This window comes from Patella vulgata, chromosome 3 (genome assembly GCF_932274485.2).
Source record: "Patella vulgata chromosome 3, xgPatVulg1.2, whole genome shotgun sequence".
NCBI lineage: Eukaryota > Metazoa > Mollusca > Gastropoda > Patellidae > Patella > Patella vulgata.
In genome coordinates this window covers 11,380,458-11,452,546 of record NC_065881.2, presented here as the reverse complement: position 1 = coordinate 11,452,546, position 72,089 = coordinate 11,380,458, and the positions used below count along the sequence as shown (strand labels likewise).

The 72,089-nt window shown below is 37.5% G+C and overlaps 1 protein-coding gene across 1 annotated transcript; it reads right to left on the bottom strand.

Moving 5' to 3' along the window:
• Positions 1–44,880: 44,880 nt before the first annotated feature.
• Positions 44,881–64,339, bottom strand: LOC126816187 (cysteine-rich venom protein Mr30). The gene is made up of 14 exons (XM_050542453.2): positions 64,205–64,339; positions 59,748–59,815; positions 58,830–58,997; positions 57,169–57,259; positions 56,558–56,703; positions 55,416–55,510; positions 54,669–54,748; positions 53,926–54,024; positions 53,329–53,442; positions 51,962–52,060; positions 50,989–51,102; positions 48,447–48,548; positions 46,370–46,477; positions 44,881–45,177 (listed from the first exon to the last, which is right to left on the bottom strand). The coding sequence occupies exons 1-14, from the start codon at positions 64,278–64,280 to the stop codon at positions 45,170–45,172; spliced, it is 1,368 nt and encodes a 455-aa protein (XP_050398410.2). The 5' UTR covers positions 64,281–64,339; the 3' UTR covers positions 44,881–45,169.
• Positions 64,340–72,089: the final 7,750 nt, after the last annotated feature.

The window sequence follows — 72,089 nt, the reverse complement described above, 5'->3', positions numbered from 1 at the left end:
TCCTACTACACTATTAATGCCATTGGAACAATTTAGTCAAGTTCTTAGTATCTGTACTTTTGTCGAAAATATCTGCTTCTATCTTATGGAAGACCAAATGGGACAATATTCATGATTCTTGTTTCTACATTCCAGTTTGAACATTTTAGACACGAACGCAACATTCTAAAGTAATGATTCTTGTTTCTACATTCTTATGGCAACATTTCATGCACAAAATCAACATTTTAAACAAAAAATTGACTTTACGTTTCATTTTCAGCGTTTTATCGGTAACTTTTATATATCATTAAATATTAAAATTAAAAAATAATTTCTTAATTTTACACGACAAAGAAATCAATTCATTGGTTTCTGAAAGTATCTAAAAAAAAAATCTGGAATTTGAACTCTTATGAAAATATTTTCAACGTTTCAAAAAGTCTTAAAGTTAAAATCTTGAAATGAAAATGTCCAGAAAAATATAATGAATTATCAACATTATTACACCAGGGGGCGTTAGCGTATGTGTACAACTTTGATACAGACTATAGATTAGAAATCAAAAGTAGACTTTTCCACGAGTGGAAGTGGGCCCCTGTTGTGTTTACAGTAATTAGTTGCATGAAACAGAAATTAAGCTCGAGATATAATAACAATACAAATAACTTCTATAATTTAAACAGCTAGAAAAATTAGCGACTACTACTTCCGGTTTTGAAGTTATGCTACTTCCGGTTCATGGCTACACCAGTGCTACGTCACGTCAACCGCTAGGTATTTATAGAAATGCCAGGGCGTATGGTTCTAGCTCACCCACCATGAGGTCCCGATGCTGGTCGAGAACGTTACTCGGGGATTTTCCAAACGGGGGTGGGGGGTTGGATGGCCGAATGGTTAGCACGTGCGCGCTGTATCATAAGGCCTGTCATTGAGTCAACTGGCGTGGTTTCGAATCCCCGGTTGTACGTGACAAGGAGTGGGGTCGCCTTTCCAACCTCGTGGGTTTTCTCAGGGTCCTCCGGTTTCCTCCTACTGCTAAAGACCCCTACGCGCAAGCGAATTATTAGAATAAAATTAAAACCATATGTTAGTCCCGAAATGACCTAGTTTGTGTTAATTGGACGTTAAACCCCATTTCTCTCTCTCTCCCTCAATCGACGATTTTAGTAGAATACACTAAGCATATATCTAATATTTTAAAAAGTATACATTCTGCTTTCATGTAATAAAACTGAAAAGGTTTAATCAGTAGTAGGACCGCATTACAAAACAGTATACTAATTGTTTGATATGGCGGTCCACTTAGGGTAGAGATCTATTCTCGAAGTAAGTAGATAGGTCTCTATGTGCAGAATGAGTATATCACAGATCTCGTTATTAGAAAACTACGTGCAAAATATCTTGCAACATAAGCTACAAAAATGAAGTGAAATGAAAGGGTTTAATGTCCTACTGATCTGCCCCGACTGGGCTAATGAAGACGGGCATACGCCATACAGTGTACTTTGAGGGAAATTTTGACCGGGCTGCGGCACTATGTCAGACTCTCCTTTCTGCACCACTGACAAGGGGAAACCACGTCGGAAAATCCCGATGAACTTTCTCGGTCAATGCAGGGATCGAACACCTGACCTCCAGGCTAGTGAGTCAGCGCCTCACCCACTTAGCCACCATAAGCTACAAAACGCAATATGTAAATTATATAAGATTTAGTTAGAGAGTGAAATTGACACACAGACGTGTACAGGTGCATTATCATCGGAAAATATCAAATTAGTAGCTTCCATTATTAGAATGATATGAAATAGAATCATTTAATATATCCTGTTAATAACGACGCAAAACAAACCTGAATAGAATTTAGATATAGAGATTTTAAAACAGTATACACGTTTACATAGTACACTGATCGTTTCTAAACAATAATTCTGGTAATGGTCAACATATATTTCATGTGCAGTAAAACGATATCGTATTTTAGTTCTACCCGATCCGAATTATAAATCTGTGTCATTAATATAGGGCCAGACCCGGTCCGATCTACAGATTGTCAGACACGCTCCGTACAACAATAGATCAACACTAGGTCTGACCCAGTCCGAGAAACATCAAATATTTTTGGGATTAACCCACGCTTAATTGTACCCAAATTGAATATTTAACATTCGATTAAAGGTGTATTATGGGAGATTAGATAAAGAGTTGACAGTTCTCGCCGTAATAGTTAAAAAGTAGATAACGTAAATCGAATATGCTGAAAATTTCAGTCACACTGCTCCACTCTGAACCGAGATATTATTTTTAGGCTAGTCTCGATCATCAATACTAAAGTCGGTACGATAAAAACAAAGTCTCGATTATCCAGTTTTACGTTTAATTATCCGTCACAAAATATATTCCAATCCTCTAAATATCGCAGGCTAGCGATGGCATCGAGAGTTGATTATGGTCTGGATAAGTTAATTAATGTCTATTTTTTTTTGGGGGGGGGGGTGTCGATCAGTGTTGATATTTTTTGATATCAAAAAAGACGAGTAGGAGATTTTATTTATCACCCAATCCTTTCTTACATGCATAAAAATAATTCTTTGCTATAGACTTCACTTTTACTGAACCTGATTACATTACGGCGTAGTGATACATAATTTTTTGACAGCAATTGCAAAGGCCTTTATATTGACCCAGCGTTTCCATCAAGGTCAATTAAATATAAATAATTCATTTTTAATAAAAAAGAAGTTACGTTTAATTGACCTATAGAGGTTATAATTTTTTTCCGATTTCAAAAACATTCAAATATATCACCGTTACACCGTAAGTTTGGCTAAGTACTAAACCTACTGGACAAAATGGCCGCCCCTCTTAAGCAAATAGTGTATAACATCTGGTTAATCAAAGTTGTGGACTCTCTAGAGGTCAAAATTTTGATTCAATTTTGATGAAACTTGAAATACATGTTTATATTGGTTCCTTTCGATATTCGCGCGTATCGGATTATAACTTCCTGAATTGTGGCCCCTGATTGTACGAAAAATCACGTTTTTAGCTTGTGATCCCTTTAGAGGTCACAATTATTATCAGAGAATCTCCTACCAGTCTTTTTTGATATAAAAAAATATCAACACAAGTTGATAAAGTAACAAAAAACGAGGGTCTGCCGAGTTTTTTTTTTACTTTATCAACGAGTGTTGATATTTTTTGATATCAAAAAAGACGAGTGGGAGATTTTATTTATCACCCAATCCCTTCTTACATGCACAAATAGATAAATATAATTCTTTGCTGTAGATTTCACTTTTACTAAACATTACGGCGTAGTGATACATCAATTTTTGACAGCAATTCAACCATTGCAAAATCCTTTATATTGACCCAGTGTTTCCATCAAGGCCAATTGAATAACAATAGTTCATTTTTAAAATAAAAAAAGAGTTACTTTTAATAAGAAATGAACTGTTGTTTGAAAATAAAAAAAGTAGTTCCTTTTCAACTGACCAATCAAATTCATGTAAAGCGATATATATCACACAAGCGATATCTACTGTAGAAGGTATTATTGGGTGATAAATCACCGTTACACCGTAATTTTGATTGATTTTGGATTTTAAAAACCGTTTAAATATATCACCATTCCACCATAATGAATGTTGAATTCGAATTTCGGAAAAATCGAAATGAAACTGCCCGACAAAATGTCCGCTTTTTGTATGCACATTGTGTAAAAGTATGCAATACGAAGGTTGTTGACCCTCTAGAGGTCACAATTTTTATCCGATTTTGATGAAACTTAAAACATATCTTTACATCCCAAAGATCTCAGTCCCTTTTGATATTTGCGCATTTCAGACCATAACTTTCTGGATTATTGCCCCTGATTGTACAAAAAATCCTGTTTGTTTTTAAATTGTTCTCTATCCATCTCTTGCAAAATGTGAGTGTATCCTGCCTGGCAGCCGCTGGTATTTATTCTAAGTAATACTTTCCTCGTTATATTATATTAACTTCATCATTTTTTAAGATTTGTTACAATAATAGGATTTATTTTAGTCTTCATTGCACAGATAATCACTAGTTATAACAAGATAGTTATTACAAGTTAAAGATACATTATGGGAGATAAGATACAGAGATGACAGTTCTCGCTATAATAGTTAAAAACTAGATAGTGTAAAGGTAATTTGCTGGAAATTTTCACTCAAATTGATCCACTATGAGCCAAGAAAGAAGCGGGTGAAATTTTTGCATAGTCTCGGTCATCATTACTAAAATCATTAATATAAACAGCATAGTCTCGATTATCCACTTTTTCTGATTTAATTATCAATAGCCGTTAGCGGCATATAGGAATCTAATCCAGCCAACATCGAAGGCTAGCCTTGACATCGAGAGTTTATTATGGTCTGGATAAGTTAATTAATGTCTAATTGATAATTTAGATAACATTTCAGGCCTAAAGAAAGACTTGTAATAAGCAGATTTTGCTCTTGCATAATGCATGTTTAATTACCCTTATCTATACATACTATGGTAACTCAAGTATTGTACTTGCTATTACTTTCTGTCGGTAGTCTTGTATCCATCAACATAGCTAATTAATTGCTTAACATTACTAAATAGCTAAAAATTCACTTCACCCTAATTAATTAGTCTTGGTAGAATATCACCTCCTTTGATCTTGTTGTTGTCCTGTGTGGTTTAAGGAATTGTTGCTATAGAATTTCTGTATAAATTAGCATCATAATATTGTATTACTGTATTAGCTTGAGAGAATACTCTTCGAAACGTCGCCCAAATAAATAAATAGTTGTTTTTTCCATAAGTATGTGTTATAGTTTATTGCTCTATCCAGTTACTAAATACCTCTCAAAGATTACATATTAATTAATTGCATGTTTATTTTTTTCAAAAGTATCGCGAATTCCAACTGTCAAGGGTTATTTTACGTGCATTCCAATATAAACACGGGATGTGGGGTTTACGTCCCATCCTAACGACTATACATTGTCCCTTGCCAGACTCTTCGATCTGCACCATTGGCATGGCTTAACCACACCGGAAAATCCCGATGAACATTCTTGGTCAACACAGTGGTTGAAAACAAGAATCTTACCCACTGAGCCACCGTGGCTCCCATATTCCTTTATGCGACTCAAAGGGAGAAGACATGATCAGTGCAAATTTTCTTAATGTTTCAGTCGGTGCTGTAGAATGGGACGAAAAACCGAGGTCCCGTGTACACATTTGCGTGCACGTAACAGATCCCTCATAGCACACTGTGTGTCGTATACCCGTCTTCATTAGCCCAGTAGGAGCAGAACAGTAGGACGTTAAACCCCTTTTCAATTCATTTCTTCACCTCGACTAGGCATTTAGTTTTGTAAACAATTTGGCTAATTTATTCTTTTACAGTTCATCGATTGTTTGTTTAATTCGCCCATTAAGTATTAATAACAGTTATTGATCACAATAATATCTTTTTGTAACTTAACAATGTAACAAAATATTTGACAAAGGAATAAATGGTATAAAAATCGAATCTAAAACCACACTATATACATCGATTTTAGCACAGCCGTAAAGCTGCACTACTTTGTGTCACGGTACACGATTCAAAGATAGAAGGTCCGGCGGTGCAAGATGGTTTAAACACAGGTTTAACAATTTAAGGTACCTTTTCAGATATAATATTGATCTGTTATAATATGCTATTCGGGTTTCTTAAACGAGTCGAGGTACGCCATACAGTTTGCGATGAGGGAAATTTTGCCCGGGCAGCGGCACTATCGCCTACTCTTATATCGAATTCCAACTGCCAGGGGATCTTTTACGTGCATTCCAATATATACACGGGACCTCGGTTTTTCGTCTCATCCGTAGGACTAGACAGCTGTCTTTGTTAGGCCCTCCGTTCTGCGCCACTGACAAGGGGAAACCACGTCGGAAAATCTGGATGAACTTTCTCGGCCAATGCAGGGATCGAACACCCGACCTCTATAGGCTAGCGAGCCAGCGTCTTACCCACCTAGCCACCGTGGCTCCAATTTGTAATTAATGAAGAAAGAAAGACATATCCTACAAGACAACGTGGAAGTAATCAGTAATGGCTGAGTCACAAACGAAAAAATATTAAATGAAAAAAACAAAACGTGTAGAGGTGACTAAACCGGCGACTGTCGTTCCATTTTAGGACAGTGGCTAAATACCACGCTCGTCCCTATTGCTTCTATACAAAGGTCAGGACTTATGGCTGGCCAAGGCATATGGACAATATGGTGACGCTGGGGGTAGTCATTCACGACACGAGAGCGGTGGGCACGGGCATTATCATCTTGAAAGATGAAACGTCGACCTGCACGTTGAGCAAAGGGCAGAACTATCGGTGCCAGGATGCTGTCACGGTAGTACACACCAATGACCTTTCCTTGAACAATTTGCAAGTCCGTTCTGTCAGTCATGGTGATTCCTCCGCACACCATAACAGACCCACGCCCGAATCTGCCATGCTGTCTGACGTTAACGTTAGCTTGACGGTCATTTGCACGCCTCCAAACGCGAGCACGCCTATCGGTGAAATCAAGAGTAAATCTGGATTCGTCTGAGAACATTACACGCGCCCATCGACGATTACCCCAATTCCTACGCTGCCTACACCATTGACGCCTGTTTGCCGTGTGCTGGCGAGTTAATGGAGGTCGTCGCGCATGATGCTGCATGTAGCCGATTTCTAATCGTTTTTGGTGTAACTCTAATTCCTATAAATTGGTACAAGTTTACAGAAAGCTGATTGGCCATTTGTCCTCGATTCGATCCTGGGCTTGTGTAGTGGCTCTAGGACGACCTGAACGGGGTCTATCATCAACATTGTGTGTTTGTTGGTACCGGTTCCACAGTCTGCTGATCACAGACTGTGACACATTTAGCATGTTGGCTACTGCTCGCTGTGTAGAACTCATTTGAAGCATGCCAATAGCACGTAGATGGGCATCATGTTGAAGACGTCTCGTTGCAAATTAAACGTAACACACTAAAGCAAAGATACACTAAACAGTAAATATTATGCAAGAACCGATAGGAAAACAAACATGGATAGGATAAACCAGCACGCGGCAGTTTTCATCAACCCTTCCTTGAAGTGTCAAATTTAACAATGAACCCCTCCGACGTGTATGGTGCTATTGCGTGTCGCACCTGCAGCTCGGTAGTTCTGTTGGGGCGATAAGTTCTTCATCTGTGAACATACTCTCAAAGCATGTCAAGTGTCCATGACTATTTCTCATATCACAACCTGCGTAGGTATTTGCATTTCAATATCCACTACTTTTTTTTTAAAGAGTATAATTCAATTCAGACAGTCGATAATCGCTATTTAGATACAGTGTAAAGGTTATTGTAACCCATTTAAAAATACCCTACGTGGTATATTTGAATATTGGGTAGATAGGAAACAAAACCCTCGTCAGACCGGGGTGGCGTACTTACTGCGCAGCCACCCGATTAGATTTTATTACATACTTCGAGAAGGTATTTGTTGAGTAATAAATCCTTCTAGTAGTTTATCCGGCGATGGTGCCAAGCACAAACTTAAGACTTGGGACTCTCTGGTGTCTGTTCCATTTCTGAAACACTGTACCACCCCTTGTTCTCCCGTCAAATGTCAAAACCTAGTAACTCACTTTTTTTTTTATCAAAATTGAGTTAGGACCAAATTTTGTAGTTACTAAGGTATGTATTTACTGTTGTTGTACTAGATATTCCAATCATTTGATTTTGTAAGCAGTTACACCCATGACACAACCTAGCAGCTTCCTTCATTTACCTAAAATGCCACAGAAAAACTTAGTAACCCAATAATCAAATCAATGGATAAGCTGGGGTTTAATATTCATTCATTATGTTTCCCTTTGTTTTCTCAAAATAAGAAAAAAACGTTACTGGTGTTGCCTTTTGACGGGAGTTTTGTGTATGCAATAGAATACGACGTCGATCTCCAGTCATTATTCAGATATTTACAAGTTCCGGTTCTGAAACTAGGTGCCACCCTCTGTTTTATATAGAAAACTACGTCGATCTCCGGTCATTATTCAGATATTTAAACGAATGCATTAAATAAACATGGCTGACGAATATTAACAACTTACGACAACAAGCTTCTCTGTTGTAGACTATCGCCTCTTTCACATCATACGTTGTTCCTAGATCAACTTCCCACCAATCTCTATGGTCAATACTTGTATGCGAACATGATTTTCCCGAAGGATATGACCCATTGGTGTTTCCATCTATAGCTCTAGAAGCATGTCCCATCACGCCATATACATTGAATACACTACTTTGGTATGCTGTTCTATTCAGTGCAAGATTTTGCCTTTCTCCTATCATAGGTACCATAAACCCTATATGAAATCTTTCTAAATTATTAATATCGAAGTTTTAAGTGTTTAAAGGGGAGAGGGCAGTCCATGAAGACCCCTTGTTTCCGATAATGTAATAATACTAGGTTCGTGTCAAAATGGTGAATGTTACCCGGTTAGGTCAAAATATTAAGTTTTTACCTCTCCCCAAACTCTTAAATCTAACCCACACTGTTACCAACAATCACGTGCCCTAATCCTATTTACATCCCGCGACCGTGACAAAATATGCAGATGACCTTAATATTTACCAGCTGATCCACTTCCGTTGTTATGTCTGACGTTAAATAGCTAACAAAGTATAAAATTCTCGACAGATAATTATGAACCCGTTTTTAAAAAATGTACTTATTAACAGATAAATACCTGATAGAAAGGTTAATCAGTAGACACCATTGTATTGTTTCGTCACCATGGTTACATCATAAACTAATTTATGTGCGCTGTGCGTGGTACTTTGGTATGCTGTTTTATTCAGTGCAAGATTTTGCCTTTCTCCTATCACAAGTACCATAAACCCTACATGAAATCATTCTAAATTATTAATTACGAAGTTTCAAGTGTTTAAAGGGGGACAGCAGTCCACGAGGACACCTTGTTTCCGGTAATGTTAATAACCACATCCACCAAGTTTGAACATTCTATCTCAATTAGAAGGAGAGATATTGTATCCCAAAGTCTCGACCAATCAAATTGTTTGTCGCTCTGCTTATCCTCAGCAGAAAATAATCATTATCGAAATTATCCAAGGTATTGATGTAATAAAACTATACACCAAGTTTGATCACTTTCCCTTAATCAGAACTAATATTATTGTGTCCCAAAGCATCAACCAATCAAATTGCTTATCTCTGCTTTCCCTAAACAAAAAATGTTCATCTTCGAACTCCATCAAGGCATTGACCTAATAATCACCTACACCAAGTTTGAAAATTCTAGCTCAATTAGAAGGAGAGTTGTTGTGTCCCAAAATGTATGACAGACGGAAAGACAGACAGACGGACGGACAAAAACATTTTAATAGTCCCCTGCTTTCTTCGAAAAGGGGGGGGGGGCAATAATGAATAACAAATTATAAAGTCAAAGACGGCTTAAGCAGGTCCGGATTAACGGGGCATCAGACATCAGGGGACCCCGACTTTAAATTTAATAAAGTAATAAAAGGTATTTAAATGATATCAAGTAAAATAAAAATGCACTTTAAACATTCAATAAATTAATAAAATATGTATATAATAATGTAAAAAAAAAACCACAAAAAAATGTAAGAAGTTAATTGATGTACAGCACGAATTTTCGTTTACGGTAACATCCCATTTCTAAATTTGGAATATTGGCTAATCGCAGCCATGAAACCGAGACCTCCGGTCTGTACAGGCGTGAGTTTCACAATTTTGGATCAATTCAAACAATTTTGGATCGCTAAATTCTACATGAAAATAGTGTTGGATTATGATAAATAGCCTTAGAACCGAGGTGGGGGAAGTCTTATTTTTATACGCCCACATTTTTATGTGGACGTATATTGGCGTCGCCCCTGTCCGTCCACAATTGGTTGTGAACACTCTACAGGTCACAATTTTTATCCGATTTCGATGAAACTTAAAATACACATGTATAGGTTTATCACCCCAAGATCTCGGTTCCTTTCGATATTGGCATGTATCGGACTGTAACTTCATGGATTATGGCCCTTGATTGTACGAAAAATCACATTACGGTCACAATTTTTATCCGATTTGGTTTAAACTTGAAATTTATGTTTATAACCCACATGTATCTCAGAAACTACATGTTGGATCGATACGATTTCTTCGGTTTTATTGGGAAAGTGGGTGTGACTTAGAGATTAAAGCTACTTTGGGCATTCTGTGACAATGCTTAATGTCCGAAATCACCGAAGTTATCGCTTTGTAAAGAAATGCCGTAGTATTAACAATAATCATCGAATTTTAACATATGCATTTTGACATAGCCAGAGACCAGGCACATAGCTGTGCTACTTTTGATTTTTGATTGTCGACGAATCTTCGTAGATATTAAGCGTCAAATTTCGAAAATTTAAAATTTTACAATTTTTTTTTTATTTATGAATATTTTTATATGGCATTTTACCCAGGGTTGAAGAGTTATCCAATTTGACAAAAAACGTCAACATTTTTTGTGACCGTAATTTTCCTTGGCCGCCATTGGCTAATTCAGTTTTTCAGTCCTAGATTAATTATTTATTATTCGATTTGTACAAAAGAAAGTTCATGTGCTGCGTGGTCCAAAATGACATTTTTTTTTGTTACCGGTAAAGATTCCTGTCGGCACCGGAAGTGACGTAAAATCAGCAAAAACTACAATTTTGACAGATTTTGACAGTTGGGTACAACTTTTTGAAAGCAAATATTATTTTTTCAAAATTTGATATTACCAAAAAGATGCGCCATGCAAAGGGGCACAAATCATCGGACTCAGTTTTTTGTAATTTCGATTTCGTTTTCGGGCCATTTAGAATGTATGTGAAAATTAGTTTGTAATATCAGCAGTTGTCGAGAAATAGGCAATTTTGCATGAGTCACATTTCGTGTTATTTTGCCTGAACAAGGATCAATTATTATTCAATTTTCAATTTTCATACACCATTTGATGCCTAATGCCACGCTTGACTAGATTAAACCATTATAACACCTTTACTGTCACCGGAAGTGACGTCATTTGGGCAAAAACTGAATTTTAGCCTTCAAAATCGATATTTTTTTCAATTGAGTCGTATATGTTATTTGTTGAAAAGTATGATATTTAATTTCAATCAACAAATAGAATGAACCTATACGACCATACAGATACCACAAAATGGGTTCTAACTTGTAAGGTTGCAGAGAAATAGACGATTTTCTACAAGTCACTTTTCAAGGTTTTTGGTCTATAACAGTGTCAATTATTATTCGATTTTCATAAAAATTTTCACCATGTGATGCCTTATGCTATTTCTGATTTCATAAAACTAATTTAACATTTTCATTCTCACCGGAAGTAATGCAATTTTAGCAAAAAGTGTATTTTTAGCCTTCAAAACAAATATTTTTTTGAAGCGAGTTATATTCTGTATTCGTTTAACATTATGATATTTCATTCCAATGGAAATATAGATTGGATCAATATGATCATACATATGTCAAAAAATAGCTTCTAGCATCTTCTCTTGCAAAGAAATAACCAATTTTGTCAGGATTACTTTTTAAGATTTTTCGCATTTTTATTACAGTTTATGGGTTCTAAATTAATTATTTATTGCCTGATTTGTATAAAAACAAAAGCGCATATACTCCTTGGTGCAAATTCTCAACTTGTTTCTACCTATAATGTTTTCTGTCGGTACCGGAAGTGACGTAATTTTGCCTAAAAGTTAAATTTTGACGGGTCGGGAGGTCTTTTTCCTAAGGAAAAATCTTAATTTCTACAATTCTTATCAATGAAGATGAATGCTCCTACTACAGGCGCAAAATATGTCGGGCTTAGTTTTGGTTTTCTTTTTTATATCGGTTTTGTATTTGTGCCATTTTGATTTAAGGGTGAAAAAAGGAGTAAAAATCAGCTATTTACAACCCATTCATCGTCTTCATATTTTAAATTATTTCTACGCAACTTTCATAATTTTGTAGCATTAATCCATACGAGGACAATGAATGTCAAAATTAGATTGTAATATGCGCAGTTGCTGAGAAATAGGCAATTTTGCATGCGTCACTTTTCACGTTATTTTGAATGTAAAAGAGTCAATTATCGTTCCATTTTCAATTTTTGTTACCATGTGATGCCTCATGCCACCTTTGACTAGACCAATCAAATTTAACATTTTCACTGTCACTGAAAATGACGTCATTTGGACGAAAACAGCCATTTTAGCCCCCAAAACATTTTATTCAAATGAGTATGATTAGGAATGTTTTTAAAATTATGATATTTGATTCCAATCAACAAATAGAATGAAACCATACGACCATACAGATATCACAAAATGGTTTCTAACTTGTTTGGTTGCAGAGAAATAGACGATATTCTACAAGTCATTTTTCAAGGTTTTGGTCTATAAAAGTGTCTTATGCCATTTAAAATTTCATAGAATTAATTTAACAATTTTATTATCACCGGAAGTAATGTAATTTTGGCAAAAACTGTATTATTAGCCTCCAAAACAATTGTTTTAAGTGAGTTATATTTATCATTTGTTTAACATTATGATATTTGATTCCAATGGACATATAGATTGGATCAATTCGATCATATAGATGTCTAAAAATTCCTTCTAGCATATTCCCTTGTCGAGAAATTTCCCATTAAAAAGTCAGCTAACTTAGCGGTAAGTTAGTAACAAATTTTGTCAGGATCACTTTTTTGACATATGTAACACATGGTAACAAATGTATAAATGAAATTGGTATTGCTGGGTAACTGGCACCGGAAGTGAAATAAGTTCAAGGGTAACGTGGCACCAGTGAAACCCGTCATTACTGCATCGCAGTTCTAGTTAGGGTTTCACACTGCGTAGCCAGTGTGAAACACTATTGTTTTTGTTAAGATTATTATTAGGGTTTCACACTGCGTAGCCAGTGTGAAACACTATTGTTTTTGTTAAGATTATTATTCTTATTATTATTAGGGTTTCACACTGCGTAGTGGGTGTGACTTAGAGATTAAAGCTATTTCGAACTTTCTGTGACAATGCGAAATGTCCGAAATCACCGAAGTTGTCGTTTTTTGAAATATTGCCGTAATATTAACAATAATTGTCGGATTTTAACATTTGATACATTTTGACATAGCCCGAGACACGGCAAATAGCTAAGATTGTTTAGATTTTTGATTTTCGATTAATCTTCGAAGATATTAGGCGCCAAATTTTGAAAATTTAAATTTTGACAAAAAACTTTTTTATTTATTGATTTTTTTTTTATGGCGCTCTACCTATAATTAAAGGGTCATGTAATTTGAGCAAAAATATGAAAAAATTTTGTATCGATAATTCACCTTGGCCGCTATTGGCTAATTCAGTTTATGGGTTCTAGGTTAATTATTTATTGCTCGATTTGTATAAAACAAAGTTCATATGCTCAATGGTGCAAAGTCTCAACTTTTTTATTACCGATAAAGCTTTCTGTCAGCAGCGGAAATGACGTAATTTTGACCAAAACTACAATTTTGGCGGTTAGGTACGTCTTTTCGAAAGCAAATATTATTTTTTTAAAATAAGTAAAAAGTAAGAAGTTGCGCCATGTAAAGGCGCAAAAAAAAGTCGGAAGCCGTTTTTTAATTTCGATTTCATTTTTGCGCCATTTCGGTTTAAAGGTGAAAAACGGTGTAAAATTGAGCTATTTACAACCCATTCAGGCATTTCATATTTTAAAATATTTCTTTTTGACTTTTATAAACTTGTAGCATTAATTCATACGAAGAGAATCTATCTCAAAAATAGTTTGTAATATGAGCAGTTGCCGAGAAATGGTCAATTTTGCAAGTGTCACTTTTTACGCTATTTTGCCTGTAAAAGAGTCAATTATTATTGGATTATAATAAAAGTGACACCATTTGATGCGTAATGTCAATTGTGACTAGGTCAAACCAATTTAACATTTTCAATATCATCGGAAATGACGTAATTTGGGCAAAAACTATATTTATAGCTTTCGAAACAAATAATTTATTCAGGTGAGTCGTATTTGTTATTTATTTAAAATTTTGATATTTGATTCCAATCAACTAATAGAATGAACCCATGGGATCATATAGATATCATAAAATGGTTTCTAACTTGTTCAGTTGCGGAGAAATAGGCGATTTTCAACAGGTCACCTTTCAAGGTTTTTGGTCCATAAAAGTGTCAATTATTATTCGATTTTCATAAAATTTTCACTGTGTGATACCTAATGCCATTTACGATTTCATACAAGTAATTTAAGATTTTCATTATCACCGGAAGTAACGTCATCTTGGCGAAAACTGTATTTTTAGCCTCCAAAGCAGATATTTTATTCAAATGCGTCTGATTTGTAAAGTATTTAAAATTATGATATTTGATTCCAGTCAACGCATAGATTGATCCCAAACGATCATACAGATACCAAAATATGGTTTCTAACTTGTACGGTTGCAGAGAAATAGACGATTTTCTACAAGTCACTTTTTAAGGTTTTTGGTCTATAAAAGTGGCAATTATTATTCGATTTACATAAAATTTTCACCATGTGATGCCTTATGCCATTTCTGATTTCATAAAACTAATTTAGAATTTTCATTATCACCGGAAGTAATGTAATTTTGTCAGGATCACTTACATGTAACAAATGTATACAATGAATTGACATTGCTGGATTTGGTTGATTCTGCTTCCATTTTATTTGATGCGTGCAAAGTTTGTGCATATCTATTTATCGGTTCCATTGGTACTGGAAGCGATGAGTTCAAGGGTAACATGGCACCAAAAGTGACATAAGTTCAATGGTAACGTGGCACCAGTGAAACCCGTCATTACTGCTTCGCAGTTCTAGTTATTATTATTATTATTATTATTTTTCCATTTGAGTATATCTCAGAAACTACTTGTCGGATCGATTCGATGTCTTCGGTTTAACTGGGAAAGTGGGTTTGACTTAAATTTTAAAGCTATTTCCAACGTTCTGCGACAATGCGAAATCGCCGAAGTTGTCGTTTTTCGATATTTTGCCGTAATGTTATCAATAATTGTCGGATTGTAATATTTGATACATTTTGACATAGCCAGAGACAAGGCACATGGCTACAGTTCTTTGGATTTTTTATTTTCGACGAATCTTAGGAGATATTAGATATTACAAAAAACTTTTTTATTAATGAATATTTTTATGTGGTATTTTACTTAGGGTTAAAAAGTCATCTGATTTGACCAAAAATGGCAACATTTTTTGCCACCGTATTTGTCCTTGGCCCCCATTGGCTAATTCAGTTTTTCAGTCCTGGATTAATTATTTATTGTTCGATTTGTATAAAACAATGTTCATATGCTCCGTGGTCCAAAATGTCATTTTTTTTGTTACCGGTAAAATTGCCTTTCGGCAACGGAAGTGACGTAAATTTAGCAAAAACTACAATTTTGAGAGTTCGGTACCACTTTTTGAAAGCAAATGTTATTTTTTTCAAATCTGGTATGACTGAAAGGGTGTGCCCTGTAAAGGCGCAGAAAACATCGGACTCACTTTTTTTTAATTTCGATTTCGTTTTCGGGTAATTTCGATTTAAAGGTGAAAATGGGTGAAAAAATGACCTATTTACAACCCATTCAGGCTTTTCATATTTTAATATATTTTTTCGCAACTTTCATAAACTAGTAGCAATAATCCATACGAAGAGAATGTATGTGAAAATTAGTTTGTAATATAAGCAGTTGTAAAGGAGTCAATTATTATTCGATTTTCAACCAATAGAATGAACCCATGCGATCATATAGGTATCAGAAAATGGTTTCTAACTCGTTCAGTTGCGGAGAAATAGACCATTTTCAACAGGTAACTTTTCAAGGTTTTTGGTCCATAAAAGTGTCAATTATTATTCGATTTTCATAAAATGTCCAGTGTGTGATACCTAATGCCATTTACGATTTCATACAAGTAACTTAACACTTTTACTGTCACCGGAAATAACGTTATTTTGGCAACAACTGTATTTTTAGCCTTCAAAACAGATATTTTATTCAAATGAATCTGATTTGTAATGTTTTTAAAATTATGATATATAATTCCAATCAACAAATAGAATGACCCCATACGATCATACAGATACCAGAAAATCGTTTCTAACTTGTACGGTTGCAGAGAAATAGACGGTTTTCTACAAGTCACTTTTCAAGGTTTTTGGTCTATAAAAGTGGCATTTATTATTCGATTTACATAAAATTTTCACCATGTGATGCCTTATGCCATTTCTGATTTCATAAAACTAATTGAACATTTTCATTATCACCGGAAGTACTGTACACTTACATGTAACAAATGTATAAAATGAATTGATATTGCTGGATTTGGTTGATTCGGCGTCCATTTTATTTGATGTGTGCAATGCTTATGTGGAAACCTGTTTAATAGTTTCATTGGTACCGGAAGTGACATATGTTTAAGGGTAACGTGGCAACGGTGAAACCCGACATTACTGCGTCGCAGTTCTAGTTAATTACTTGTTTTTATCTTAGGAAAAATTGAAAAACTGTTTCATGTTTTTTTTCTAAACGGATATTTATTTGAGACGTTTTTGATGAACAGACATATGACCTCTCTCCTAAATACAAGAATAAATATGGATATATAACAGAAATAGGTGAATAAACAACAAAAGAATACAACGAATACTTAATCAACATCATTAGTATATACAAATTTACACATTGGCTACGCAGTTGTTTATATTCGCATTTATGATCGATAAAGATGTTACACTGATCTTTAAACCTTCTGCTAATGTTAAACAAAAAAAACAACAACAAAAAACCCCCCAAAATAATTGGATCTTTTGCAAAGATGATTAACGAAGTATTATTTTTATTAACACTGTATAACAGATTATATATATTAATGATACTGGAGATAATGTTCACAATATTGAAAATTTAAGGTGGTTACCCTTTAAAAACGTACTTGTGACAAACTTATTACCTTTAAAGCTGAACTCCGGTTACAAAACTACAGAAATAATTAAATAAAAAAAATTAAGGCCCTACATAATCGCCATACTTGTTTTCAATTTTTAGAACAAGCTTAGCGATTGTACGGCGTACAAAAACAGAAGCAGGCCACGCCCACATCCAGTATATACTTTATCAACCACACTGTCCACATCCGGCTAGCAATATTTCAACTACTAATTACCTTCTGGCTGATTGGGGGGTTTTCATTATCAGTTTACTGAAAATATTATTGCTACACAATTATTATGTCTGATCACGTACATATTATTTTACTAATTAGACGAAATAAGTAAACTACTGTGTACTTCTGCTCTAAAAATATGAGAAAAACTACCTTACCCCAAACAATAACAATTCTGCCAACACCAACAACCATTTTTTTTTATTTCTTGAAAAGTTTTGCACAACTGCGTAGAAACACCAAATAATTTATAGTATTATAAAGTCTAGTATTATCGTTCCAAAATATATATAAATATCCAAAGCAGCAACAAAACTGTTGTTCTCTCCATCAAAGAAGTATGTTTTCACTTCAAAATATTCATCTTGTTGTTGGTAGTTGAAATATTGCTAGCCGGATGTGGACAGTGTGGTTGACAAAGTATATACTGGATGTGGGCGTGGCCTGCTTCTGTTTTTGTACGCCGTACAATCGCTATGCTTGTTCTACAAATTGAAAACAAGTATGGCGATTATGTAGGGCGGTAATTTTTTTTTATTTAATTATTTCTGTAGTTTTGTAACCAGAGAGCCAGCTTTAATCATGACTGCCTAATCTACTACCAATCATCGGATGAGGTGACAAACTTCTCTAACCAACCACGCTCCGCCATGTTTTTATTAGTCACGTGACAGAACGATTCACACGGTGCTTACTTCCCAAACATACTGGTTTTAAGTTGAACACAGATCAATATTAATTCCCTCATTGGCTGAGGTTAATTCTCGTCTCTTTGACCGACCCTAACCCTTGCCCAAATTTTCGTTGGGTTGAACTCTTTGTACCACAGATGGGGCAACATGTAGCAACATGTGGCAAATATGGTATATCAAGGTTGTGGACCCTATAGAGATCACAGTTTTTATCCGATTTTGTTGAAACTTGAAATAGAAGTTTATAACCCAAAGTTCTCGGTTCCTTTCGATATTCGCGCATATCGGACCGTAACTTCCTGAATTATGGCCCCTGATTGTACGGAAAATCACGTTTTTAGCTTGTGGACCCTATAGAGGTCATAATTTTTATCCGATTTAAAAAACCGTTACACCCTAAGGACGGCTGAGTTCGATTTTCGTGAAAATCGTTCTCAAATAGCGTAAAAATATGGTATATCAAGGTTGGGGACCTAATAGAGGTCACAATTTTTATCCGATTTTGTTGAAACTTGAAATGTAAGTTTTTAATCCAAAGATCTCGGTTCCTTTCGATATTCGTGCATATCGGACCGTAACTTCTTGAATTATGGCCCCTTATTGTACGAAAAATCGCTTTCTTTTTAATTTGTTCTCTATCCATCTCTCGAAAATGTGGGCGTATCCTGCCTGGCAGCCGCTGGTTGATTGAGTTTTTCAAATTTAGTGTAAAGTTTTATTGTCATGAGAAGACGAACCCTATCCATATTCAGCGTCCCGCTCCTTTCCATTACGGAGTTATGCCCCGTTTTCAGAAAACTTTTGGACGGATATAGGCAATAATTTTTAACAGTGTGCTATTATGAAAGTTTTGCCCGGACACCGAGGCTAAGGCCTACTCTTAAATCGAATTCCAACTGTCAAGGGTTATTTACACGAGATCTTGGGATTTCGACCCATCTGTCCTCCATCACTGTCATGGGGAACCACGCCTGAAAATCCCGATGCACATTCCTGGTCAACACAGGGATTGATCTCACTGAGCCACTGTGGCTCCATTATTCTTTATGCAACCCGAAAAGAGAAAACGTGACCAGTGCAAATTTTCTTAAAGGAGAATGCTATAGTTCATTGCGTAACGCATTTCAATATTATTTAACGCTAAAAAAAAAGCACTTTTGGAATTTTCGCAATCACGGAAACACCCTACAATTAATGAGATGAAGCTAAATCACGTGACGTGACATAAGAGGTGACAGTTGTGTAGCAGTCGATGAAAATTTCAATATGGCATCAACAGAACGTGACGGCTAGTCAGACATCGATTTCTCCCCGATGACGATGATTGTTCTGAATAATCTAGCGAAGAAGAACAATCGCTGCATACTGCTGCTGATGATGTAAATATACAGAGAATAGGAAATACGGACTGACAAGTTGATTTATTTTTTACTGTTTGTTTGTAACCCGTAGTCAAATTGTAATTGTATTATTCGTTTACGCCGAATTCCAATCGTATTGATTAAAAAATAATAAAGGGGGAACAGTAGGACGCTAAACCCAATTTCAAATGATTTCCTAAGGTTTCAGAACAATCTGTTAAGTCGTTCCTTTGTATTCGCCCCGACTGCGTATTTAGTTATTTGTAAACAATTTGGCTTTTCATCCCTTGTTTGTTTGATTAGCCCATCTATTATTAACAACAGTTATTGATCACACTAATATCTTTTTGTAACAGTTATTGATCACAATAATATCTTTTTGTAACTGAACAATGTAACAAAATATTTCACAAAGGAATACATGGTATACAAAAACACATTATATACATCAATATTAGCACAACCGTCTAACTGCACTACTTTGTTTCGCGGTAAACGATTCAAAGATAAAATGTCCGCGGTGAAGATGGTTAAACACTGAATTAATAACAAGTTAACATTTTAAGGTACCTTGTCACTCGTCAGAAATAATATCAGATATATATTGGTCTTTTATATGTTATTGCGGTTTCTTAAACGAGTCGAGGTAAGTCGAAATAATTTGTTGTTGTCGCTTCGTCTTTTACTATATGAAATGTGCAAAATGTATATTTAAATTACGTAATTTACGTAATTTCATACGTTAATGATACCATTTAATTTATTTATGTTTATTTCAAGAAAGGAAAAGGTCCATTTTATTACGGCAAGCTATAATAATATGTTTTATATTTCATTAAGTAAACCTAGACTTGAATAATGTCCACTTGCTGAACTTCTTTGGTTGCCATCTTAATTAAGATCATTGTATGAGAAATGTAATTATTTGGAAGATTTTAGATGTTCATTATTTGGAAGATTTTAGATGTTCATTATTTTGTATATTTTAAACTAGCTAAATCTCTTAACTCAATATTTTTAATAATATTCGAAATTTAAAATACAAATTAAAATTCAATATTTGACCATTTCAATTAATATTGATGTTGTTATCTTAGCGTGAACTTATTATGGGGTCCTAATATACAATAATTAGGGCACAATCAAAATTAATATTGATGTTGTTATCTTAGCGTGAACTTATTATGGGGTCCTAATATACAATAATTAGGGCACAATCAAAATTTTATAATCAGTACACACAAGTCTTGTATTTTATAATCAGTACACACAAGTCGTGTATTTTATAATCAGTATTCACAAGTCTTGTATTTTATAATCAGTACACACAAGTCGTGTATTTTATAATCAGTACACACAAGTCGTGTATTTTATAATCAGTACACACTAGTCGTGTATTTTATAATCAGTATACACAAGTCGTGTATTTTATAATCAGTACACACAAGTCGTGTATTTTATAATCAGTACACACAAGTCGTGTATTTTATAATCAGTACACATAAGTCGTGTATTTTATAATCATTACTCACAAGTCGTGTATTTTATAATCAGTACACACAAATCGTGTATTTTATAATCAGTACACACAAATCGTGTATTTTATAATCAGTACTCACAAGTCGTGTATATTATAATCAGTACTCACAAGTCGTGTATTTTATAATCAGTACACACAAGTCGTGTATTTTATAATCAGTATACACAAGTCGTGTATTTTATAATCAGTACACACCAGTCGTGTATTTTATAATCAGTACACACAAGTCGTGTATTTTATAATCAGTACACACAAGTCGTGTATTTTATAATCATTACACACAAGTCGTGTATTTTATAATCAGTATACACAAGTCGTGTATTTTATGATTTCGGGTGTAATTAAAGATAAACATATCTTACAAGTACTTAGTAATGGTTGTGTCACAAACGAAAAACAAAACAAAACAAAACAAGTATAAACATTCTACCTCTTTTAGAAGCAGAGTTGTTATGTTCCAAAGTCTTGACCAATCAAGTTGCTTATCGTTCTGCTTACCATCAGGAGAAAATGTTCATTATCGAACTTAGTCAAGGTATTGATGTGATGAAACTATACACCAAGTTTCATTACTCTCACTTAATTAGATTTGGCGCAATATAGCCCGGTTGGAGCTGACGTGCCATAAAACCATATTTCATTCCATTTCACAACTAAGTTATCGTGTCCCAAAGCAGCAACCAATCAAATTGTTTATCTCTGCTTACCCGAAGCAGAAAATGCTCATCTTCGAACTCCATCAAGGCATGTTCCTTATCGAACTTAGTCAAGGTATTGATATGATGAAACTATACACCAAGTTTCACCACTCTCACTTAATTAGAACTAAAGTTATTGTGTCCCAAAGCATCAACCAATCAAATTGCTTATCTCTGTTTAGCATAAGCTGTAGTACTATATATGGACTTCTTTATTTGTTGCGTTTCCTTGTGATCGTAAATAATACTACAGCAATAAAAGTTTCACAACTTTATTGGTAAACTGGAATAACTTTGCAGGTTCCTCGTTCTCAAATATATAAATGGCTTCTTGGAATAATCTGGCGAGAGTCTAGTTAAAATTCACTTTAACCGTTCAATTTATACCTGTCTCATTTCGGCAGGCCCTTGGTTCTTTTCCATTGAAAATACGTAATAGACTTGTTTATTTCCCACCACTAACAGAGATAGATATTACCTTATTTGGTCTAACAACCATAGGTCAATAAACAGCCAGAATTTGATGACTAATTTGACAATGATTATAATTTGACCAAAATATCACTGTTTTTTTTATATATAACTATACCCACGTTCATTAAGTACGTGTGATTTGACATTATAGACAAAATTGAAGAGACAATTTTTTAAAGACCCAAAAGTGTTACAAAGCAGGAAATGCTCATCTTCGAACTCCATCAGAGCATCAATCTAATTAGCTCTATTAGAAGGAGAGTTATTGTGTCCCAAAGTCTCGACCAATCAAATTGCTTATCGCACTGCTTAGCCTGAGCAAAAAATGTTCATTGTTGAACTAAGTCATGGTATTGATGTAATGAAACTATACACCAAGTTTGATCACTCTCACTTAATTAGAACTAAGCCGCTCGTATGACCTCTGACGCGACCTTCCAATACCACTGGTCAGATCGTCATGTAGTAGAGGCCATCGAATGTATAAAAAAAACCAAACGAAATGGCAAGCGACTTATTGAAATAAAATTGAACAATATGTTAGCCTTGAAATGACCTAGTTTCTATGAAGTGAACGTTAAACCCCATTTTCTCCCACTCTCGTTAATGTTGGTGCCACACTGTCCCGAAAATGTTAACAGTAGAACGTTCAACCACATTTCGTTCATTCATTAGTCCCGAAATTGACACCAGATACCCATACGAATATGAAATGTGGAATTTCGCGCAAAGATAACCCCGAACCTGGTCAAAAACAATCAACAGCCGAAGCAAATGCGATGCCTACAGAAAATCACACGATAGCACCCGACCCACACACGAAAATCACACGATAGCACCCGATCCACACACGAACGTATTACGAAGACCACACGATGACTCTGTCGAGTTGCTCAGGACTGACTCAGGAAGATGCTTTATCACAATATCTCGACTGTCACACCATAAGTGAATTCGGCTCTGATCGTAAAAACATTGTGCAATTCGTGAGGGCATCTTTAGCCATCGTTTTACCGCAAGGGCTTCATGTAGTCTTGTTGCCTTCCTAAGACAGACGGGCAGATTTTTTTTTACTTCATATTGTGTTCGTATGACGAACAAGCGGTTGTCAGGCACGATACTCCCACATTTTACAAGGGATAGACAGGGGACAAGCTAAAAGAAGCAATTTTACGTACAATCAGGGACAATAATACAGGAAGTTATTGTCTGATAAGCGCGAACACCGAAAGGCTCCGAGGATGTTGGGTTAAAAATATAGATTTCATATTTCATCAAAATAAGATAACAAGAGCATCGCTAACGCAGCAATATACGTCCACATTCCTGTTTTGTTTGATATGGTCCAGTTTGCATTGAGGGTCTGTGAAATAAAACTGGGTTGTAGGACTGCTATCAGTTTAACATTTCGTTCACATTAACAAAACACAATTTTTATTTTTAAACAATCGATGTCTTTATTCTAAAAGCATGACGTTTCGAATAGGTATGCAAAGTTTCAAAAGGATCTGTTAAGAATTGCGGCCTGTAGGCAAAACACAAGACACACAAACATTAGGCGTGGCTCTATCCCAAGGGGTCGAGCATGCACCAAAAATAATAATAGAGGTCAGCCTTAGGATTAAGGAATAAGTATAAAAAAGTAGCCTTAGGCTATAAGGAATAAGTATAAAAAAGTTTTCAAGATGATCGATTAAGAAATGCGGTCTGCAAGTGACACACAGACATTAAAAAAAAAATGGGTGTAGCTCTGCCCCTGGGGATTGGGTATTCACCACAAATAATAAGGATGTTCCTTAGGATAGAAGGAATATGTATGCTAAGTTTCAAGGTGATACGATAAGCAATGCGATCTGTAGATGACAAACAAATAAATAAATATAAGGGATGGGCGTGGCTGTGCCCCTGGCGGTCGGGCATGCACCAAAAACAATAGGGATCATCGTTAGGGTATAAGCAATTCATATCAAAATTTTTCAAGACGATTGATTAAGAATTGTGGCCTGTAGGGGGGGTTGGGCATACACCTAAAACGATAGAGATGTTCCTTAGGGTACAAAGAGTAAGTATGCAAACTTTCAAGATGATGCTTTAAGAAATGTGGCCTGTAGACGACAAACAAACAAATACAAAAAAATGGGCGTGGCTCTGCCCTGGGGAGGCGAGCATGCACCAAAAACAATAGGGATCATCCTTAGGGTATAAGGAATAAGTATGTAAAGTTGATACGTTAAGAAATGCGGTCTGTAGATGACAAACAAATAAATAAATATAAGGAATGGGCGTGGCTCTGCCCCTGGGGGTCGGTCATGCACCAAAAACAATAGGGATCATACTTAGGGTATAAGCAATTCATATGAAAATCTTTCAAGACGATCGATTAAGAATTGTGGCCTATAGGTGATACACAGACATACAAAGAAAAGAAAATGAGCGTGGGCTCTGCCCCTGGGGGTCGGGCATGCACCCCAAACGATAGGGATGTTCCTTAGGGTACAAAGAATAAGTATGCATAGTTTCAAGACGATACGTTAAGAAATGCGGTCTGTAGATGACAAACAAATAAATAAATATAAGGAATGGGCGTGGCTCTGCCCCTGGGGGCCGGGCATGCACCAAAAACAATAGGGATCATACTTAGGGTATAAGCAATTCATATGAAAAACTTTCAAGACGATTGATTAAGAATTGTGGCCTATATGCGACTCACAGACATACAAAGAAAAGAAAATGGGCGTGGCTCTGCCCCTGGGGGTCGGGCATGCCCCCCAAACGATAGGGATGTTCCTTAGGGTACAAAGAATAAGTATGCATAGTTTCAAGATGATACGTTAAGAAATGTGGCCTGTAGACGACAAACAAACAAATACAAAAAATGGGCGTGGCTCTGCCCCTGGGGGTCGAGCATGCACCAAAAACAATAGAGATCATCCATAGGGTATAAGGAATAAGTATGTAAAGTTTGAAGATGATCACTTAAGATGTAGGCGACACACACCCATACACACAGACAGACAGGGGCGACGGCAATTTACGTCCACATTATAAAAATTGTGACTTTTGGAAGGTCCACAACCTTGGTATTACATACTTTTACACTATTTGCGTACGCGGAGTGGTCATTTTGTCCAGTTTCCATCCGATTTTCACAAAATTCGAACAATTGGGGGCAATAATCCATAATAATATCGAAAGGAACGTTTGGTCAAAATCGGATGAAAAATTATAAATCTTACATAATGCATCTTTGATAAATATGGGGAGCCACGATGGCTCAGTGCAAAGAAATTCATTATAGGTTTTAAATGTAGGGTCACTAATTGTGACTGGTCACACTTTTTGCCGACATTTGTTTTCGTTGTAAACACGCAAGGAGCCAAGTGACGCCAAATCTGAAAGAAGACCAATGCAACAACGCTATCGATCAGTTACAATCAGGTGCATGTTTTCCAGAGTACCACCTCACGTGACCGCCCAAGCTCAGGCCAAACAAAAGTGACCCCACCTGCCCTGGATTGCCACATCGGGTTACGTCATATGCGGAAACAGCGACCTCTACTGCAGCAGCAATTTCTAGACGGCGTGGGATCTCAGACCAAAACAGTCGTAAACGCCTACGTAAAAGCGGATTATGAGCCAGACGTTCCGTTAGAACTGCTGTATTGAAATACGCCGACAACGTCAAATCCGACGTCAATGGGTTGGGTCTTTAGAAGTGGGAAGAAACCGGAGAACCCAGAGAAAATCCACGAGTTTGGAAAGGCGGTCCAACTTGTACGATTTCCAACGTACAAGTGGGGAATCAAATCCACGCCCCTTGACTTAATGACAGAGCTTACGATCTAACGTTAAACCATTCGACCACAACACAAAGGATATTATTACAAATGGAGATAAAATGAAAGAAAATGGTGCGTAACGTTCGACACTTATGTTCAGACAGACTAATGAGCATACGCCATATCGAATTCCAACTGCCATGGATTTCTTACGTGCATACCAATAATGTGTACACGGGACCTCGGTTTTCTTCCAATCCGAACGATTATACGCTTTCCCTTGTCAGGCCCCCGCCCTGCATCACTGAATAGAGGGAAACCACGCCGGAAACCCTGACGAACCTTCTCGACCAGCGCAGGGATCCAACACGAAACCCCCAGGTTAGCGGGCCAACGGATTAAACACCGAACCACCGTGGCTCACAAACAGCACGAACCAACCCAAATCTACAATTTGTAGTCAGCGCGCATGCCGAAAACTGGAAAAATTACAATATACCCCACCCCCTTCAGTAATTAGTTCTTGTGTGACCATAAATAGTTTTTTTTCTGAACAGTCCAGTTATTATTGTCTATTAACACCTATTAAAGTGAAAGTATAATGGTACTAGACAGAAGCGCCTGTGGTGGTCTCGATCCAGAATTCTACACATTTATTTCCTTTCTTGGGATTAATCTATGGTTATAGTCAAATAGGAATTGTAAACAATAGTCGTATGAAACCAATTAACGACGAAGGACAATTTATATAGACAGAACTGGCGTTTGATATTTTATTAACGAGTATTCAGTTATATTTAATGGATTGATTGTCTATATAAAAATGCATGGAACTAAGTGGTTTTGTCCCGCCAGTCTGTCTGTACTTCACGCCTTTAGGAACACAATAACTCTGCTTCTAATTAAGGTAGAATGTTGGTAAGGTAAATTATATACCATAGGTACGTTGTTTGTCTACAATTTCCTCCACTTGAGAACAGAAACAAAGCTAATTGACCGACATTAATCAACATATAGGTCGCGGTTTTCGAGAAGTATTTATCCTGCTTCGAGGATAAATGTTGATTTAGTTTTTTTGTGTATGAAAGATGCAATACGGATTAGAACCACAATTACAAAATAATACACTAATGTTTTAAAATGGCTGCCATTCAGGGCATTGATCAATTTTAAAATGGTTGCCATTCAGGGCATTGATCAATTCTCAATGTAGATAATTCACTGTGTGCAGAATGGTATATTTCATGAGTTCGACGGTCAGCATTTTGATAAGAGGGTCATTCCATGTCAACTGGACCAATGCTGGGAACATGACCCCTCCCAAAAAATTATAAAAAAAATATATGTTATAGTATATGGCCTTAAATTAAGAATTCCGAAATTTTAACTCTCTAGGTTGGAAACTCGCTGAGATATGGTCATTTGAAATTAGGTTTTCGGTTGCATTAAACTCACATTTCTAATAGTAGTAATACTCTCTATCTTTGTAATCTAAGGCAACTTTTGGCGAAGATTATGAATTTAGCATCACACTCATTGTCCAATGCATACTGTTCGCGCCACCAGGTGGCAAAATGTGGAACAAATGAACTATTCACTTTTATTTTCAAGATTTCCACAGCCTCTAGCAAAGCCACTATTGTATACATAAACTCCAAAATTGGCATAGTTAATGTCAGTTTGTTTTTTATCAATTTACAAAAGATTCTAAGTCGATGGGATATATACTTTGCCAAATATTCAGTCTCGAAATTTATTGCACACTGAAAACATAAAAATTATACCCATTTTCACCTTAAATTTTGGCCACGTGGGACAGAGGTTAAAATTCTGAAAAAGTTTGATAATAAAACTTCAAATACCCTACTATAACATATATTAAAGTCCATCTTGTGCATTTGATGGCTTATATTTTAATTGACATTTGAAAGCTGTGCGGTGATGAAGCTTTAATGGCTGTTATCCAAATTGTTGACTTTTCACGTTGATATTAAAATGACTTCTAAATAACCTATACTCCTCAAACATGTCCATTTAGAGTGCCTTTTTACGTAGATTACAAATATCTTATCATTTTGGATGTACATTGTATTGTTCTAATTTTATTTTGCCTCCAAAATAAGAACAAAATGGTTAATACTCTTCACGAATTGGAATAATGGGTTTTGACGATCAGATTGAAATTATTTCTGAAAGACTTAGACCCCTTATTATTTGTCATTTTAGATCAACTCTTAATACAGAATAAGAATAAAGTCCCATTGGGATCCAGGGAGTATCGTTTCAATTTAGTTTTGCTTTAAAACAAGTGAAAACGTGTTTTGTCTGCTTAGAAAGTTGAAGTACGACCTTATGTAGTTTCACTATCTCTAGACGCCTCAAAACTACAGGCCGCAATTCTTAACGCATCGTCTTGAAACTATGTATACAAGTTTCTCCTTATACCCTAAGGATGCCCCCTATTGTTTTGGGTGCGTGCTAGACCCCCAGGGGAAGAGAGCCACGTTCAATTTTTGCATGTGTCAGTTTGTCGCCTACACAGTTAAAAATAATAAGGAAGTTTACACCAATTCGGGTGGCAACTAGTTGCCATCTAAATAGGGGTTACTCCTAGCCTTTAGTGGTGTAAACCGATAACACCCGACTAGTGTAGAACATTACACCAATTCAGGTGTAAACTAGTTGCCACTTCCAGTAGTGTAACCTGCCTGATGCACTCAGACAGTGTAATGTTACATATAAATAGTTTACACCCGTGGGTGTAGATTAAGCATTATCCCCTCAAGGATGGTTTGTAAATTGCACTTCTATTTTAATTATAACACCAACACGGGTGTAATTTGTTTTGTTGGATATTTATTTCAAGGCAACGACTTCTAAGTTCAGAAAACTTGAAACTGGCTATCGGTCTCCATGATAATTAGTATAGGCCGTTTAGCCCGACCCAGATTACATATAGACCTTTGGCTACTGTGTTTCATTTTACAATAACATTAAAATGACAAATACCCATCAGACGGATTCAAATTCAACTGCTGTTGGGCAATTAGTCAATCTGCATCAAATTGCAATGAATATAAATCATGAGGAAAAATCAATGCACATATCCTTACATCTTGGCTGAATAATGTGGTTTATTTATTTATGCATCTCACCTGAATCAAGAATTATTAATTAAGATTTTGTGTTTGGTAATATTTTGGAACATTTACACGTCTTTAAGTGTATATAAGCTAAAATAATCTATACTTTACTCGTTATGAGTAAACACTCTAAAATGAGTTATAGTTGTGTTATTAGTGCAATTAAAGCCATATTTTACAAAAAAAAACAACACTTAAATTGGAGTACACAAATATTTTTGTAACGCATCTTATTCGTAGGAATGTTTCCCTAAAATAATTACACCTGTTGGTGTAAATGCAATGTAACGCTTGTATAGGGGTAGCTCAAACCAAACACCCAATACCGGCTACAATTACACCTATCCTGGTGTTCAGTACTCATGAATATCGATTACACTTTTGCAACCCAATAAAACCTGTAAAATTAACGCTGTTCTATGATTAATTCCATAATAATAGTTACACCCTTTGGTGTAAATAGAGTATAACACATGTAGTGGTGTAGCTTATCCAAAACACGCCACAATTACACATATTCAAGTGTTCAGTAGTCATGAATATCGGTTACACTTGTTAGGTGTAGTTCTTTTAGTCGGTTACCCTTGGAAAGGTATTACATTTAAACAAAGCTAGCTGTGGTGTAAAGTTTACACTTAATTAACACTGCTTATAGTTTTTAATTGCATCCATTTTTAACAGTGTACAAGCCACGATTCTTAATGGATTCCTTTCACCCTAAGAATGATCGCTATTGTTTTTTGTGCATGACCAAACCTAGGGGCAGAGCCACGCCTATTTTTTCTTTTTGTGTCTGTGTTTTGATCATCTTGAGAACTTTTCATACTTATAACTTAAGGATGACCGTTATTATTTTTGGTGCATGTCCCGACACCCAGGGCATAGCAACGCCCATTTTTTTTATGTTTATCGCATAGGGGCAGCAATTCTGAATGGATCATCCTGGAGTGTGACAGGGGTAGGGCATGCAACAAAAGTTCAGAATTGCAACCTGTGGACGATAACACACTGAAATCTGGTTTTGCTGTGCCCCTGGGGATCGGGCATGCATCAAAACAATAACAGTCATCCTTTGGGTATAAGGAATATATATGAATAGTTTTCAAGACAATCCATTAAGAATTGCGGCATGTAGGCAAAAAACACAGACACACAAAGAAAAAAATGGGTGTGGCTCTGACCCGAGTTGGGCAAGCATCAATAAGTATGCAAAGTTTCAAGACCATGCGTTAAGAATTGCAGCCTTTAGTTTTCAAGTGTTCAGTGATAGTGTAAAAACATTACTGTACTTCAACTTTCTAAGCAGACAAAACAAGTTTTCCCCTGTGTTTGAAAGCAAAATTAAATTGCAACGATATACTCCCTGTAGCCAAATGAGTCTATATTCTTATTCTACTTTATAAGTTGCTCTAAAATGACAAATATGAGGGGCCTAAGTCTTTCAGAAGTAATTTTAATCTGGCTGTCAAAGCCCAATATTCCAATTTGTAAAGCGGAATAACCATTTTTTTCTCATTTGGGAGGCCAAATAAAAATTAGAACAATACAATGTAGATCCAAATTGATTGCATATTCGTAATCTACGCAAACATTTACTCAAACTTTTTCAGAATTTTTTCCTCTGTCCCACATGGGAAAAATTGTAGCTGAAAATGGGTGTATTTTGTACATTTTCAGTGTGCATTGATTTTCGAGACTGAATATTTGGAAAAGTATATATCCCATCGACTCAGATTTTTTTGTAAATTGATAAAAGACAAACTGATACTAACTACACCAATTTTGGAGGTTTTGTATGCAATAGTGACTTTGCCAGTGGCTGCGGAAATCCTGAAAAAAAGAGTGAATAGTTCATTTGTTCCACAGTTTGCCACCTGGTGGCACGAACTGTGTGAATCGGGCATTGCGTGTGATGCTAAATTCATAATCTACACCAAAAGTTGTGTTAGATTACAAAATTAGAGAGTTCTACTACTATTAGGAATGGGAGTTTAAAGCACCCGAAAACCTGAAAAAATTACTGTATTCATGATCCGTTTCAGTACCCTAATTTCAAATAGCCATATTTCGGCCTAGAGAGGTATAATTTTGGATTTGTTAGCTTAAGTCCATGTTTTGTAACCTATATTTTTTATAATTTTTTTGGAGGGGGTCATGTTCCCAACTTTCTGAAATTTGGTCCACTTGACATGGAATGGCCCAAGATATATATATATATGCAAGTAATTAATGATTATCATTTATTTTGGGTTTAAGGCGGTGGACATCGAGATATAGATAGTTGGCTTGTTTTATGAACAGAAGACATTCTCAATTCCTTTTAACTCTATGTTAAAACCATTAGACCCCCCACACACACACACACACACACAAATTTATCAAAGCAGTGATATAATTATTTTTATATAAAAGAAAAACGGAAAACAATTGAATAGGCCCGGGCAAGAACAATCTAAGTCACTTTTTCAACGAACCCCAGTTTATGGCGCCATCTGGTAGCAAATCGTATTAGCTTTCTGTGGAACAATCTATTTCAGGTAAAAACGATCGGAATCCCATCGAACCAAGGCCCATCGTGCCCTTTATTAAACCTTAATTTGCCTGAAAAGTTGAAGTCTGTTGTACTGGTAATTATGGTTTGAGGTTGTAATTAAACCCATTCGTTGTTCTCGTCCAATGATGATGAGTTAGTTGTATTTTACGTCCGCTTCCACCGAGGTGATATCGCAGACAATGACGTGTTATGTGTACAAGGTGCATTAATTTACAATGTGATTAGTGAGAAATAATAGGATAATTAGGTTTTCATATATATGTACATAGGACAATAAACAACAGTAGGATAACATGTGCAAAGGACGAAACAGGTGCCAGTAGACATTCACAAGCATGCGATTTGACGGAACAGACATGGACAAAGACGGACATTTTCACAGACATAGACATATTATGTACATATATATATATTTTGGGTCGTTTGGGTTGGTCTGGTCGTTCTGTCCGGTAGAATGGCAGGGCGGTGCAACTCTACCTTGGGGCTTTGTTGGTGAGTATGAGTCCTGGTCCATTCTTCCTTCCATTTGGGTATGTTGTCCGGTATGGTGGCGTTGTTACATCTTTATTTATGTTATTCATTCCTTTTATTGTTGGTTCTCTGAAGGAAGAATCCAGCACCTGAAAAAGAAAGCTAGAGAAAAGAGAGTATCTGATCTTACTGTGGTTTTATGGTTATTTTGTCTAGTAAGGCTTCGTGGGGGGGGGGGGAATCATTATAAACTAATAATAAAAATAATAAGTGAGAGTAAAAGAAATAGAGTGTTAACTGAATTGCAGATAAATAATAAGAATAATAAATTACTCATGAATTATATTAATGGTAGATTAGTGGTTTTATTATAAATGTAGGGAGGTTTACGCTTCCTTCTAGAGGACATTTTTGAGCTCCACCCTACTGTTAATTAATTGGTTTTATTAGTTGGTAGATTAGTGGTTTTATTATAAATGTAGGGAGGTTTACGCTTCCTTCTAGAGGACATTTTTGCGCTCCACCCTACTGTTAATTAATTGGTTTTAGTTGATTTATTAATTTTATCGGAGTTATATTATTTGTGTAAGGCGGTTTACGCTTCCTTCTAGAGGACATTTTTGCGCTCCATCCTACTGTTAGTTGGTTGGTTTTATTAGTTGATTTATTAATTATATCGGAGTTATATTAGTTGTGTAGGGCGGTTTACGCTTCCTTCTTGAGGACATTTTTGCGCTCCACCCTACTGTTAATTGATTAAATTCATTATTTTATATATTTGGTCATCCCTATGTTCTCAATAAAATCCCAGACAAGTTGTGATGTCCAGTGTCTATCGTCGGCTTGTGGAGAAAGGAGTGATTTGAGACAGAGGGTGTTTCCCCTCTCTGCTAGATTCTTAATTACAGATTGACGTTCTTTGTTCAATTGATTGCAGTCAATTAGCAGGTGAGACGTGGTCGCGATTTGTCCACATGGGCATTTAATTGGATTAAAGGTGAAGTCTTTTATTACGTTTATTGTTTTAAGCCTCGTGATGAGTTTGCATATTTTGATTGATGGATGATTGGTGTAAACCTTGTCTACAAGATTGCTATCAATTTGATAGCGATGAGTATTCTCTTGTTTTAGACGGGTTTTCCATGCATTTTTAATTTTATCTTTGGCTATGCTTGTGAATTCTTGACTGCTGTATTCTAAATTTTCTATATCAGTTAATGCCAACCCTTCCTTGGCTAGCTTGTCAGCCTGTTCATTGTCGAAGATATTGGTGTGGGAGGGGATCCATGCAAGGACTACCTCCCTTCCGTTATTTTTGATTGTTTGAATAATATCCCTAATTTGGTGGATTATGTCCTGTCTGCTTTTGGAATAGTCTGATTCGATGGATTTAATGCTACTTAGTTCTCGTCCAATAGTCTGTTTTGCCTTTTATGCGAAAAGACAAAAATGTGACTTAGATCGTTCTTCCCCTGGACTCTTCAATTTAATTAGCTATGCCAGTTCATCGAGAAATGGAAATAGTTTTACGGGGATGTGATGAAACCGCTATGTCATTCGTTGGAAATAAAACCCCGTTTATCAAAATTTAAAAAAAAAAAACAAAAATACACAAAAAGTTAGGTACCACACATTATTGAATACAAATAATTATGTATTAAAATCAATATACTGGAACTTTATTTATTGTCAGGTGTTTACCAAAACCAGTGATATTGAATAATGGTTTCGATTATATATACATGTATTTAAGTAACATAATTGTAATTATATTGTTTTATTGAAGGGAGAGGGGTGATCTAGTTCTAGCCTATTCTTGTTGAATAAAATATACTTTAAAAAGAAGTAAATACAAACAGTTTTTAGGTACCACGTTCGACTAAATAAAAATAATTAATGTTTGAAGATGCATTATGTAAGAATTAGATAAAGAGCTGATCGTTATTTAAACATACATTATGCAACAGCTAAATCTGCCTATTGTAGGTCTTTCTTTAGGCCTGAAATGTTTTCTAAATTATTAATTAGACATTAATTAACTTATCCAGACCATAATCAACCCTCGAAAGTATCGGATTTCTCCGATATTAAACAGTTCAGTCATATTTTGATTTAAGCTAAAAATGGGGGAGCGAGACTAAGCTTCGAACACCCAGTACGATGGTTGAAATTATTGCACACGTCTTGTCAATCCATCAAAGGCTAATATCTTCGCTCGCAACAGAGTAATTTGAATGAAATTTTCGAATTATTCATTTTAAATTATCTATTTTCGAACTACTATAGCAAGAATGGCTAGCCCTTTATTTAAATCTTACATAAGGTATCTTTAATTAATTAAAATATATTAAAAAATTCCTTCAAATTATTATATGTAGTTATGGCTGTTTGAAGATGTAGCGTAGACTGTTTATAATCGCAGCAACGCTACTTAACAACCAAGATATAGTCTAGATTATTCATTTTATCGATAAATCCCGCAGGTATACAAATCCATTCAAATCTCGGCCATCCGATGATCTAGAGAGTTGATTATAGACTTGCCATGTGAATAAAGAGAGAGAGAAATGGGGTTTAACGTCCACTCGACACAAACTAGGTCATTTCGGGACTAACATATGGTTTAATTTTATTTCAATAATTCGCTTGTGCGTAGGGGTCTTTAGCAATGGGAGGACCCGGAGAAAACCCACGAAGTTGGACAGGCGACCCTACTCCTTGTCACGTACAACCGGGGATTCGAAACCACGCCAGTTGACTCAATGACAGGCTTTATGATATAGCACGCACGTGCTAACCATTCGGCCATCCACCCCCACCTCATGTGAATAAATAATACTATATATACTAATAAACTATAACACATACTTATGGAAGAACAATTACTGATTTATTTGGGCGACGTTTCGAAGAGTATTCTCTCAACGTTTTCAAGCAAGTACTCTTCGAAACGTCGCCCAAATAAATCAGTAATTGTTCTTCCATAAGTATGTGTTATAGTTTATTGCTCTATCCAGTTACTAAATGCCTCTAAAAGATCACTATATATACTATTTGAAGCTCTTATATAATGTATTTTTAATCTATATATATTACTTGAACTTTATTTATTATCAGGTATATTACTGAAATTAGTTTGTGATGTAACCATGGTGATGAAACACTACAATGGCGTCTACTGGTTAACCCTTCTATCGGGTATTTATGTGTTAATAAGTACATTTTAAAAAAAAAACTGGTTCATAATTGGCGAGAATTTTATACTGTCAGCTACTTAAAGGAACTAAATCCCTAATATTCGGGACCTAGAAATTGACACAAATGGGTCGTAACGCATATAATAATGTAATGTGAATGTATATAACCTGATTTACATTCAATCGTTTTCGTTTCTACTCTAATTTCTGATCAGTTATGTTCGGCGAAATACGCCAGAAGTTTCAATCGAATGACAATCTCTAGCGTCTGGTTATTCCAGTCTACACCGATAGTATTTATTGCGCAAATGGTGTGGAAAGGCATTATGGTACACGATTCGTGTACGAATGGTAAAATGTTTGTCTTAAATATTGGATATCAGAAGCCCATCTCATGAATGTTGATTTAAATTGACAAATAATTCGCGTTTTCAATGTCGAAGACTTTGGATGATATTAGGTTAGAGACTTAGCTACTTTAACGTCGGGCATAAGAACGGAAGTGGAACAAGGGTAACAAGGTCAAGTTTAAATATTAAGGCCGACTACAGATTTTGCAACGGTCGCGAGATGTAAATAGGATTTGGGCACGTGATCGTTGAGTTTGTGGGTTAGGGTTAGGGCTATGCCTAGGGTTAGGTTTAAGAATTTGGGAGAGAGGTTAAAGTAGCTAAGTCCGTAACTCAATATCATCCAAATTCTTCGACATTGAAAACACGATTTTTTTTGCAATTTAAATCAGCATTGGTGTTGTGACACGATTGAATGTAAAACAGTTTATATAAAATCATATTACATTCTTATATGTGTTGCGACCCATTTGTGCCAATTTCTAGGTCCAAAATATTAGCGATTTAGCTCCTTTAAAACTTAATATTTTGACCTAACCGCGTAACATTCACCATTTTTGACAAGAAACTAGTATTGTTACATTATCGGAAACAAGGGGTCTTCATAGACTGACCCCTCCCCTTTAAACACTTAAAACTTCGTTATTGATAATTTAGAATGATTTCATGTAGGGTTTATGGTACCTGTGATAGGAGAAAGGCAAAATCTTGCACTGAATAAAACAGCATACCAAAGTAGTACGTACACCACACCTGCCGTGATCGGATACGCTTTTAGAGCTGTGGATGGAAACACGAATGGGTCATATGCGTCGGGAAAATCATGTTCACATACAGGTATTGGACTTGGAGATTGGTGGGAAGTTGATCTAGGAACAACGTATGATGTTAAAGAGGCGATAGTCTACAACAGAGAAGACTGTTGTCGTAAGTTGTAAATGTTTTCTCACTTAACTTAGAACTTTTAGTTTTTTGACTACCTGTTTTTTTTATACATTTCACCGATATGGTTACTTGTATAGGTAATTTTTATTTCAATATGTTTACATTCATATTTCTTGTAACATATAGCAGATCATGACACATGCTGACATTACACAATGGTTTCTTTGGGTTGTATTCCTGGGCCCGATTCCTAGAAAATTCTTAAGCCCGTTCTTGTGATTAGATTTTAAGTAGACTTTGCATTTAAGTAAACTTATCGTTTTTTGTGTTCCCAGAAAATTCTTAAGAACGTTCTTGTGCTTAGATTTTAAGTAGACTTGAGTGTAAGCACAAGCACGTTATTATGTGTTCCAAGAAAAAACTTAAGCACAACTTGATTTTTAAACATTGTCATCTAAGCACACGTCCCAAGCAAGGTATACGGCTTGCTTACCAACCCTAAGCCGGTTTCTGCTTCAAAAAAGATGGCTGACCGTAGAGTTATTCGACGGCATGTCCTACATCTTTTGATGCCAAAGAGCCAATTGAAAGACAAGAGAAAATCCTTTAGAAACATATTCTCGAAGAATGCTATAGAAAATTTCGCTTCTAGTACCCTGAAACCATTTTATTTATTTACAAATTAGTAAACAACACAAACAGGTGCTCTCACAATTATTCCGTCTGTTTGAATGTGCTTGCGTTTTTTTAAGCGTGTGGCACATTTTATATGTGTATGGGGGACATGTCGAATGCATCTAAATCGACTATTTGCCGGGAAGTAATTCCATTGATCTATTTATAATTCGATGCAGCTGACCAATAATGACGTAATTCGCATACCAAAATTGTTTTCATGACGGTAGAGAGCATCGTAACCTCAGTTTACCAGTCACAATGTGCTTAGACTCGTACTTGACTTGTGCTTACGTAAGAACGGTCTTGAGAATTTTCTAGAGACGGCATTTTATAAAGTTTCTTACGTAAGCAAAAGTGAAGCATGTCTTTGTGCTTACTTTTAAGAATTTTCTAGGAACCGGGCCCCGATTGTTTTCAATTTTGAGTGAAGTCTGTATCACTACAGGTTCGGGACTGTACAGCGCAGTGGACGCTTACGGCTAGCCCCCGGATCCATTCACTTAATTTGATAGGTTCGTTTGTTGTGATTTCTACGTAGTGTGTCTTGTCCATAGATTTGTTTTTGTGTAAATTATGTATGGTGCAGCCCCCCCCCCCCTCCAGCACTTACTATTATTGATATTCATCAGCCATGTGTATTTAATGCATACTAGTAAATATCTGACAAAGTGTATGTTTTTGCTTGGCATCGCCCGATGATGTTTGCATGGATCCACTGGCTGAAAATGTCACTGGACCCCTTGCATCAACAGTGTAAATGAGGGCATGTTCTGGCCATAAATGGTCAGTATGGTAGGTAGATAGGTTTATTTGGCACAAACCTATATAATAATAAAATCATATTTTCTTTTACGAAATGAAATGGGTTTTAACGCCTTACTGTTCTGTAAATATTGGCATACAGTGCGGTTTGAGGGACATTTTGACCGAGCATGCACGCAAAAGAAAGCTTGTCAGTTGGAAGTCAAAAGGAGTAGGTAACAGCGCCGCTAGTCCAACAGAGTTTCCCTCATAGCATACTGTACGGCGCAGAACAGTATGACGTAAAACCCTATTTCATTTTCTAAAAAAAACTATGATTCTATTTTATATAGTATATTTATTGAAGAGAGACTGAGTAACTAAAAGTAGGATGTAAAACCCTATTTCACTTCATTTTATATCTTATATTTATAGAAGAAAGACTAAGTAACTATATTGTGTTTGGAGGTGTAGATTGTGGCCCTTCTAATACCAGTAAATGTTATACTCAATGTTATCACCAACAAACAGCAGATGTTATACAAGTTCTTAGACCAGATAACTGTACCGCTAGGTATATTAAAATAGCTACACAATTAGATCAACTATTAGCCATTTGCGAGGTGCAGATTTTCAATGAGCTAAGTAAGTAATCCTTTCCTTAAATTTACCTTGCCACAATCGATATTCTTAGACCGGTTTTCTGTGTAAATAATGGGTCATTAATGAACAGATATTGCGGCATTAATAGGACAGATATTGCATGATTAATTAACAGGGTGTTTCACGATTACCGTCCCAACAGTGTCTTGAACATAATAGAGTGGTCTTGAAGTATCTTATCATTCTCTCAAGCAGAACTGTCTCCATTGCAGTTCACACACTAACGACCAGTTTTCCGAGTACGCCTTTTCGTGGCGTATATGAAAAACGGGCCTTAGTGTGACTGAGAAATGCACTTTTCGCATTCCGGTTTGCTATGAGTAAAGTAAGTAACACGTAAGTAGTAGTTATATACCTTGTTTTCAAGGTGTATGGGTTGATACACCGTCTCTTTTTTGAGTGGGACTCCGAGGCGAAGATATATGTTTCTAAGACCGAGAATATCAGTTCTGCAAGAGATTTCAATGATCGCGAACATTTAGAAGCCCGATCCTTCACAGAACAAGAAATTAAAGTCATGCAGATGAGTCGAATTCTGCCAAACACGAGGAAAAATACCATTTCCACAGGAATAATATGGTGACACTTCGAGATCAGTACAAAAGACTGGATTTTAACTTTTTTGATAAGCAAGGTACATTTGCTAATTCCCGCACAGATCAATTCATTAACTTCGCGAGGTATTGACATCCAATGACAGACAAAAACAAGAACAGCCATTAAATGAAGACGAGTTGGAATTGTAGAGTTCTCAAGTTTGTAGTGTAGAAAATGCCAATGGATTAATTTATACTAGTAATATATTTGGATTACGTGCTGCGGATGAGTATAAACCGCGACAAAATGTGAAACTTTTTAGTGTTGAAAATGCCAAGAGATTAATTTATAATAGTAAAATATTTGGATTATGTGCTGCGGATGAGCATAAGCCGCGACAAAATGTGAAAGTGCGACAAAATGTGAAAGTGCGACTAGATATCAAAGTGTAAAGAAATGTGGGACAAAATGTAAGAATGTGACTGAGATTGACGCACATTCGAAAAGTGCTGAGACAGTTGAAAATGGTGACTCTTTTACCGTAACATGTTCAAAACGGGTTGTAGATGTTCAAATAAATATGTGAATCATGATTTTGTTATTTTTGTCCCTTTTCAACTGATACACGGCCACTTTTCAACTGATACACGGCCACTTTTGTATCGGTGTATACCCTCCCATTTTCATCAAAGAGTCGAGAAAAAGTATGGGTATAATTTAAATTTACCTTGCGACAATCGAGCTTCTTGTGGTGACTGAACAGGAACTTGTGTCCCTCAGATTTACAATGAGCTGAGTAAGTTTACGTTTCGTTTCGACTACCCAGGTGGTTAGTGTTCTTTAGTAGCGGAATGTACGAGAGAGAGAGAGAGTAATGGGGTTTAACGTCCACTCCACACAAACTAGGTCATTTCGGGACTAAGATATGGTTTAATTTTATTTCAATAATTCGCTTGCGCGTAGAGGTCTTTTAGCAGTGGGAGGAAACCGGGGGACCCGGAGAAAACCAACGAGGTTGAAGAGGCGACCCTACTCCTTGTCACGTACAACCGGGGATTCGAAACCACGCCAGTTGACAGATTTTATGATACAGCGCGCATACGCTAACCATTCAGCCATCACACACCCCCCCCTCCGAATGTACGAACAAGAGATTAGAGTAGGACGTTAAACCCCATTTCATTTCATTCCTCATGTTGACTGAACTTTTAGCCTTCAGATGATTTGCAATGAGTCGAGTGAGTTGCCTGTTATTCAAAATTATTTCAATAATTCGTATATGCATACGGTCTTTGGAATACACAGACAAGTGGTTAGACTTTGTGGAAGTTACTCGACTAAGATACAGTTCGGGGATTCGTGTTATAACTTTGTTTTAAAATTGTTTTTTCATTAGCAGATTTAAATGAATCAACATCGGATACTGTATCGACTTCAACGGAAGGTTATATGATTTCTACCACATCTCTGGATACAGTAACTGAAGACATCAAATATTCCTCAACAGAAGAAACCATAACCACGACAAATATTGAAAAACCAATCGACAACGGGGTAACTTTTTCAACCGACCCCACATTATCAACTGGACAAGCCTCCATAACCACGACAAATATTGAAGAACAAACCGACAGTGGGGTAACTTTTTCAACCGACCCCACATTATCAACTGGACAGGCCTCCATAACCACGACAAATATTGAAGAACAAACCGACAGTGGGGTAACTTTTTCAATCGACCCTACATTATCAACTGGACAGGCCTCCATAACCACGACAAATATTGAAGAAACAACCGACAACGGGGTAACTTTTTCAACCGACCCTACATTATCAACTGGACAGGCCTCCACACAGAAGGTGACAACGTCAAGTCCAATCAACAGTACACTACATAATTGTTGGATAGACAATTTAATAGAAACTATGTCACAGAATTCTGGTATTTTCAACACAACCGTCTCTTGTGTACGTTATTGTCCCCTGCTATCTCTAAGGCCAGAGGAAATCAAAATTATAAAGCAGTATAAAGTGGATATTAAAAAGAACCTGGCTGTTGCTGTTGAGAAGCTATCCAGCACCAGAAGAAAGAAAACCAGCGCAGATGACACCCGACCTTCCGCGGTTTATTGTGGATATTTCGGAATTGTTATTATAGTTATCTCGATTGGTGTGTTTGTTCTAACAGATATATATTCTGTTTTATCATACATTTATCAATATCTTAAACACTAAATGAATAAATAAATAATGAGTTTAACGTCCACATGACACAAACTATATTATTTCGGGACTAACATATCATTCAATTTTAACGTCCACATGACACAAACTATATTATTTCGGGACTAACATATCATTCAATTTTAACGTCCACATGACACAAACTATATTATTTCGGGACTAACATATCATTCAATTTTATTTCAAGAATTTGCTTGGGCGTAATACTTGTAACGGAGAAAACCCCACGAGTTTGGCGAGGCGATCCCCAATGACGTCTATAATACTAACTAGACCATGCACTCACGCCGAATAATACATGACGCCATAGCCAATCAGTGGTGACTTCCGGTGGTGGGTGAAAGTAAGTAGGTCAGCCGGCTAAAGACCCTACGCGCAAGCGAATTATTGAAAAAAAATTAAACCATATGTTAGTCCCGAAATGACCTAGTTTGTGTCGAGGGACGTTAAACCCCAAATTTTTTCTCTCTCTCTCGCTCTCGATAATAAGACCTAATAAGACTAGGCTTTTATTCTCGATAGGAAATTCTACTTAATAATATTGAATTATTAAATACGTAAAATATTATTCTCTTATATTTTAATATATTGCTATAGTGACAAGGACAGCTGTCTAGTCGTTCGGATGGGACGAAAAACCGAATACATGTGTATACATTGGCGTGCACGTAAAAGATCCCTTGGCAGTTGGAATTCGATATAAGAGTAGGCCATAGTGCCGCTACCCGGGCACAATTTCCCTCATAGCACACTGTGTGGCGTATGTCGGTCTTCATTAGCCCAGACGGAGCAGGACATTAAATCCCATTTCATTTCATTTTATATTGCTAGAACTGTAAACGTTTATTGTTAAATGTGCAATGCATATCATCATTGATATTGTAAATATCATCATGATAAATCAATAAAAAAAATCGTAAATCTGATCAAGATTAGTAAGAACGGTTCTTTATTCTTCAGTCCGGTCAGGTACAGATTTGTATATTTTTTGTATACTATATTATATTTCTTTTTTCGCTGTAGCCTGCCTACTCTATAAATTGAATAAATACCGAACGATTAAAGGACAATATTGGTGTCAATCATTATAAAATATGTGATAGAGCTCGTTAAATACATCCCAAATATAATTTTAACACAGAGATCATTGCTACGACAGATGTGTAACAAGCACGTGAAGATACGAGAAGTGACGCCAAACATGACAAACACGAGTTGTCCTTCTATATAACAGACTGAAGTAACGAGCGGTAACAGACAAACGATCGAATTTCATTTCACTGATAGTTCAGTTGAAGATGAAAAGTTGTTATATGAGACGATGAGAGGATATCTGACAATTCAAAAAAAAGAATTGGCTGTCAGTACTTAAAAGTTAACGAACAAATTAGAAAAAGTCCGTCCATTACCATGTTTTTATTAAGAACAGAATGAATAAAAACGGGGGAATGCACGGGATTTTTCTATTTTTCTCGTGTCCCTTATCTAGTGACAGCCAATTCTATTTTTGAATTGTGAGATACCCTCTCACCGTCCCATATAATAACTTTTCAACTTCAACGGAATTATCAGTGAAATAATAAAGACCCTTTAGTTTAATTGTCTTACTTAAAATTACACTCTGATTAAAATACAGATCATCTTTGTTTTGTTTTTTTTATACTTTCCATGGCCTACACTACATAAAGATCTGACCAGTTGTAATAAAAGGTCACGTCAGGTGTCATACGAGCGGCTGTTGACCGTATGACGTCAGGGATTGATTACTCAAGCAGCATTGACGCTTCTAGTGGTTTACCCAAAGTTCCGTGCACCTCATCCCTTAAAAACTCGCCGTAACAGACTGTTTCATTGGCTAATCCGTCACATCACCCAGAACGCGGATTATATAACAGCTCTTCTAGATCGGTGTAGTAAAGACAAGTAAAACGAAATTTTGCACTATAAAAACGAAACAAAATAGGATCTGTGGTTTAATGAGATTGTTGAAATTCTATATATCGGTAAAATTACAATTTTGAGCATATTCTCATTGTGAAAGGATAAAAGTCAACTGGGAGGAAATTAATCATAAGTGTTGGGTAATATGTCAGTTGAACAATAAAACTTTTATTGTCAGTACTATGTAAATTAATTATTTTCAACTCATTTGAGACAAAGTCTTTTTAACTGACAGGAAATGAATAATGACTATTATATGGAGATGAGAAGAGAAGACAAATTAATCAAGAAATAATAACCACGGACATGTCTAATTTTATCTTATCGTCTATGGATCCTAATATTAAATTCATTTCCACATTGTGAACTAATGATCTACCAAACATTTATGAAATAAAAAAAAAATGTTTTTAGAGAAACAAAATAAAATTTACTGATCCTATGAGGTTTTGGAAAAGAAACAACGTTCTCAATGAAGGTTATTTAAAGCTTCTATTCACAGTAAAACAGGATAGATTTATTACCCCCCCCCCCTCTCTCTCTCTCTCTCTCTTAAATGCATGTAATTAAATTCAAACATCGGATATACGGCCACCCAAATATCTTTCTATTATTGGCCAAAATATGTTCATCTCATTATCTTTACCTGTGCATTTTGCTCCTACTATTTAGATGTATTTCACGTTACTTTCATACTTATGTGGCATGCCTATTCTTTATAACCTAATTACGGCACCTGATGAATGCCCTACCCCAGAGTAGTGTCACGTACAATTTCTGTGTATAGCCTACACGGCGCAATTCTTTGCAAACTTTTTCCATATACCCGATGTACCGCAACTATAAATTTTGATGGGTGCACTTCGAATGTATTGTGTGTATTGTCTACAGGGTGCAATTCTGAATGGATTAACTTGGAACATAGCACACGTTTTCCTTATACCCTAAGGACGGCAACTATAGATTTTGATGCATGCCCGACCCTCCAGAGTGGTACAACGACGAATTTATTGTGTGTATTGCCTATAGGGTGCAATTCGGAATGGATTAACTTAGAACGTAGCATACGTTTTCCTTATACCCCAAGGACGGCAAATATATAGTTTTAGTGCATTTCAGACGCACAGGCGCGGTGATACATACACATTGTTGTTAATATTTTGTCTGTAAATAATCTACAGGTCGCAATTATTAACAGATTTGGTTCAAATTCGGCATGACCAAATTCGGATTGGTCCAGGCTTTTCCTAGAGTGTGGTCCCAGGTGACAATGGTGTTCATCAATCTTCTGGTCCACTCCATGTACAGACGCTGCGCTGCTGTTATTGGCACTCGCGGTGGACACACCAGATATTGATATATAGACTGTGCACAGACTCTAAACCTTCTCGTAATGTCTCGGAATGGTGATGAATTAATCACTAATGAGTCAACATATTGTTCACAAAAATTGCTTTGATCCATTTAGTAAGTCGTTTACTAGAATGGTTTGATTAAAGTGCCTCTCTGATTTTGAAATCGTACTGACGGTTTTTTTGGGTTTCTTTTTTTGCTGTTTAGTATATAAACTTTTCAGTACAAGAGACGACCGCCACCCCCCACCCCCCACCCCCAAACCTCTCCACACAAGACAAACAAACAAATATTGCTGCTGATAAAATTTTATTAAACATAAAACGTGTGGGATGACCAATTACAGTCATTGGTTATTAGTTGAAATTTATAAAATAATGTCCTTTTGTAACTTTAATATAGGATAGATATACATTTTGAATAAAAGAAATACTGATTGAACTTTTGTAACTTTAATATAGGATAGATATACATTTTGAATAAAAGAAATACTGATTGAAATTTAAAATTTAGTAATAAGAATATATTTATGATAATTTATGCTCCGAGACAAACATAAGACAACTTGGAGTTGTTCACACACATCATCTGGTGCATTAATCGGCTAAAATAAATAAAAAAAGACGATTGGTAACAATGCGGATATTAATTGGAATCTTCTAGCGGAGTTGGAACAAGTTCCAAAATGGGGACTTCTGCTGTATGGATCATTTGTGCATTTGAAATAGAATGAAATATAAAATAGTTTACCACTTACTTTACCGCACCAACTGGGTCAGGGAATCCTAGCAGTGTTTTATGAGGGAAGCTCCCAGTGAATCCGGACAGTGTTCTATAAGGGAAGCTTCCAGTGAATCATAGCCGTGTTTTATGAGGGTAGCTTCCAGTGAACGTCAATGGTGGTCTATAAGGGAAGTTCCCAGTGAACGTCAATGAATATCCGGATGGACAACCGGCCGTCTCATAGACGACACCCCTGACAAGAGAGAACCGAATAATCCCGAGGGGATCTTTTCTACCCATGCCGGAATTCGAACCCGGGATATTCTAGTCTAGTGCCCATCCCCCTCCGTCTCTACTCTTAATAAATAAGAGAGATAAATGAAATGAAATGAAATGGGGTTTAACGTCCTACTGTTCTGCTCCTAACCTGGGCTAATGAAGACGGGCATACGCCATACAGTGTGCTATGAGGGAAATTTTGCCCGGACAGCGGCACTACGGCCTACTCTTATATCGAATTCCAACTGCCAAGGGATCTTTTACGTGCACGCCAATGTGTACACGGGACCTCGGTTTTTCGTCCCATCCGAACGACTAGACAGCTTTCCTTGTCAGCCCCTCCGTCCTGCATCACTGACAAGGGAGAACCACGCCGGAAAATCTGGATGAACTTTCTCGGCCAATGCAGGGATCGAACACCCGACCTCCAGGCTAGCGAGCCAGCGCCTTACCCACTTAGCCACGTGATCCCCAAATAAGAGAGATAGAAATGGGCTCTAACTTGCACTCCACAGCAACAAGGATTTTGAATAATTCGCTTGTGCGCAGGGGTCTTTAACTGTGCGAGGAAATCGGAGGACCCGACTAAAACCCCCGAGGTTGGTCAGGCCACCCTACTCCTTGTCACAGTAAACGGGGAATTGAAACCATATCACAGATGACAGATGACAGACCTTCTGATAAGGGAAGCTTCCAGTGAACGTCAAAGGTGTTCTATAACGCATGCGTTACCCCCCCCCCCCCACACACACACACACTCATTAATAAATAAGAAGAGACATGACTATGCTTACCCTTGCATATACCGCACTTAAAACCACAGTCTGTTTTATAGTTGCTATATATATCACAACCGGCTGTATCGATACAAGGGCACCATGATTTATCAGAATCACATTCAGCTGTAACAAAAACAGATTAGAGTAGGTGTTACATCAGGAAAATACCATATTTCTGAGGCAATGACCCGGGGTTTTGACGGAGTTGGTCTATTTTCATCACCCAAATCTATTCAATCCTCTCCTCTATTCTACGGAAGTTGTAGTTGGATATTATTCAGATTGTTGCAACCACTGGTGCTTTCCCTAAAACACTGGACAATTGATAAAACAGCCCTGTGAGAGGGGTGGAGTCCTGTCTGTCTCGACTGGGCTAATAAAAAAGCGCATACAGAGTGCTATGAGAGAAATTTTGCCCGGACAGCGGCGCTACGTCTACCCTTATATCGACTTCCAACTGTCAAGGAATCAATGTGTACACGGGACCTCGGTTTTTCGCCCTTCCGAACGACTAGACAGCTTTCCTTGTCAGGCCCTCCGTCCCGCAGCACTGACAATGGCACAGGCAAAGATTCTATGCGGAACTGGGTTTGCTTGATGTCTTTTTTTGTAAAATGCCTTTCAATACTAATAACTGTGTTAAGTTGATGTAATAACCAAAAATATAAATTTTAGTGTAAACAATAGATTTTTTACGACTTTAAGAACTGATAGATGTGTCGAAAATTTCACGTGCGATGGCTATTTATAGCTTTATATGACACAAGTCTTATTAATCTCGTGTCACGTATCTAGCCAGTAATCACTTGACAATCGGACATTCGCTGTGATGAGTTCAACTTTGAATAGAGAAAACTTTGACTGCGTGGGGCACCCTGGCTTTGTAATTGTGCCCTGCGTATATCGCATTATTCACATTTGGTACTGTACAATATGAAGATTTCCCAGGCATTTTATATGGAACGCATTTACTGCCTTAGGTGGCTATATTTCGGATGTTTATGTAATGACATAATCACACCACGTAATGACATAATCACACCACGTAATGACACAATCACACCACGTAATGACAATCACACCGCGTAATGACAAACTCCCATCACGTAATGAAATATGCACATGTAATAATATAATTACTTGATAAAATCACAATGAGTAAGGGGGGGGGGGCACAAACTAGGTCATTTCAGGACTAACATATGATTCAATTTTAGTATTTAGTAGTGGGAGGAAACTGGAGGCCCGGGGGAAAATCCACGAGTTTGGAACAGCGACCTTACTCTTAGTCATGTACAAGCGGGGAATTGAAACCACGGTACTTCACTCAATGACAGACCTTATGGTTTCAAGCGCACGCTGTAAACAAATAGACATCCCACTCCCACTCCCGTATGTAATGACAAAACTACAGAATAATGCGGGGTTGGATGACCGAATGGTTAGCACGTGCGCGCTGTATCATACGGCCTCTCATTGAGTTGTACGTGACAAGGAGTAGGGTCGTCTGTCCAACCCCGTGGGTTTTCTCCGGGTCCTCCGGTTTCCTCCCACTGCTAAAGACCCCTACGCGCAAGCGAATTATGGAAATAAAATTGAACCATGTGTTATCCCGAAATGACCTAGTTTGTGTCGAGTGGATGTTAAACCCCATCCCCCTTCTCTCTCTCTCCCTCTCTCTCTCTCTCTCTCTCTCTCTCCAGAATCATTCAAAATATAGACACGGACGACAATAACTCTGGTATGTACAGTCAGACCACTCTGAAGTTGACCATTGTAAACATAAGCGTAGGAGCTGGGGAGGCAGGGGGGGGGGGGGCGGCCGCCCCCCCATTTTGGGCACCAAATGTGGGAAAATTTGGGCACACAATTGTATTTTGTAAAAGTTGTATAAAAAAAAGATATTGTGTTCTTGAATGTGTCCAATTTAACAGCGAATTTATTATTATTATGTAACATACTAAGAACCTAACTACATTTTTTGGGCACCAACCACCACCGCCTCCCCCCCCCCCCAGTCAAAAATTTCCCCGTACGCCTATGATTGTAAATATATTGTGGAAATATATTAAATATTAAATGTGTGTATTACCTTTGTCGCAGGTATCACCTGTGTATGGTGCAACACATTTACACTTGCATGACACTGCATCATCCAATTTGCCGCCATTCAGACACTTCTTACCATTACATGCTGAAATAAAAATCATATGCATATTGACAGAAAACCCAAAACGAAATTTTAACATGTTAAATTCATCAAATCAGATCTGAAAGGCCCTCAAGCCGAAGTAAAATCAAATTCATCTATCACAAGACCTCCAAAGCGTTGAAATATTAATTGTTTTCTCTTTCCGTATGATTATAGGTAGCCATGGTTGCTAACTGGGTAAGACGTTGGGTCGCTAGCCTGGAGCTCGGGTGTTCGATCGAAGTGTTGACCCAGAAAGTTTATCGTGATTTTCCAGCGTGGTTTCCCATTGTAAGTTGTCAGGACAGAGGGCCTGGCAAGGGACACCGTATAGTTGTTCGGATGGAACGAAAAACCGAGGTCCCGTGTACACATTGATATAAGAGTAGGCCGTAGTGCCGCTGTCCGGGCGAAATTCCCCTCATAGCACACTATACGACGTTGCCCATCTTTATTAGTCCAGTCGGAGCAGACCAGTAGGACGTTAAACCCCATTTCATTTCATCTTGTTTCCACGCGATTGTACTAAAACGCCTAGAAAAAGTATTCGTCAAAGCTTTCGTGATCTTATAACAGTGACAAGAGTCAAATTCGTACATACAGGTGACAATTCTATGGAATGCAATTACTGCTTATCGAGCGATGTTTTGACTAGATGTTTCTAGTCTGTATCAAGCAATGATAAAAAATAAAATATAACTACACAATACAGAGAAACTAAGTCGAAACGTCGCTCAGTAATAATCAGTAATTGTGACCTGTATACTCCAGTTCAGTTACTATTAATGCCATTGGAACAATTTAGTCAAGTTCTTAGTATCTGTACTTTTGTCGAAAATATCTGCTTCTATCTTATGGAAGACAAAATGGGACAATATTCATGATTCTTGTTTCTACATTCCAGTTTGAACATTTTAGACACGAACGCAACATTCTAAACTAATGATTCTTGTTTCTACATTATTATGGCAACATTTCATGCACAAAATCAACATTTCAAACAAAAAATTGACTTTATGTTTCATTTTCAGCGTTTTATCGGTAACTTTTATATATCATTAAATATTCAAATTAAAAAATAATTTCTTAATTTTACACGACAAAGAAATCAATTCATTGGTTTCTGAAAGTATCTAAAAAAAATCTGGAATTTGAACTCTTATGAAAATATTTTCAACGTTTCAAAAAGTCTTGAAGTTAAAATCTTGAAATGAAAATGGATTTTGTTTTGTATTTGATTCCATTGTGAATTGTATGTTTATCGTAGTTTGTTAACCATATCAGAAAAGAATTGTTTATGTTAAATTCCTCTTAAGCCGAACGCAGGCGGTGGAACATTTATGTCGACGAACATGGTAACACAGACGAACGAATGTTTAGGTCGAACAATATCTAACGCTTAATGACATATATGATCACATGATTTCAAAATGGCTCGATTATCATGTGATGTGTATGTGATCGCCGATTGGTGCTGCGTGGAAAACAAAATGCGCGGCTTCAAAGCAGACCTCAAATATCTAACACGTTCATTTTTTTGGAAGATTTGGGGGAGGGAGGGGGGTTAATGTAAATTGTTTAAAATAATATAATGGAGATTTGTTTGTATATAATGCAGGGGCGGATCTAGGAATTTTGAAAAGGGGGGGCGCCGCAAAATGAGGGCACTGACCGCGGAGACGGGGCACGCCGCTGAGAGGGGATTTTTTTTTGGGGGGGGGGGGGCGCCAAGAAAATTATCCGTCATTTCCTTGCATCTGTAGCCATTCCAAGAGCTATTTGGCTGATATTTTCGTCTACGTTAACGTTCGGAAATCGTTGAAAAAGAGCCTTAAAATCGAGCAAAAAAGCCAGTTGAACATGCTACTCGAAAATTGTCAAGGCGAGCGAGGCATTATGATGGGAAAAAAGACAAATCTATTTCCTAGCCACTTCACTATTTAAGACTTGTAACTTGTACTTTGTACTGTCCACACATGAAACAATGCTACATCAAGTTGCACTCATGCGCGTCGGTGATGGGCATGAGCGTATACGCCGCCGATTCCACAAGATGTCTGTCTATAGTCACTCTATAGGATTAGGGCACCGTCAGCTAAACAACTAGAGTTCGTTTGCAAGTGGAAGCATTAATTAGACCAGACTGGTGTGTTGAATCGATGGTTTGAGTCATTTGGGATCCCTGCAACGGGTTGGGAACGGACATATTTGGGTCTGAGAAAGGGCACTTTCAGCAGTAAAAAAGTGCACTGTCGAAAATTAGGGGGGGGGGGGGCGCCCCTCGCGCCCCCCATTAAATCCGCCTCTGTATATGTTCATTTTGATAGAGATTGTATTTGATTATTGTAAATGCAGCAGGTTACAACACTGCCATTAATGTGTTATATTATATATTGGTCGGACTTGAAGTACGGGCTTTATAATGAGAACTTCAGGTACTTACGTATAGGACATACCTCACACATAATGCTACAGTCGCTTGGAAAATTGCTGTATTTTTTGCAGTCCTCTAATTTATATTGCTTACACCAAAACTTGTCTAGGTTAATACAACTTTCTAGAAAACAAATGTTGAAACAGATACTAACACGCGCACAATTGTTTTGGATTTTTTTGACGAACGAAACCGAGTCGCATTTTCCGCCCCACTTCCCGAGTATCATCCCCATCTAACTTTTCCCCTACATGACCTGAAACATTATGGCATTCAACCTAGCTCAAGTGATTCCCATTTTATAATCTACGAAGTTTAACGACGTGTACCCCAGGGCCTGGATATTTCGTATTATCTTACGGCTAGGCCCCTTTTCTTTGTCTATTCTTCGGGAATTAAAACACGTGGCGTTTTCAGGAATTTGAGCAGAGATGAAGTATGTGTGTTCCGGTGTGGTCTGCGGAATTACCCGAGACCTTCATCAAATGAGAAGCTCTGAGACAATATTTATGCTCATTTAGGGGCATACATATATATATAATTGTAGTGGAGTTCGAGGTGGTGTGGTCTAGTGGATTACTGGGGAATTATATAAAATCAGAAGCTCTGATACAATATCATTTAGGCACATATATGTATAGAATTGTAGTGGAGTTCGAGGTCAAAACAGCGGCAATTCTTCGCACATTAGTTCCAACCCTACCGCCACTATCGGTAACCAGTTTACACTACAACTTAAAGGGGGATAACTCTGATTAAACTCACTATACACTAGCATGTTAGTAGATTGTAACATTGGCGGTACAGGGCTAGACCATGAAGATCACGCATGCAGCAAAACTTTAAAGGGCATTCGCTGCTCAGGGAACATATTCCCATTCTCGACGACCATATATGGAGCCAGATAATGCGTATCATTGTTGAACATATCAGTAACATTATTTTCTCGGCAACAAATTCGTTGTAATAATTTTTGACTCACTTTCAGTACAAGTGGGACCAGAGTATGGTGTTTTACATGTGCACGAACAAGACTGAATATCCAAAGTACCGCCATTTTCACACTTCTTTCCGTTACATGCTGAAATGGTAAATCATATTAAATGGAATTAATTATGGACAGTAGCCAACTGAAAATGTCACTAGAGCTACGTTATTTGGTAGGTCAATTAAACATGCATTATGCAAGAATTAAAACTGGCTATTGCAGGTCTTTCTTTAGGTCTTAAATGTTATCTAAATTATTAATTAGACATTAATCAACTTATCAAGATCATAATCCATTTTCGATGCCAACGTTAGCCTTAGATGTTTAGTGAATTTGAATACTTTTTTGATGGATGATTTTACGTTAAAATGACGACCGAGGGTAGACTATAACTGAATCGCTAATATCTCGGTTCAGAGCGAAGCAATTTGACTAAAATTTTCAGCATATTCTGTTTTCATTAACTATTTATTTTATAGCGAGACCTGCCAGTTCTTTATCTAATCTTAAAGATACATTAGTTAAGAGTTTAATAAAGAGTTGGTCATTCTTGCTATAATAATTCAAAAATAGATGATAAAAAAAGCAAATATTGAAAATTTCATTCAAATTGCTTCATTCTGAGCCAAATTATCACTTTTTGTAGTTTTGACAAGATGTGTGCATAGTGGTAACCAGGGCGCTGGTATATTCGAGACTATTAGCCTCGCTATCCCATTTCTAAATTAAATTTTTAAATGGCGAACCGTTTTAATCTAGTTAAAATCTTGAGTACCCGATGCCATTGAGAGTTGATTATGGTCTTGTTTTGTTAATAAATGTCTAATTAATAGTTTATATAACATTTGAGGCCTAAAGAAAGACCTGCAACAGGCAGATTTAGCTCTAGCATAATGTATGTTTAACTAATACCCCTTTAACTTAAAGTGATTCGTCGATCGATGAAGTGAAATTCAACGGACCTTAAGATCCAGCTTTTCGGCACCATCCTGGCTAATGGCGGAAAGTTTGACCCGGACAACGGCGCGTCGAATGTTTACACGGATGTTCGTTGTTTGTGTATCATCCGAAATAAATGATGTTCCTTGCCAGGACCGCCATCCTTCACAACTGACTTGGGAAAACAGGGACCTTCAGTTTAGTGACCGCTGATCGATACAACACTGCGAAGAATATGATACAAAACGAATCTACCTACATTCACAAATTTTGTAATGGACTTCCGATAAGGAAAAATTTACGGATGGACATAGAGACAAATGTATAGATGAACTTACGATAAACAAATTTATGGTTTGACTTACGATAGAGACAATTTATGGATGGACCTACGATAAGGACAAATGTATTAATTGACTTACGATAAGGACAAACTCCACAACGCATGTGACAATCAATTGGATAATTCGAATATTTTTCACAATTGGAGGTATTGGCGTTAGCACACCAAAATTTCTCTACGTAGTTGCAGGTTACTGAAAGTAAAATTGAAATATACATTATTAGAATCTTGGAAATGAAATGAAATGAAATGGGGTTTAACGTCCTACTGTTCTGCTCCTATACTGGGCTAATGAAGACGGACATATTCCATACAGTGTGCTATGAGAGACATTTTGCCCGGGCAGCGGCACTACGGCCTACTCTTATATCGAATTCCAACTGCCAAGGGATCTTTTACGTGCACGCCAATGTGTACACGGGACCTCGGTTTTTCGTCATATCCGAACGAGTAGACAGCTGTCCCTGTTAGACCCTCCCTCCTGCATAACTGACAAGGGAGTACCACGCCGGAAAATCTGGATGAACTTTCTCAGCCAATGCAGAGATCGAACACATCTCTCACATCTTCCAGAACGCGGATTATATAACAACTCTTTCAGACCCTAGTGGAGTAAAGACAAGTAAAACGAAACGAAATAGGATCTGTGTTTGAATCAGATTTAATACATACGTACATGTTTGACACTGGTCACCCGTGTATATAGCTGGACAGGTACATGTGCACGTGGACAAATCTAATTTACCATCATTATAACACAATTTACCCCCACAATCTGTAAATACGAACAATAAAAATATAACACCCATAAAATGTAAATAACAATATTACACAATGATCGGAACTTAATATACACATACGTGTTATCATAGCCCTGAAATACCACGATTTGACTTTGTTGAAGGTACCATTATCACATGATCTTAAATTGCGAGAAGGTCGGAAATTCTTTTAAGTAACATTTAAGTATCATTATTATAACATAAAATATCAACAGATTATATAAAATATCAACAGATTATATAAAATATTACCAGATTATATAGAGTATCAACAGATTATATAAAATATCAACAGATTATATAAAATATCAACAGATTATATAAAATATCAACATACAGATTATATAAAATATTACCAGATTATATAAAATATTACCAGATTATATAAAATATCAACAGATTATATAAAATATTAATGTCGTTTGTCTGTTTGTTTTAAACCGGCCCTACATGAGTGAGATTTTCCCATGCATTTACACTGTCTGAGATATTCATTAAGTCGTACATGCAATTTCACAATAGATTTTGCGGTAACAGTGACTTTTAGCGTTCTCTGTTTGAAATAATTTGAAATTTATATTTCATGCAACCCATACAGGTTTAACAATATATAGATGGATAATGTCAGATATCTTACCACATTGGTTATTGGAGCATTTACCGGAACACGCCGAACAACTTTCACCCTGGGTATAGGGATTACTATAAGTGTCCTGGCTAAAATACCATACCAAATATACATTAATGAACGGGTTAAATACGAATATAACCAGAAGTTTGGGGAGAGAGAGAGAGAGAGAGAGAGAGGAGGGGGCGGGGGTAACGTCGATTTGGTCATGGGAGACAGAAGCAAAAGTATTCAAGTTTGGTGGCCAGGTTTTGCAACGTTTTGATTCTAATATGTAAGCTAAGGTGAATGGTTCAGGTATTATGCCCACTACCTCTTGCATAAGCTGTTCAAGAGATATTACTAAACGGAGTATAATGTCGGCACAAATTAGGTAGCGAATTGTCTAGGGTTCGACATTGTGTACAAGGATCCTCGAACAATTACATAAAGAACTAAATTTAAAAATAAATATATACTCTTATTCTAACAAATTAGCAAAAACGTTATCTCGGATAAATCGTAGTTTAGATAAATACAAATAGAAATGAAATGAAAGGGAATGGGATTAAACATCCTACTGTTCTGCTCCGATTGGGTTAATGGAAACAAGCGTACACCATGTCGAATTCTGACTTCTAAAGTTCTTTTAAGCGCATACCAATGTATACATGGGACCTCGGTTTTCGTTCCATTGGAACGACTATGCGTTGTTCCTTGCTAGGCCTTTTGTCTTGCACCACTGACAAGGATGAATCGGAGAAAAACGAAACCTACCCTCTTGCATAATTACACACATAGTATTTTGGGTATGGTTTGCCAGTACAATCAGCCTGACCACACCCAATACGCGCTGATTTATGGTGGACAATCTGAAAAAGCAATAAATTCTTTAAGCGACATTTTAGCAATTAATACACTAAACAGGAGAGAGAGGGGGGGGGGGTAATGTCCACTCGATACAAACTAGGTCATTTCGGGACTAACATATGGTTTAATTTTATTTCAATAATTTGCTTGTGCGTAGGGGTCTTTAGCAGTGGGAGGAAACCGGAGGACCCGGAGAAAACCCCATGAGGTTGGACAGGCGACCCTACTCCTTGTCACGTACAACCGGGGATTCGAAACCACGCCAGTTGACTCAATGACAGGCCTTATGATACAACTCGCACGTGCTAACCATTCGCCCCCCCCCCCCCCCACACTAAACAAAACGTCGCCTGAATTAAAATAATGATTATATTCCATAGTGAAGATACATTATGTAGTATAATATTTAGATTAAGGGCTGAGAGTTTTCGCTATAATGAATAATGAAAAATGAATCAATTGAAAATTTCATTCAAATTACTCGTCATCAATGCATTGAAAATCGCGATCACCCAATGCCAGGTACTACAGAGTTAATTATGAGCTTGTCATGTGCGTAAATACCCATCGACGACGCCGAGGAGACGACGGAGTTATGCACGTGCGTGTGGGACAGACTTAAACGAAATGAAATGGGGTTTAACGTCCTACTGTTCTGCTCCTATACTGGGCTAATGAAGACAGGCATACGCCATACAGTGTGCTATAGGGGGAAATTTTGCCCGGGCAGCGGCACTATCGCCTACTCTTATATAGAATTCCAACTGCCAACTGCCAAGGGATCTTTTACTCGCAATGTGCATTCCAATATATACACGGGACCTCGGTTTTTCGTCTCATCCGAAGGGCTAGACAGCTGTCCTTGTCAGGCCCCCCGTTCTGCACCACTGACAAGGGGAAACCACGTCAGAAAATCGGGATGAACTTTCTCGGCCAATGCAGGGATCGAACACCCGACCTCCAGGCTAGTAAGCCAGCGTCTTAACCACCTAGCCACCTTGGCTCCCTCCTTAGGACAGACTTAAAGCCATATGTACATATGAATATACCTGAGTATAATGTCCAACTGCTTTCCCGTTAATAGATCCTGTACCAAATTTGTAATCCGCTACTTCTTTATGCCATCCATTCATACATGTAGCAAAAGAATCATATCCCCCGCCCATATTCTGACCAATCGAGATGTTTTGTAATGCTATATTATTATAAAAGATGACAAAGACACCAAATTAAAGATACATTATGGGAGATGGCAGTTCTCGTTATAATCGTTAAAAACTAGATAACCGAAAGGCAATTTACTGAAAATTTCATTCAAATTGATCCACTATGAACCTAAAACTAAGCGAATGAAATTTCCGCCTAGCCTCGTTCATCATTACTAAAGTCCGTACGATAAACAGCATAGTCTAGATCATCCATTTAACCGTTAAATCGCGAAGGAAGGTTATGCAGTAAATCGGCTCATAATCCACTACAGATCACAGGGTACCATGCCATCTAGAGTTGATTATGGTCTGGATAGGTTAATTAATGTCTAATTAAAAATTTAGATAACATTTCAGGCCTAAAGAAAGGCGTGCAATAGACAGATTTAGCTCTTGCATAATGTATGTTTGAGTGATAAACAAAATAATAGATTGCATATTATATTACTTACAAACAGCTGTTCTTGCCAAATATGCATCGTGACCACCTGGGCATTGTAAGGCCCATTTTGCAGCAATCTTGGCCATTTCGTCATCCCAGACCTAAAATCATTCAATACATAAGGACAAGAACATCAGAGAAATGAAACACCCTTTAACGCTCTCGGTGTCTGCATCAATTGAACACACGGTCGATTCCGCCTAGTCTTACGCGCTAGACCCTGCCATCTGTACGACTGACAAGGTAAGAAAACGGGGTGTATAGAGAGTTGAGTATGGTCTTTTCATGTGAATAACAACTCATATCACATTTAAAAATTAAAACCAGACAAAAATATACCTGCAACAGCTAGATCTAGTTCTTACATAATGCCTCGCTTCTCCACCCTATAACTATATCATTATTTGACGATCGTGTTTCAAGAGATTTTCAAGAGCATCCGATGGTCTAGATAGTTTAGCAAAGGCTTATTATATTAATAGATGTCTAAATGATAATTTATATAACATTTAAAGCCAGAAAATATCCGCCTGTAACAGGCAGATTTAGTTGTTACACAGTGCAACTTTAAAGTAAAGTACCACTGACAAGGGGAACCCCCGTTTGGAGAGAGAGAGATAGATAGATAGATAGAGAGAGATGGGGTTTAACGTCCACTCAACACAAACTAGGTCATTTCGGGACTAACACATGGTTCAATTTTATTTCAATAATTCGCCTGCGCGTAAAGGTCTTTTGCAGTGGGAGGAAACCGGAGGACCCGGTCCCGGAGAAACCCCACGAGGTTGGACAGGCGACCCTACTCCTTGTCACGTACAACCGGGGATTCGAAACCACGCTAGTTGACTCAATGAGACTTTATGATACAGCACGCACATGCTAACCATTCGGCCTTCCAACCCCCACCCCCGTTTGGAAAATCCCCGAGTAACGTTCTCGACCAGCATCGGGACCTCATGGTCGTTGAGCTAGAATTATACGCCCTGGCATTTTTATAAATAACTAACGGTTGACGCGGCGTAGCACTGATGTAGCCATAAACCGGAAGTAGCATAACTTCAAAACCGGAAGTAGTAGTCCATGTTACTCCTCGGTCCGACCTACTCCAATACACCAATATTCAGCCTCGGGACAGCCCTAGAGTAACCCTGAACAGACAGTCAGCCATACAAACAACAGTCACAAATATTATATGGACGACTAAGGAGCTCTTAGTTCAGTGTTCTTAATTCTTAGTTCTTAATTCATTGTCCTTAATTCTTATTTCTGCATTTGTATCTTAAAATCAATATTTTATTTGTAAATTCTATTTTTGCTCAGCTTAATTGTATTATAATATAAAAATAGAATTTATTTGAGAAAATCAAAAAATTACATTACATATAATTATAATGAAAAAGAAATCTCGAACAACAAATTTCCAAATACAAATCTCCGAATACCAATCTTGCAAAACAATTGTCAAAAACATTTCTCCAAATTCATCTAGCCTGAACATTATGACGACAGACGACACTAGTTGTGAGTCGAAATCAACCTGGCACATAGGCCCTAACAAGTCACCATACAATAATAGAGAATCGAGTAAGCATACAATAAGAAAAATCGCTTAATGTTTAAAACGCAGTTACGGTTATTTTATCGTTTCAAAGAAAAATAAAATAAACTTACCATTTTTTGCATGTTAGTTGCCTTGGGTGTGACTGCACTTCTGTAATCATTATGAGTTTTCACTATGGCGTCTTTATCTGCTTGTGTTAAAATTACTTCGGTACCCACATCAATTAAACACATGGTATGACTGGCAGTAATAGTTTTATATTTTGGATCACAATTGGGCTGAAATTATAAAAGATGGCATGTAGTTTAACGTCATACATTTCTGCACCAACCCTGCTATGGCCTATGGGTTAAGTTTTCCGGCTCCTCCTCAGCAAATTCAAGCTGTTTATAACGGTTGTTTTACGTGCACGCCAACCAGTGGACTTCTGTTAACAGTTCGTGGCTAAGTGGGTAAGACGCTAGCTCGCTAGCCTGGAGGTCGGGTGTTCGATCCCTGCATTGGCCGAGAAAGTTCATCCAGATTTTCCGGCGTGGTTCTCCCTTGTCAGTGATGCAGGACGGAGGGGCTGACAAGGAAAGCTGTCTAGTCGTTCGGATGGGACGAAAAACCGAGGTCCCGTGTACACATTGGCGTGCACGTAAAAGATCCCTTGGCAGTTGGAATTCGATATAAGAGTAGGCCGTAGTGCCGCTGTCCGGGCAAAATTTCCCTCATAGCACACTGTATGGCGTATGCCCGTCTTCATTAGCCCAGGTTAGGAGCAGAACAGTAGGACGTAAAACTCCATTTCATTTCGTTTACAATCACGTCAATGAGAGTAAATTTGGTTTATCGCTTGATAAAGATGAGAGTATCATCTTCAAACCGTTGCATATTAATAAACCAGTAATTGTTATTCCATCCATAATTCTTAGTGTTTAAAAGAAAATAGCATTTAAGGCCAGGAAAAATACTCGCAATATGCAGAATTGGCTATTACTCATTGCTTCTTTGACTGATGTCCGTATTATTGAAATGATTCTTACGTCATAGTTTAATGCTCCTGTTGCTCTTCTTTCTCTTAGTACTTCTCCATTTGCACCCAGTATTGATACTGAAAATATAGACATGGAACTTATATTTATATACTGGCAATATTGACATGGAACTTGTATAGACATGGAACTTGTATAGACATGGAACTTATATATATATATACTGGCAATATAGACATGAAACTTATATTGATGCTGGAAATATTGACTTTAAACTTGTATTGATGCTGGAAATATAGACATGTACCCAGTATTGATACTAAAAATATTGACTTGAAACTTGATTCATATATACACCTTTGAGATAACTTAATTGTCAACGAGAATTAAAACCACTCATCGTCATTTGCATTTTTGAGCAATTTCTTCTTTAAAGGCATACTATTCCAGTCAAGAACACATACGTACGTAAATAACGTACGAAAATTGAATTGTAGCTGGCTTTTTATTTCGCACGTATACAGTGAATGGCCATTTTGCTCAGTAATCCCAGCCAGAATTGGGCTATTTTTTTAAAATTGCGTTAAAGTTTTAAATTTTTGTTAAGAACTGAAATAAATTAACTTTTAGTCAACCCCCACACTAAAAACATTAACAGAATTGATTGTGTATATCTGAAATAGACACGAACGAAGCACAAAATAGTGCCAATTTGCCGACGTCAAATCTAGAGTTGTAGATGATGTTATTTTTGTGAAAAATCAATGGAAAAAGCAATAAGATGTTCTGTACGGATTATACAGTCCTAAAGGCTGCAAGAAGGCTATTGTTTACAATGTAACATTGTGTCTTGTAATGTTGATAACGTTCATAATGATGGTGTTTACATTTGTTTGTTGATGTGACCTCATGACCTGTGACGTTTAGATAACGTCATATGGATATCATGGCTATTCACTGTGTCAGAGTCACTTCTCTGCAGGAAGGGTGAGTCTGTCGTTCAGATTGGAACACATATTGACTTTCAAACCAAGCACAACTAAACATAACATATTAATTGTCCCTAAATTAAGACTATTATTACATTTTTTTTTTTCTACAGCCCTACATTATCATAGAAATAATTCTTTCGAATTACTATACCATCATATTTTAACATATATTTCCGCCTGTACAATCTGATTAAAACACAGATCTATATTTCGTTTCGTTTTTTTTACCCTATGACGTCAGACATTGATTAATCAATCAGCGTTGACGTTTCTAGTGGTTTACCCACAGTTCCCTACATTAAAAGGCCAAGAACTCACCGTAACAGACCGTTTCATTGGCTAATCCCGCACATCATTCAGAGCACGTCAATGATAACAACTCTTTCCAGATCCTTGTGTAGTAAAGACAAGAAAAACGAAATTTTGAACTATAAAAAACGAAACGAAATAAGATCCGTGTTTTAATCAGATTGTTTCTAATCCAAGTTCAATTGTACTTAAATTGAAATTTTGCCCGAGCAGAGGCGTTAAGGTCTTGTATCGAATTCCAATTGCCAAGGTTTCTTTCGCTCGGATGGGACGAAAAAACCGAGGTCCCGTGTACACATTGGCGTTCACGTAAAAGATCCCTTGGCAGTTGGAATTCGATATAAGAGTAGGCCGTAGCGCCGCTGCCCGGGCAAAATTTCCCCCATAGCAAACTGTATGGCGTACCCGTCTTCATTAGCCCAGGTTAGGAGCAGAACAGTATGACGTTAAACCCCATTTCATTTCATTTCCAAGGTTTCTTTTACGTGCACGCCAATGTGTACACGGGTCCTCGGTTTCCATGCCATCTGAACAACTATACGTTGCTCCTTACCAGACTCCCTGTCCTACACCACTGACAAGCGGGAACCACGCCTGAAAATCCTGATGAACTTTCTCGACCAAGACCGGGATCGAACACGGGACCTCCACGTCATTTGTTATTGTTTTAATCTGCTGGTAAACTACAGTACTATAACAGAGAGAGAGAGAGGGAGAGAGAGAGAGAGAGAAATGGGGTTTAACGTCCACTCGACACAAACTAGGTCATTTCGGGACTAACACATGGTTCAATTTTTTATTTCAATAATTCGCTTGCGCGTAGGGGTCTTTAGCAGTGGGAGGAAACCGGAGGACCCGGAGAAGACCCACGAGGCTGGACAGGCGACCCTACTCCTTGTCACGTACAACCGGGGATTCGAAACCCCGCCAGTTGACTCAATGACAGACCGTATGATACAGCGCAGCGCGCACGTGCTAACCATTCGGCCATCCACCCCCCCCCCCCGCCCCGTACTATAACAGATGGGTCATCTCGGAGTCTGTTCAGTATTTATAACCATTATGATGAATTGGAAATCCTCTACAGACACAGTTAGGTCTATTTGATAAGGCCAACTTCAACTTTGGTAAGCATGTCTAGCGCTAATCTCAACCCTTATAATACTATAGGGGTAATTTTACACCATGATGGCGGGTTAGATCTAGTTGATAAGGCCAACTTCAAGTTTGGTCAAAGGTCACGAAATCTAAACAGGGCTACAGCGCTAATCCCAACCCTAACCCTAAACCTAACCCTGAACCTACCTCCAATTCTAACCCTAACCCTAACCTACAATCTCGCCAACAATCACGTGCCCTAACCTTGACGAAATGACGAAAATTGAGCTGGCCTTAAAGGGCCAATCTCGATAATATGTTGGAGAATAAAACTGCCTAATTTTGTGTTAAAATCCCTTAAAATCCTCTACCAAAGAGCTGAGCAACTAACTCAATATTTGTGATACGTTTTCAAACAACTTTAACCTGTCGGTCTTCATCTGGAAATGGAGACCGGTGTACCAAACTGTATTATGCGGCTTATGGATAAACCAGACTTTTATTTTATAAAAATAATGTGTAGGTGAAATTTACCTTTCGTTATGAAGTACAGCACATGGGTCATTCATTGTATAGAACTCTAAAGGAATGGGAATCGATTATCAGGTCCCCCCAACGAAAAAATTACCAGAAATCTTAAAAGGGTTACGTGTCCGGATAACCATTTATGACGTTCACGTCCAAACGACTAAACATTGTGAGATGAATTTTTGAGACAAGGTAAACACACCATTCCTCTATATTTTGGCGCTTATTAAATTTCAAACGTACTCAGACTTTTATTTTTGAGACTCTGTTCAAATCGGGATAGTCCCTTTAACAAATAGATTTAGATCTGCAGACACATAATCATTGTAAACCGGAAATAGTCAAAACAAGTCAGTGCCAGACATAATCTTTGATTAATCTCTTTTTAATACGACTGAATTCAAGCCAGGAGATTATCTATTTTAAGGGGTTTTTAATAATTAAGTTAGCTATAACCAATTTAAGTGTATATTAGCGTGAATTAAAACGTGAAAAACTAGATATTTTCTAAAAGAAAAAAAAAATGCAAATGGCGATTTAACGCATTAAACTGAAAGAAGTTCTAAATTTATCATAAACATTAAAGATACATTATGGGAGATAAGATAAAGAGATGGCAGTTAAAAACTAGATAGTGTAAAGGTAATTTGCTGAAAATTTCAGTCAAACTGATCCACTATGAGCCGAGAAAGAAGCAGGTGAAATCTTTGCATAGTCTCGGTCATCATTACTAAAATCATTAATATAAACAGTATAGTCTCGATTATCCACTTTTTCTGATTTAATTATCAACGGCCGTTAGCGGCATATAGGAATCTAATCCAGCCAACATCGAAGGCTAGCCTTGACATCGAGAGTTTATTATGGTCTGAATAAGTTAATTAATGCCTAATTGATAATTTAGATAACATTTCAGGCCTAAAGAAAGACTTGTAATAAGCAGACTTTGCTCTTGCATAATGCATGTTTAAGCAAAATCTGATTAATGGCGACACCCGATGTTATAGATAGTTGTTTATAAGTTTGACATGTAAATAAACATCTAAATAATAGTTTATATAACTTTCGAAACCAAAAAAAAAAACATACAATGGCCAGATTTAGCTCTTACTTAATACATCTTTAATAAATGAAATGAAATGGGCTTTAACGTTCTACTGTTTTGCTCCGAACTGGGCTAATGACGAGGGGCATACGCCATACAGTTTGCTACGACGGAAATTTTGCCCGGACAGCGGCACTACGGCCTACTCTTATACCGAATTCCAACTGTCAGGGGATCTTTTACGTGCACGCCAATGTGTACACGGGACCTCGGTTTTTCGTCTCATCCGAATGGCTGTCCTTGTCAGGCGGCAGGCCCCCCGTCCTGCATCACTGACACAGGGGAACCACGGGGGAACCACGCCGGGAAATCTGGGTGAACTTTCTCGACCTATGCAGGGATCGAACAACCGATCTCGAGGCTAGCGAGCCAGCGTCTTACCCGCTTAGCCACCGTGACCCCCATCTTTAATAAATATTGATCAATGGCGACATTTTGGTTTATTCTGAAAATTATTATAAATATTTCATACTTACACATCCCTTCCGCCATGTCAGCTGATATGGTGACTGCTTGAAAACACAAAATGGATGCCAAAATAATTCGCAACATTTTGCCAACTTTAAATGATGTAACTCAAGGATTCTGTCGTAACGTTGTAACGTCAGGAATCTGTCTGCTCCGACTGAAGTTTATTGATTATTCACGTCATATTTATAGTAAAATCAGTTACACAACTTCACACCTGTATTCATTAGTCAACCGGCAGATTGTTTGAAGTTGTTTTGCCAATAAAAGAGTTTATTATTATTAAATTTTATCTATCTACGCCATCTCAACATTGGATGACTAAAGCTGTTTTGTCAGTTTAATATTCTCCTTATAGCCGGATTTAAACATTTTTTTATTATTCAAATGCGCCTTGTTTGTTAATAAAAAAGTAAAAGCGAAAGCAACACATGGTGTAGCCAATTTGTAAAATAGGGTAGCCTCGGTGACTCAGTGCGTAAGGACAGGGAGAGAGAGAGAGAAATGGGGTTTAACGTCCACTCGACATAAACTAGGTCATTTCGGGACTAACATATGGTTTAATTTTATTTCAATAATTCGCATGCGCGTAGGGTTCTTTAGCAGTGTGAGGAAACCGGAGGACCCGGAGAAAACCCACGAGGTTGGACAGGAGACCCAACTCCTTGTCACGTATAACCGGGGATTCGAACCCACGCCAGTTGACTCAATGACAGACTTTATGATACGGCACCCCCCCACCCCCACGCACCCCCCCCCCCCCCAGTGCGTAAGATGCTGACTCACTAACAAGGACGTCCTGAGATTGACCCTTTTATTGATGAGTGGGGTCAGGGAGCCACGGAGTAAGACGATGGTCGAGATTTTTCGGCGTGGGGATGCAGTACAGAGGCCTGCCAAGGGACAGCGTTCAGTCGTTCCTGTGGGACGAAATAACGTTATCCTGTGTACACATTGGCGTGCACGTAAAAGATCCATTGGCAGTTCACACTTGATATAAGAGTTACCGTAGGTCCGCTGTCCGGTCAAAGTGTCCCTCAAGTCAGGACAGAACATCAGGACAGTATTGCAGGGCACACAAAACGATGTCCCGTAAACAGAACACGATGCCCTGCATCTAAAACACCTCTTGGCAGTTGGACTTGGACGAAAAACCGAGGTCCCGTGTACACTGTGGCATGCACTAAAAATAAATCTTGACACTTGTAATTCGTAATAAGAATAGGTCACAGCGCCGCTGTCCTGGCACATATACTCTTTAAAAAAAAGCAGGAGATATTCAGAAACAATACAAAACTGCGGAAATGCACTGCTGTTTTTATTAGAGGTAACCAGTGTATGTTAATAACAGGCCAATTGCCTACACATGAAAATAAACAGATCATATGGGCGACTTATCTGACGGCCCCATTTCACTCGCAAAGAGATACACCGTCAAAAGTGAAAATTGATGTTTTTGATTTTTGTCTTAATAAGGAGTAATTGCTCCACCAGTCCTCAGACATTAAGCAATTCGTCTTGGCATGCTCCTAATCAACCGTCCAATCACTATTTGGGGCAATCTCCAACCATTTACCATCAAATTCGCGGGTTTTCTCCGGGTCCTCCGGTTTCCCCCATCGTTAAAAAAAACCTACGCGCAAGCAAATTATTGAAATAAAATTGAAGCATGTGTTGGTCTGGAAATGACCTAGTTTGCATCGAGTGGACATTAACACCCCCCTTTCTCTCTCTCTCTCTCTCTCTCTCTCTCTCGTCTGTGGTGTCAACTGACATACAACAACATTAACCTGGTAGCTGCAAAAGGTTGGCCATAAGAAAACTCATTTTATTTCAATTTGTTTGACAAAAGAATAACGCCCAGCCCTCCCCCTTACGTAAACATCGACAATGGTAACAGCTGATTCCGCCTGTACTCAATCGACCGGGAGTTGGTTGGCCGAATGGTTAGCACGTGCGCGCTGTATCATAAGGCCTGTCATTGGGTCAACTGGCCTGATTTCGAATCCCCGGTTGTACGTGACAAGGGTTGGGGTCGCCTGTCCAACCTCGTGGGTTTTCACCGAGTCCTCAGGTTACCTCCTACTGCTAAAGACCCCTACGCGCAAGCGAATTATTAGAATAAAATTAAAACCATATGTTGGTCCCGAAATGACCTAGTTTGTGTTAATTGGACGTTAAACCCCATCTCTCTCTCTCCCTCCCTCCCTCAATCGACGATTTTAGTAGAAAACACTAAGCATATATCTAATACTTTAAAAAGTATACTTTCTGCTTTTATTTAATAAAGGGGATCACGTGGCTAAGTGGGTAAGACGCTAGCTCGCTAGCCTGGAGGTCGGGTGTTCGATCCCTGCATTGGCCGAGAAAGTTCATCCAGATATTCCGGCGTGGTTCTCCCTTGTCAGTGATGCAGGACGGAGGGGCTGACAAGGAAAGCTGTCTAGTCGTTCGGATGGGACGAAAAACCGAGGTCCCGTGTACACATTGGCGTGCACGTAAAAGATCCCTTGGCAGTTGGAATTCGATATAAGAGTAGGCAGTAGTCCGGGCAAAATTTCCCTCATAGCACACTGTATGGCGTATGCCCGTCTTCATTAGCCCAGGTTAGGAGCAGAACAGTAGGACGTTAAACCCCATTTCATTTCATTTCATTTGATAAAACTGAAAAGGTTTAATCAGTAGTATACTGCATTACAAAACAGAGTCCTGTTTCCCAAAATCTTAACTCAAGATAAAATCCAAATTTTAGTAGATACTTCAGTTTTGATTGGCCAAGCACTACAATCAGTCTAATATTATCCAATCAAATTACTAAAATTTAAATTTTATCTTAGTTAAAATTTCGTGAAACAGGCCCCAGTATACTAATTGTTTGATATGGCGGTCCACTTAGGGTAGAGATCTATTCCCGAAGTAAGTAGATAGTTCTCTATGTGTAGAATGAGTATATCACAGACCTCGTTATTAGAAAACTACGTGCAAAATATCTTACAACATAAGCTACACAAATTAAATGAAATGAAATGTGGTTTTTAATGTCCTACTGTTCTGGCCCGACTGGGATAATGAAGACGGGCATATACCAATATCGAATTCGAACTGCAAAGGGATCTTTTACGTGCACACCAATGTGTACACGGGACTTTTTCGTCCCATCCGAATGCCTAGACAGCTGTCCTTGTCAGGCCCTCCGACCTGCACCAATGACCGAGGTAAGCACGTCGGAAAATCACGATGAACTTTCTCGGTCAATGTAGGAATCGAACATGCGACCTCCAGGGTAGTGAGTCAGCGCCTTTCCCACTTAGTCACCCATAAGCTACAAAACGCAATAAATTATATAAGATGTAGTATAAGATTTAGTTAGAGAGTTAAATTGACACAGACATGTACAGGTGCACTATCATCGGAAAATATCAAATTAGTAACTGCCATTATTAGAATGACATGAAATAGAATGATTTAATATATCCTGTTAATAACGACGCAAAACAAACCAGGATACAATTTAGATATAGCGATTAACAGTATACACGTATACATAGTACGCTGATCGTTTCTAAACAATAATGTGCAGTAAAACGATATCGTATTTTAGCTCTACCCGATCCTAATTATAAGTCTTTAATATAGGGCCAGACCCGGCCCGATCTACAGATTGTCAGACCCGCTCCGTACAACAACAGATCAACACTCGGCCTGGCCCGGTCCGAGAAACAGCCCGATCTACAGATTGTCACACCCGCTCCATACAACAACAGATCAACACTCGGTCTGACCCTGTCCGAGAAACAGAACAGCTTTACTTATCATATTGTTTGCGACTCTATTCCTTGTCACGGAGAAATGAAATGAAATGGGGTTTAACGTCCTTCTGTTTTGCTCCTATACTGGGCTAATGAAGACAGGCATACGCCATACGGTGTGCTATGAGGGAAATTTTTCCCGGGCAGCGGCACTATCGCCTACTCTTATATCGAATTCCAACTGCCAGGGGATCTTTTACGTGCATTCCAATATATACACGGGACCTCGGTTCTGCACTAGCTGTCCTTGTCAGGCCCACCGTTCTGCACCATTGACAAGGGGAAACCACGTCGGAAAATCCTGATGAACTTTCTCGGTCAATGCAGGGATCGAACACCCGACCTCCAGGCTGGCGAGCCAGCATCTTAACCACCTAGCCACCGTGACTCCTTACTCCTTGTCACGTACATATCGGGAATCGAAGCCACGTCATTTGACTCAATGACAGATCCTATGATCCAACGCGCACGTTTTAACCATTCGCCCATGACCCCCACTTTCCCTTATAGCACACTGCTTTGAGTATTGGGGGGGGGGGGGCGAATGGTTAAATGGCGTGGTTTCGAAAACCCGCTTGTACGTGACAAGGAGTAGGATCGGTTTCCTCCAACTGCTAAAGACCCTAACGCGCGAGCGAATTATTGAAATAGAACATTAAAACATATGTTAGTCCCGAAATGACCTAGTTTGTGTCAAGTGAACGTTAACTCCTCTCTCTCTCGCTCTCTCTCTCTCCGCTTTGAGTATGCCAGACTTCATTAGCCACGTTGATACACAAAACTAGGATGCTAAACGCCATTTCATTTCATTTTGTGTAACAACTATTAAGTGTAGTTTAATGGTCGAGTGCCATACGTAACTAGCGTACGAAAATTAAATGGTAGCTGGCTTTCAGGTAGGGTGGGTCTGTGGTTCGGATTGGTCGAGTGCGAGACATTAAGTAATATATTGACAATGTACGAGTGCACTAGCACGAGGGCAATAGCTATATATAACGCGATGTAAACAACATAAAATACAGACACTACCCAATGAAATACGTCACGCTTGGCACATTGCCCGTAACATTATTTGAAATAATGGTACGCCAACGTCAAAGGGTGACGTCACATCTGCATTTTAATAACACTTAAATGACTCTTGTCCCCGGGGTATTATAATGTTAAAAGGTGGGTGACAATTATTAAATACAGAATTAATTTAAATAAAGTGTTTTATATTATGTTAGCAAAGGATGGAATTCCCTCGAGGCCAGAGTTTTTCCATTTCAACTGTTTGTAACGCCTATGACTTTTACCGAAGGGGTATTATATTGTTCAAAGGTACATACTATTAAATACTATACAAGACATATCGTGTTTTATATTATGTGAGCAAAAGATGGAATCCCCTCGAAGCCAGAGTTGGTCTATATTATTACTCCAGGACAGACTGATACGCAGTAAATTGTCGCTCGGACGCCTACTATATAGATTGTGTTGAAACTTTGTATACTTATTCCTTATACTATGGAAGCCTATAACTACTATTCATAATTTCTACTTTTCGCCTCTTCAAAACACGAAAGTCTAAAAGTAGAAGTTACGTTTTATAATAGGCCTATATAATAAATTAAATTGTTGTAGCCTAAGGTGACATTTTTGGCAGATAAAATATCCCAGTTGGCGGAAAAAATTTTTTTTATATAAAATTAGCATCCATTTTCACGGAAAAGAATAAAATACAGTGTGAACCCTGATTGCACGTATTCAAATGCGACCTGGAAAACTGAGACTAAAACAACTTCCGAGGCGAAAAGTCGAAAAGTCGCCAATAGCGTGGTGGGTTAATTCCCTAATTTCTACTTTTCAAGTTGCATTTTGGCTTAGTATGCGTGTTGGCGCCTTCTTACTGACATCAATAAATACAAAAATATGACTAAGTCGAAAGTCGACAAGACGGTATACAAGCCAAAATGCAAGTCGAAAATAAGAAATTAGGAAAAACGAGGGGCGCTTTGTGTTATTTCTTAATATCCTATTTGCGAGTTGATTTTGGCTTGTATACCGTGTTGTCGCCTCGCCTACTTTTCGACTTTCGTGTTTTGAAGAGGCGAAAAGTAGAAATTATGAATGGTAGTTATAGGCTTCCATATTATATGCTAAGGATGATCCCTGTTGTTTTTGGTGCATAGCCACGCCCCTTTTTTGTTATTGTTTGTTTGTCGTCTACAGGCCGCAATTCTTAACAGATTTTTTTAAAACTTTCCATAGTTATTCCGTATACCCCACGGATCACCCCTGTTGTTTATGGTGCATGCCGAACCCGCAGGGGCAGAGCCATGCTCATTTTCTCTTCGTGTGTCGGTGAGCCGCCTACATGCCGGAATTCTTAATGGGTCGTATTAGAAACTAATTGTCCATACTTATTCCTTAAACACTAAGACGAACCTCTATCATTTTTGGTGCATGTTCGATCCCCTGGGACAGAGTCATGCCAATTTTTGTTTGTGACTTTGTGATGCCTACAGGCCGCAATTCTTAACAGACCTTTTTGAAACTTTGCATACCTATTCCTGATACCTTGAGGGTGATCCCTATTGGGTTTTTTTGTTTTTTGAATGCCCGACCCCCAGGGGTCTGTGTGTCTATGTGTTGCTTACAGGCCACAATTTGTAATGGACTGTCTTGGAACTTGGTATCTATTCCTTATAGCCTAAGGACGGCAACTATTGATTTTTGTGCATTTTGTGTTTATCGTATACTCCCCGCAATTCTGAATTGGTCATCTTGAAACTTGGCATATGTATCCCTTATAGCCTACAGGCGGCAACTATTGATTTTGGTGTATGTCCCGACCCCAGGGGCAGTGCCACGCCCAATGTTTGTGTTTAGCGTCTGAATGCCACAATTCTGAATGGATTACAGGCTGGAATTTTGAATGGATCACCTTGGAACTTATAATATTTATTCCTTATACCTTAAAGGTAGCAACTATTTATTTTGGTGCATGCCCAAACCCCTGGGGCGGTGTCACGTCCACTTTTTTGTTAATATTTAGTCTGTAAATTTGGCAAAATAAACCCAACACCTAGCCTTCTTACCCTCTTGTCACATTACAGTCATTTCATATTTCATGCTCTTCATTTTAAAAAATACCATATCGATCAAAGCAGGAATGTGGACGTATATTGCAGCGATAGCAATGCTCTTGTTTGTATTCATATAATATTACATAAATCAGTGTTTAATTTTCGTTCGGGTGCAAAAACAAGCAACCCAATCCTTATTTAAATTCGTATCCGTTATTTTGTAGATGGCGTCATAGATAAAAAAAAAAATAAATAAATTAACAAACAATAAGCAGTCAGGCGGCAGGCCTGACCAATTTTGAATTTTTTATCGTCGAGGTGACATTTTAATTTGTAATTTGGATTTACATCCTGTTACAGTTGATACCCCGACTCGAAAATTGCTTGCCATTTCTTCAAATTTTAATTAACCCTTGTGCGTATACAAGGGGTAATACGGGACCCCACGACCATATCCTAATGTCGACTAGACCGGAAGTAAGGCAGTGCCATCATTCATTATTTGACAAGAAATTACGAGTATTACATTATCGGACACAAGGGGTCTTGTGGACCCTCTCCTTTCCTTTCAACATTTTGCTGGTTACAAGTGTCTAATCTGTTCTGCGCTAGGTGCTAGCTTTGTATTTTTAATCTTTCTTACTGATGATATTGTGTTGGTCATTCTAGTTATCTTGATCTGAAAGCAAATCTATGTAATCCATTGTATTGGTCATTCTAGTAACCTAGATTTGAAAGCAAATCTATGTAATCTGCCAACACCATCAAAAGACGATTCTTCATGGAAATGACAATTAAGTTATTTGTAGATTTGTATGGTTTCTAATTTATATCATCACTGTTAATACCTCAAATATTTTTATTTCCTCTGGTGCCTGCTTCTCCGAATTTTAACTAAAGATAAAATCCAAATTTTAGTAGATACTTCAATTTTGATTGGCTAAGCACTAAAATCAATCTAATGTTATCCAATAAAATTACAAAAATTTGGATTTTATCTTAGTTAAAATTTG

Bases quoted from the DNA above. Each gene is read 5' to 3' on its own strand.
- LOC126816187 (XM_050542453.2), bottom strand. From the start codon at position 64,280: ATGTTGCGAATTATTTTGGCATCCATTTTGTGTTTTCAAGCAGTCACC. The intron at 58,998-59,747 runs GTAAGAATCATT...TTATAATTTCAG, and splicing joins CAGGAGCATTAAACTATGAC to CCCAATTGTGATCCAAAATA. The intron at 46,478-48,446 runs GTAATACACACA...TTTTTGTTACAG, and splicing joins AGGTGATACCTGCGACAAAG to CTGAATGTGATTCTGATAAA.